This window comes from Homalodisca vitripennis, chromosome 4 (assembly GCF_021130785.1).
Source record: "Homalodisca vitripennis isolate AUS2020 chromosome 4, UT_GWSS_2.1, whole genome shotgun sequence".
NCBI lineage: Eukaryota > Metazoa > Arthropoda > Insecta > Hemiptera > Cicadellidae > Homalodisca > Homalodisca vitripennis.
The window spans coordinates 194,380,949-194,453,037 of record NC_060210.1 but is presented as its reverse complement, the minus strand read 5'-3'; positions in this window follow the sequence as shown (position 1 = coordinate 194,453,037).

Genomic DNA, 72,089 nt, shown 5'->3' with positions numbered 1-72,089 from the left:
TTAGATTTCCCCTTAATAATAATTACATGCAATTGAAGCTAATTTTTGCAACTCAACAGGCAAGGGTATACACACAAAGTGAAAAGAGTTATCGGAATGTAATAATTTCTGTAAGAATAATAAACATGTAATTGTCCATTCAATGTACCAATTTTGACCTAAGTTAAAATGGGTTCCATGCTAATTAAAGACAAAATATAATGCTTGAGAGAGAACAAAAATGAATAATATAAATAATAATAGGATTACAATTTGATATTTATCATATTATGATCTTCTGCAATGTTTTATTGCCAATAATTAAACATACCAACTCTGAAGTGTATGTCAAAATCATTGTATCTATTTATAGTATAGGTATTTGGTCCATTTCATGCCTATATACGTATATAAACCTTCTGTGGACTTCAAAAACTCGGAAAATTGAAAAAAATAAAATTATCATCACTAGTATGAACTACCTTACATCATTACTTTAAATTTCACTGAATTAAGCAGTATCTAGGTTGTACTAAGCAACTTTATTAAATTTATAGTAAAATGATTATTTTCCATGTGCAGTTTTGTGAGAGACAAGATAGTTTATACTGTTTTTAGTGTAAGTTGCGAATATTTGAATAGATATAAAAGTAGATTGTGACTGAGAGCCTAAAAAACAAGCAATACGAACTCTACAAGCAGTGAGAAAAACAAGTAACAAACTGTCTAACGGAATCGTTAATATGGTAGAATAAGTGTTCCAGGTGGACTGACAACCATTAGAAACCTTGTGTACGGTTTCAATGGGCTGTGATTTACTGGTATTTAAAAAATGATAAAAGTACGAGTAATTCACCAACGTGTAAATCAATGTTTTTTACAGAAAACGCACACATCCACACATCAATGTAGATTCCAAGGCCTTGTCATTATTATGAAAACCTCGTTATATTTCTACTGTTATATATCTCTCTGTTATATATCTATCTTGCAATAAAAAGGTTTATGTGATATTGAATTAGTTGATAAAAAAAAATAAATAAAACTCGATGCAAACTTTACATATCAACGTGAATGCGAATAACTGCCGATAACTATGTGACAGAACAGTGAAGTAAGTCTTTCACGCGGACTGACAAACCATTAGGGAGACCGCGTGCGTGGTTCAGTGAGCTGTGAATTACCGGTCAACTGACGTCGGAAACTCCTCTGACCGGAGAGTGCAGTTATCATTTATTTCACCTCAAAATATACAAAACAGTTTCCGCCTGCGAACGTTATTACAGAGTGAGTATTTAATCAATTTCACAGGTCGCATGTTTGTTTTATATTAATAATGGAATTGTATCTCTAATTTCAGTTAATTCTGAGCCGAAGTTTTTTTAAAATTATTTGTGATTAAATTAACAAAATGTATTAATCCTGAAAATGTATTAGTTCTTAATACTTACTATTTAAACTTAGTGTTAAATGGAAGGGAATTATAATAATGTTCATGTATTTATATTTTATTAATTGGCTTACACTAAAAATTGTCATCAATTAATTATCAATCTCATCATTAACCTCTAAACAATTAAGAAACGTCTTGTGTAGATTGATATTTCCGCCAATGTTTATTTATTACCTCGAATAGCTCAGTAACTTAACAACCTTATTGTAAATGTATTATTGTAAATAATATAAATATGTCTTTCACATCATTAGTACTGGAAAAAGTACATCACTACAAATACCTCCAATACACAAACAACAAAACTGATATTATTATTCTATAGTTTTAATCTATTGACATGAATATAACAAATGATCTAAAACCAAGGACCACCGGAAAAACATTCGTTAGCACTCTGATAAACCCCATAGAGTAACATATACCACCATTGTTATTCATACATAAATTATGCCTTATGCACAATTTAAATTCTATATGTCAGTTCATTTTTGAGATATCATCCGGACAGACAGACAGACAGACAGGCAATCAATCAGATAAACAGACGAAAATGAGGGAATAACATTTTTCAAGTACCACTAGTGATAGGCTTCGCTGACGCTCAGCCAAATATTTTGATACAATTGCTAAATTATAACGCTGCTTGACTGCCTTAATCTAAATTTAATTCAAGGAACATATATGTACTCTTTTGGTGGTCTTGGTCTAATAGTTTTACTTTAGTACTGATAAGGTGACTCTACGAGGAGTCCATTGTTAAATTTGTCAATGAGTTCCAGATAAATGGAATGAGGTTGAAACGACTGAGTTGAGGAACACTCAGAGAAGATTGGCTGCATCATATCAGCCTTAAAATCAGTTTCAATTAATTAGCAGAGGTAGGCCTGCTTACTTTCTGATTCGGTTAGCTTTCGGAATCCTGAAATTTCAACACTGCTTATTCTGAGATCTTGTGAACTTTGTTTGCCTTCTAAAGGTAATATTCTAGGAATAATGAACTAGTTAAAACTATATAAGCACATAACTTGGATTTCTAAATCAATACAGGGAAATAATCCATTGTCAGCTATGCTAGAATTCGTGAAGGTCAAAATGGGACCCGTCTTAAAGAAGTAGAAAATATGTAGCGATAATTCATTTCTTAGATAATTGTTCCTAGCTTGGTACACTTACAACTAACTGTCAGAAATATAAGTAATACACATATTGCAGTTAGAAAACTAGACAAAGTAAGTTAAATTCGCAAGCTGAAGGGCATATTTATGGTTAGCTGACGATGGTTTTACATTATGAGTGTTATGGTAGTTTTAGTGTGTGAAGCTAAGACCTGAAAAAATATTGGTTCAATTTTAACCCTTTTTATACCATTATATTTGAACCTACACCATAACTATTACTGCTAATGATCACTTGTTTTTAGTTTGAGGAAATGTCTCTCCGTTAATTTCATGAAAAACCAAGTTGAGTGCTTATAAAATGCAATGTGGTTCTCACCTCTATAATAAATGTTTTCTACACTCATTAAAAATAAATAAATTTGTTCCTGGAGATTTTAATGGTCTTTTATTTTTAAGTAAAACAAAGTATCGTAAATAATTTTTTGAGTCGTAAATATCTTTGTTACTATTGGTTAAATCGTGCCTGAATTTGTTTGAGATAAATTAAAATAAAAGTTTAAGAGTAATAAGATTTGTTCTAAATGGAAAATAGTATTTTATTGGCATAAATACATTAAGGTTAACTCAATTCGAAACAGAAAACTTTGAACTGATCATTTAAAATGAATGCAGTAATTTAAAACATGTTGAAATATGTGCTTGCCTGCAAAATAGTTGGTATAAAAACATTACATTAACAAAGACAATGTTTTTATGGTGCAACATAAAGAGATTAACTGTCATCTTTAACTAGGATCAGTGCACTTTTTGAAAAAAGTTAACAAGTCCCTACTTGTCGTGTTTAATCTGAAAGAATAACAAATTCATATCTATGGACATTTTCCATCGTTGATATTACAAAAATAGAACAGTTTGTTTTGATGATTGGCATATAAACTATTGTAAAAACCATTTAGTCATTACCATAAGCAGACAAACAAATAGAAAATATACTTATATTTTCGCCACTCTGTTACTCATTACTTGGTTAGTGGTATTTGTCTGTAATGTTCTTGGAACAAAAGTCTTGGTGGAATAACAAAACCAAACCAAATTTGCACGCGTAGCAATATATTCTCTCTTGAATGTTGCAGCCGTTCGACAGCTCACCGGTTACCACCTCGCACGCCTTGACCATTACTAAAATTTACATTTTTGTATTATAAGCTAGCCCGTTCATGCGAGAAATGCATTTTGATTGTATTTGAAAGTAAATTTGTAAATGGTAAAGTAACTTATCTGTGAAGGTGTGTTATTTGTTACATTGATACAGGTATAAAATTGTGGTGATGTGCTTCTGACGAGACCACGTTGTCGTGATTATAATTTGTTTCGATAAATGGCTAATATCGTCGTGATTTTGTTTTATTCGAGTTCTTGAGTCCTAGAGTGATTCTTATTTTAAGACTACTTTGACCCAATGTTCCTTTTTGTGAATACAACTGCAATGTCTAGGAATGATGCTGACGCCGCCCGTGTAAGTCGACATCAACGTAAAGGGAATTAATTTAAAGTTGTATTAAGTGATTAAGTACGTAGGCAAAATTTCACAGAACATTGGAAGTACCAGGGCTACCACAAAGTTATGTTTTTTGTGTGGTTAAGTACGTAGGCAAAATTTCACAGAACATTGGAAGTACCAGGGCTACCACAAAGTTATGTTTTTTGTGTGATTAAGTACGTAGGCAAAATTCCACAGAAAATTGGAAGTACCAGGGCTACCATAAAGTTATGTTTTAGTGTGATTAAGTAAGTAAGCTAAAATTCCACAGAACATTGGAAGCACCAGGGCTATAATTTTGTACCTAGTTCATTATCACTCTACCTTAGCATCAATGTGGTAAGTCATATTTAATTTTAGCATCTAAAGTGGTTCTTTTAAGTTTCATTTGTCATAATAAAACTTATTAGTAAACTTTGCAATATCGAGTCTTACTACTACCTCGGAGATCTACAATCCCACGTTTTCCGTCTATTCGGTACAAGAGCAAGTAGTAAATACTTCACTAGACAGACCCAGTGCACTGAAAAAGCACACCCGCAACAACCAGAAAATAGTAACACCCGAAGAAAAATTAGTATGATCACTTAGCAGTGCAAATATGTGAACACAATTTTTATTCTCGATTTATTCATCGTCAGTAATAAACTAAACTTGTGGTATTTACTTCGGTATATATAAAGTTATTACACTTAGATTAGAGTAACACTATAATTGCATTATTATAAAGTACTTTGAACGTGACTTTCTAAATAGTAATATTACGTCCTTATTAGAAAGGTGTTCTTCCAAACATACTGTATAAAATTACAGTAATTCTTGGGAAATAAAATTCAGCATAAGTATATTTTTATGTATGCCTTGTAATAGGTTTGTTTGAACACACTTTAACAGTGGTCTCCTTGCATAGTTATCCACTTTTAATTACCGTAACATTGATGAATTTTTCGTTCTCCCAAAAGTTTCTTCAAGAAAAGGCTGCTTTAAGAATATTAATAAGGTATTTATTCTATTTACTTACTCAATATGATGTCATTACATTTGTATAAGGATACTATTTCCATTGCAATATTATAATCTACTTTGGGCCTAAATTTATAAATCGGAAAAATATGATGTCGTTAGTAGAGGAGATATCCTTCAGAGACTACTAAATAAAGTAATTGAATCCGTAAGTAGAGCCACCGAAAGTTATAATCGAGTATATATTTCAACACATATTAAAGACATGTCTTATCAGTGATCTCCTCATTCAACGATCAACTTTTAATTTTTGAAACAATGACGAGAAAGTATTCCTCGTTGGTTGAAAAATATTTGCTCAGAATGAATGCGCAAGAATATGGCAAGTAATCAGCAAGTGCTTCAGGTTTGACTTAGCCAACATTGCTGATTTAATTATCCAGAGATGGCTGCGGTGAGGTCGTCAGACCACTATCACTCTACAATCAGACCCCACGCTGAGCCTTGAATATTCATCTGAGGAAACTGCTGCCTGAGTAATTCTCTTAACCATCGTTAGTAGTATGCCCTAAGTGATGATTATCGTCCTAATGAAACATTTGTTTGTAAAATATATAACTTGTACGAAATTTTAATTCTTAATCGACTTCATAGTTATTGATAAATTGAACTTAGCTTAAATATTAACTCCGAAATTTTTGCGCCCAAATCACCTTCCAACCATGTTTTTCATTTATATATTTCGATAAAATTAGTTTTATATAGTATATATGTACTCATTAGAAGAACAATGCTTATTCATAAATTTACAACCTCCTGCGCAGAAATTCTTCCTTAAAATATAGGAAAAAAATCATTTAACTTCTTAATTTTTGCAGTTTATTTCCGTAAAAGATTAAATATTTAGGCAATACACTAAATAAGTATAGGAGAAACAAGCGATACACCAAAGATTTAAGTTTAAAGTCAAACTTTAATTTTACGATTACTAAATTTGATTATTATGGCTAGCTGAAACGTAGCGGGGATAACAAAAAGGTTTTGTTTCATTACACACTTTTACTACCTAACTAAATAAACTATAGGTTACTTGAACTTATCTATTGGATTCGGAACATAGAATTTTATCTATTTTTATACCTACTTTTCTCATTTAATTCCGATTTTAGCCGAGTTTTGAAAATCGTGAATGAGTAGTTTTATCAAACAAGGATATTTATAATGGTACTCAAATTCCTGTATTTACTCTGAGCTATTTATTAATAATGAACTATACGATAAAACATACAATGAAGCAATGTTTTGAATGTTTCATGTCACTAAAAACAAATTAGATATTTAGAGGGATTATTAAGAGAAGAATTCCACTTATTATTGCAAACCGAAATGGCTAACATTGTTTATAGAATGCCCAAATTTATCTCAGTTCAGAATAACTTTAACTCACGTCACTTTATAAATTAATTTCCACCCAAAAAATTCTTTTACTTTAAGTATATATGGTTGAGTTCCGCAAACCTATAGATTATACTTTTCTCAAACTCACATTTTATATAATTTAAGTTTATTTTGTTTATAAAAGGCTAAGTGAATATACGAATAAATAATTTAGTTACGATACTGATGTCGGTTGATATTCCTGGTATAATCTCAAAATGTTTGTTAAGCGTATATAATTCCTTATACTCTCTACGTATTTTATTGAGAACGATTTGTAATATGCTTAAATGGATTTAATATAAGAGGATGGACAGCAAATATAATAATTCTTGAACCTCTTATCCTGCATATATAAGTAGAATTAATTTAGTTTACATAGAGTGAAAACTGTATTTTAGGATTTTGATTGATTTCGAAGAAGTTGACAATCTGAGCGAATGTTATCGGAAATAGAAATTTGTTGATTAAATCAAATTCAAGTAAATGTAGTATAACAGAAGCTGTTCATGAGTTTTTACTATATGTATTTCTTTGGATGGCAATAAGGGAAATTGTCACTAAAGCAGTTGGGTTTTCTCCGAATTTCAACGTTTAATTTGAGACATTTTTATTTCAAATTATGATATGGAGACATTTCTTATAAAACCAATTACCAGCAAAGCTTCAAATAATCACGATTAGGCACTCCTTTTCTCTCAATTGAGTATCTGTGGTACTGGTTCTGCCAGTTTGGGTTTAAAATTTTTTGACTAAAGATGGTTCTCCGCAGTAACCCGAAATATTTTAAGAGTATTCATTTGTTTCAGTAGTTATTCGCTGAAATGTAAACTTTGATTAATGTGCAAATTTAGTAAGACTTACTTAAGTTTAAGCCATATATTAACTGTTTTAAGTAATTTCGACTAGCATTCTCTAAGCCATTTTTTTATAAGCACAGTGAAAAATATGGAATATCTTATTGGTAGAGTTGGAATATCTTACCTAACTAGCGAAGGTAGGGCTGAGAAGCCTCTCATCAATAAACCTGGGGATCATCGCTGGCTTAAAAGTGAAGGTCAAGCCACCGCCTATGGCTCAAGAGGCTCCTTGCAAGGAAAGAATTACTCAGTGGTCATTTATTCGAGGGGAGTTCACGCTGGACTTTGCTTGACCGGTTATCTTGCGATAGTCGCTGTACTCGCTAGGCTGCCCCACTGGCAAGATACGTAACTTGTACAATAGTACAATGTGACCACCTTAGTTGTAGAAACTGAGATAGTTGTAGTATTGAGATTGTATTCAGCTATGAGTAAATATAATTAACTTTGTTTAATTTAAACTATTAGTCCATAATAGTTGTCCCTCAGTTACAAATTTATTCATTGTACGAATTTGCTTCGGGACAAATGAACATGTTCCTACTAGTAATAAAATAAGAGAATAAATTAGGTGAGTTTTAGGTTAGGTAACAACAACATAGAAAAGATTGTTTTAGACATACTGTTTCAGGCAGACATATAAAGGGTTGTCTGTCAGTTAGGTTAGGGGTGGGGTGGGGTGCTCTAACCTTTCCACCCTCCAGACATCTGTCACAGAAATCTGTTTTGTTGTTCATTACAGTCCGTCTCCTTCTCAGGATTATGTATGCCTCCACAATTACATTCTAACAAAGTTTGAATGTTCACATTATATTCTCAGAGAAGATCTTATTGGTAACATATATAATATATCACCTTTAGGCGTTTCAAAATATTATGTTTTATTGTACAATTGTTACATTTGTACATTGCCATGTTCGATTGCCAAAATCATTACCGTGGAATAAGTAAATATTATGCAGGGTGACAATTAAGTCTTTGGACGACTTTAAAACTTTAAACGACAAGATTTATACGACCAAATTTAGCATACCGATACTGGTAATACTAGTAAGCTTTTTTTCTGTGTATGAGATGATCAGATGTCTCCTTTGGATGACGGCCGCTTTGTCATTAAGAAGAAAATTGTTAATGACAGCCTGTCATTAATAAATAATACTCAACAGTATATACTACTCCACATAGGCTGTCATTGAATATTGTCATTAAAAAAGATGACATCTGATCACCTCGTACTGAAAAAAATAGCTCAGTATTACCAGTAACGGTAAAATTATAAAGTCGTCCTAAGACTTAATTGTCATCCTATATGTTACAAAGCTGAGGAACCAATGTAATGTGATTATGTTTATTACGAACAAGGTCTATACTGTAATAATCCAATTTAAAGTATATCAACACCCCCTTTCCTGCTGGTAAAATTATTTTCACAAATTATATACTTAACAGTTTTTTTACACTACAAAAATGTGTATATTTCCTATTTGTGAACCTTGTATCGACGATATGTTTTTTATGTATTTCTATTTTTATTTGTTTTTAAATAAGCACTTTTACTTAAAAAAACACACAAATACAAGCAATAACTATATAATAGCAGATTATGTTATTAGGCCTAACTATGGAAATATTGCCACAATGTTTTAAGATGGGCGTTTGTGTATAATGTAATATTCATGCATTGGTGAGAAGATGCAGTTCCATCTGCGCTAGATCCAATTTGACTTTCAAATCTGGCTACTCAGCAACTTCAGAGATGATCTCAGATTAACAATAAACCACTTTTTATCCCTAATAATATTCGAAGTGTACAAAAAACCTAAAATATGCATTTTATATAACTTAACTAGTTTTTTAAATAGCTATTTCTATTTTTTGTCTTTGTAACACAATAAATGACTTTTCCTCAGTTCTATGTTCTCGCTGTACTGGCCGATAAATCGTAAAAATGCGACCCTTTCGTACATAAAATATAGATATAAGATGATGAATTTTTTACCGAGCTCAGTGGACCTTGTGAGTTTACCTTAAATGTAGGCTATACTAACCTTGTTTTAAATTATTTCAATACCTCCAAGATATTTACCGTGTAGTTCTCATATTTTAGAGATCAAGGGTACCATTTTCTGTAAAATATTAAATACTATAAATTAAGTGTAGACAGACAGATGTAAATTCCATTTTCCCACACCGTAAATAAATTCGCTTACGAACAGCCAATTAAACAAATTGTAGAGAACTGAGCCATTCAAGCATTTAAATTAGAAAACGAAATAATCCATGGGACTTTTGTTACTGTCTGTATTATTTTAGGACTACGTACATTAACCGACATAACTAATTTTAGCTAACAAGCTATACGAGAGAGATACTTGTTCAACACCAAAGGTTGACGTGGTTGAAATGCAAGTCACAAAGGTACATACAGCGTTCATTATCAAGCCCCGTGATGTGCGTCCCAACTGTAGTCTAGACTCATTGTCAGCTGTTCTCCTTCTCTCTGTTCTCGCTGTGGTGTAATAAACATTAGCCTTGTGGCGTAATAAACATTAGCCTTGTGGCGTAATAAGTATTAGTCTTGTGGCGTAAAGAACAATTAGCCTTGTGGTGTAATAACAATTAGCCTTGTGGCGTAATAAACATTAGCCTTGTGGTGTAATAAACATTAGCCTTGTGGCGTAATAAACATTAAACTTGTGGCGTAATAAACATTAGCCTTGTGGTGTAATAAACATTAGCCTTGTGGAGTAAGAACAATTAGCCTTGTGGTGTAATAAACAATTAGCCTTGTGGCGTAATAAACAATTAGTCTTGTGGCGTAATAAACATTACCCTTGTGGCGTAATAAACATTAGACTTGTGGAGTAAGAACAATTAGCCTTGTGGTGTAATAAACAATTAGCCTTGTGTTGTAATAAACATTAGCCTTGTGGCGTAATAAACAATTAGCCTTGTGTTGTATCAGACATTATCCTTGTGTTGTAATAAACATTAGACTTGTGGCTCATTCTGTGTAATTATCCATTCTAGTTTTATGTGTAGTGCCCATATGTATCAAGTAAATTAACTCTTCGATCCCATCAAGTCAATAATTTTATTATTTGATGTCGTATTCAATTCGGCACGAAAGCGCTTTTTTAATCCAGTTGGAAAAGATGGATAAACAATATGTTTTATTTGTATTTAACTACGAAAATTAGGTGTATATACACAGTGTATTAATATATTGTCATTGCAACACAGTTTAGAAGAGATTGAACGCAAATGTTTTAATAAAAACCAAATAAGATATATTTCCTTAAACAGAGTTTTGCCATATACTTTCATGTTAGTTATGTAATATAGGCAAAATAAATACCAGTAAAATTACAACCCTAAAATTATAATCTAGGGTATAGATTTTATAATATTCCTTCAATTGTCTTATTGCACAAATATAGGTAATTGGTAAACGTTTGTTATTGTACAAGACTCGTGTTTCGGCATAAAACTATCTCCAGTTTACAGTCAATGATCTCTAAAACAAATAAATAAACAGATAAGTAAATATTTTATATGCTTTTAAGTTATATATTATAGTAACATAGTTAGTTATTTTGATAGTTTTCAAAAAATGTTGTATTAACGAGTCTACAAGAAAAGTACAAACAAAAACATTGTATAGAGTGTATCTATTTACAAAAACTACTAAAGCATCATGGCAATTCTATTACTTATTAAAAAATTGAGAAAATAAAATGCAAAATAAGAATCACATATTCATTTATAATAATGATCATTAATTAAGAATATCTCTACTACAAAATTACAAAGAAGGAAATAGGGTGTATCTAATTACAAAAACTATTGAAATATAATAGTAGTACTAGTACTTACTTAAAAAACTGAGAAAAATTAAATGCAAGATAAGAATCACATATTCATTTGTAGTAATGATCATGTGAAAATTACAGATAAAAATCTAAAAAAAGAGATAAAAACATTTTAAAAAACCGTTATCAAAACTACAACTATGTCCATATAATGTTAATGTATCATAAATGTGAATGTTCCTTAAACCTCTATTTTATAATTATTTGTTAAATTATTTTTTTAGTGGTTTTTATTGTACTCACAATTTGGCTTGACGCCTCAACACGTCTCTTTACAGTAGTAAAATGTTTATCGAGCGTTTTAGTTTCCTTTTTATGCAAATCACGATAGTTATTTTAAATTAAATATTGCTTCACAGTTTATAGTAACGTTTTATAAGCAAGACGTATATGGTTACTTAGACGGTATGTAATCCGGCTATTAAAATGATACTTTTGTGTTCTAAAACATCTGAGGATGAACGGTTCCCAATGGAGAAACCAGCCAAACGCCTCGTTATGAAGCCATTACATAATGAGCCCATCAGCAAGACACTGCAATTAGGTGATCCGCTGACCGCTGCTGACTCCTTGGTACTTAGGCTAATGATAGCCTCCTACATTGTCCAGCTAGCCGGGTATTGTTACAGACATTTAATGGTTAATGCATGATGATTATAATCAATAAATCATTTCTTTGAAACAGCGTTGTTATTGAAATATAATTAAATGAAAACAAAGTTTAAATAATAATCGTAATATTCAACTTAAAAAACATAGTCAACTAATCTTATTGCTAGCACTCAATTTATTCCACACAAAAATGTTATTAATATAAATATCTTGAGTGTTTTAAATTATGTAAAACTCCTGCGCGAGAAAAAATAGGCTATTTATTAACCGAATATTTATTATTTCAACTAAATCTTTTTATTTGATAAAACACATTATTTTGAATTTATCGAAATTACATCACTAGTTTCACAAGAGTTTTACCGTTATTTCGTTGCCATGAAAACTCACAGGTCTATACAATATAGTGTGATATTGCCATATTTCTACAATATTGTTGGTGCACGTATTCAAATTACTTGCATCGTCCTACAATATTCCTGGAAGTAGAATACAAATAATTAGAACGTAAAAGGATTCAGAATGTGTTCTTGTATTAACCTTGTTTTTGGAATAAAGCTATTGATGATTCTCTGTTATAGCGAACCCTTAGGGTTTTTCCTTTATTAGTAAACCAACAGATTTTACTATGTGTATTGTATAGAGTTTAACAGCGGCATGACATGATAAAATGAGATATGGGTTGGATGATTAAAAATGTGACTATTCCTTGAAGACGTCACAGATAGATAATAACTATGAACACATACGGCTGGGAGAGTGGAAGGGTACTAATGGGGATTGTGAGTAGGCTATAAAATAACGTCAACAATAAGGATTCACTCACACAATAAAGTTCTTCCGTTTTTTTAGTGGGAATGGGTCACCTACTTCCTTCTGAACCAGGCACAGGACAAGGTTAATCTGGACAGTTTGGGAATATGCTTGATACAATATTCGGATTCCTTGAGATATAGTGCATAGGTTTCTTCTACTACGATATTCTCCACAGCACAGTTTATCCACAATTATCCATAGGTAATTATCAACATGGTGTGGTAAGGGCGTGGTAGGTGTAACGGCCACAGTACAAGATATTAAAAAATCAAGCACCAACTTTACTCCGATTTATTTACGAGATGAAACAAGTGATAAAACAGTCAACAGCGATTAATAACCCGGGAGAAAGCGGGAGAATACAAAAAGCGGCTGGAAGGGGATGATGGACCTGAGCCATCTTTTTACAGCTGCTGGCCTGGACAGGAAGTGAAGAACAAGCGGGTCACCGAGCAGACGACTTAAGCACACTCTAAGCCACGTGATATCTGACCATTAGGAGACGAATACGCAGCTGACTCTAACTTGCCAGCGTTATTTTTAAATTAATATAAATGTTGTAAATATTAAAACAACCTTGAAAAATACTCATAAACGTGACAACAATTTATAAAGTAGAACATAGCTGTCATAATAAGCTAGAGGAAACACGAAAAGAAATACTTGGTACAACTTTTTTCATCTACGATTGAAGGTTTTTGAAAGGGTAACCCGATTCGGACTTTTGCAACCGTTTATGTGTTACAAAAAAGTATATGAATCATTTATACAGATAGATCAAGAGGGAGTAAAATATTTCTTAATTTTAACAAAGCTTAAACAATGCAATATAAATACTCTCGGCTATATAATATCACTTAATTAAACGTAATTTGAAGTTCATCCTCTTTATCTTTGTTACAGTAATTTATTTTATTTATGGTTCAATAGCCCGATATACATATTATCAACTAATAAAATAAAAGATTACCCCTTGTACCTTTTGAACGTCATTGTCTACTCGTTATTGATTTGGATTGGGGGATGTAATGAGATACTGAAAACAACACATTGTTATTAGGGAAAATAATATCATACACGAGTAGTATTTATCCTTAACGATATTTGATGCATATTTAAAACATTATTAAAATAATTAAACATTCCTAAATATTGGAACTTTCCATTTTTGTCTACTTTAATATCTCAGTAATTTCATTCATGGAAATGTCCCTCTAAATATTCATCAATAATATCTATAAATCGTAATTCAAATCCGTTGTTCTCAGAGATGGAGTTAATAAATATCTTGAAATGCTTCGCCCGAGTGGTAATATTTTATTCTTTATCTTTGAAACTATTTATTGCTTTCTATATCAATTTATAAAATACGACATTGGTTTAAAATATCATTAAAATAGAATAGTAATATAACGTAGTACTTTATTTATTATCCTCGTCGTATTTGATTATATAAATAAGTTCACAGTCAAAATAATGTTTATACAATTTAAAGTGGCATGTATAATTATATTTTTCCCTTTCCGGTCTTTATATATTTCAAAAATGTCCACGCTATTTAATCTTTTAAAAATTAGTTGTAGGAGATATCTTCAGCCAACAGACGTTACAGAGAAAACTTGCAGAGCCTGTAATTGACATAAGCTTACAAAGGTAAGTTAGTGGTGAGGAGAAACTGCATCGAGGTAGAATGAAGCTCAAACAAATCATCTGAAAACCGCCAGAAAACTGTCAGTATTACATATAAAGCTTATCAAACTCAGAGTGTTGAAAAAAACGTGAATGGAATTAATTTCAACATAACAGCAATCAAACGTTATATTAAAAACGTTCAGAGCCAGTAATGCATTTAAGCTTAGAATGGTGAGTGAGTGGTGGGGTTGAAACTGCATCGTGATTGGACAAAACACAACAAATCAGTAATCCGTATGACCATTGAGCGATCAATTAATACAAGGTCCAAGTTTATAGATAATACTAAGCTGTATTTTTAATTGAAGCTGTTTTATTTCTCGATTATTTTTAAGGTCCCTTTTTTAGTATCTTTTTTTTAAACAATTTTTGTTTCCAGGTTTGGTTTTGAGTAACTGTATTTTGTTAACGCTGATTTACATGGATATTGCATGAAGAACGATGCATTAAAATAGTTGTGTGTTAACTGTGTGTTTTATTGTTTACTTCAACGTGTTTTGTGCACACTTATAATTTTATCGTTAGTGCACGCACTTGTTTTGTCAGACTGTAGTCTTAACAAAAATTTACTCGTTAGCGATCTTAGTGGTCGTTCGCCTTCTGTCATCTTCGAGAACGAATTGGACCTTTAATATTGAAATTTTGTACGAAAATTTATTTTTAAACGAGCAACATCGAAGTTCAATGGTCCATGTCCACTCATTGGAGTTGGCTCATCGTCAGTGATCATTTTTACATTGCTACTAATGTCTAACTATTATTTAAACACAAAAAATGAGCATAATAAAATTTAAAAATATCATATAATAAACACATGCAGCCTAATGAAATGAGCTATATACCTGAAATTTTGCAAACCACCCACCGAAGCCTTTTACGCGGCACGTAGTGTGGCGTATTGCTTGCCCTTGTCAATACAATATTTTTTTAATTTTCATAAAAAACTGTAATGAAATAGTATAAATCTATATTTTTGCTCTCCAGGAAATTAAAGTAAATTGGAAATAGAAATTAAAACAAAAGTGAACATAAAATGGTCGCTGGCAAAAGTGAATGATTTCAACTCCACATCAAATTATTTATTTCTGTCCTCAATAAGGATTACTATTGATTGCAATTGTCAGCAATGGACTAACAGTAGTTTGTCAACAGTAACAACGTTTATCGCACGGTAACCCGCCCGGGGTGCCATTACTGCATTACACCTCCACCTGCTAATTGTTAACTGTCAGTTAGTGCTGCAAAATTAATAACAGCGCGTATTGTGCAGGGATGTTTACAAAGCTCAGATGGATTCAACTTCGATAAAACAATTAGTTTTCATGATAATAATATACGGATTATCGGTTTTTTATTCATTCATAGATTTATGCCTTAAATGCTTCCAAAACAATAATAAGTGATATTATAATAATACGTGTAATCTAAGTGCTAAATTTAGGTAATGTAAAACGATATTTTTATTATAATAAGTGCGTTGACATTCACCCTAGAGTTGGGTAAGGCTGCGGCTCTATAAGAAAGAGGTCTACGACAATTAAATTTGCAAAACATTTGGTTTTCTACCGTGACTACTTGAAAATAATACTGAATATGCTTCATTGAATGTATACAAGGTACTGGTACACCAGAACCACTTATTTACTTAACAGGCTTCGCGGAGGCAGAATAAAATAAACTCTGTTTTGCTTTCAAATATTTATTCTGCCATTTTTCGCTGTCACCATTGTTAGCCATACGATTAACGAGGAAATATTTACTAACGTTCAATCAAATACTATAAAATGAATATGCACCAACATCGAATACAATGTTACAAATATATTATAAATGAAGCTTCATGTAAATTTTGAAGTTTACACAAAAGGTTATTTTTGAGACATCGGATGGACAGAAAAAAAAAACAAACAGACAGATAACATATTTTTTCCCAGGCCCTCAAAATATACGCTTAACTCTCAGAACATTATAAATTAAAAGGAAGTTTAAAGTGAAAACTACTATTTTATCTGTGTTTTAAAGTTTTCCTTATTAAAACTTCTAACAAAAATAAATCTTACAATTAACCTTATTTTTGTATTAAACGTAACTTTTTTAAATTTTAAATTCGTAAGTAAATTATTTCTCCCAACTTTCACTATCACTTTCTTTTAAGTTTGATTTGACGATGTAAAGATTGTAAAGGAGATAGGATTGTTTCCGGTAATTTTTTGCTATAGGTTTGATCATTTTAACCTAGATTGTAGTTATGTTTTAGGTTAGTTATCCACCTGAGGAAGATATCAGATTGAATATCGCGAAACGTAGTGTTTTTGTATCACTGGACGATGGCAAATATCCGGATATATCCTTTTTGATCACTGTGTATAAGAAATATGATTTCTATAGATGTCTCTAAGTAATATTCTAGGGAATAAAATGAATATGAAGTAAAAAGTTATAAACTGCTTTAGATTTCCTAATAAGTAGAATAGAATAGAATAAACTTTATTTCTCATAAATATGCACACATTCCAACATATTCAATACAAATATACAACAAATATAAATGCAAACCACATACATAGCAAAAATAATCCTGTGCATAAAGTTCTAATAAACTTTTACTTAGCTAATCTTTGTAAATAGTTTTCTCGTAGGTTTACTGTGTATTTATTAGCAACATCATAATTATGAAAGTTTTAGTAAAGTTTTTTGAACAGATATGGCTGTCAAACTATCTGTAATCCATATCAAAAGATGTTGCCTCGAAAAGTGTTTGATAAATATATGTAAAATAATAAACCTTTAAAATTTTTTTTTTTATTTTGTACAATGTCCATTTCAAATTCTAGAAATTCATCTTTAGGTTAAGGTGAATTATGAACATAAATAATTAAAACCAAATTGTCCTATGTTTTAACTACCTTGGTGGCTAAATTTGTTGTATTTAATTTTATATCTGATTAATGTATATTGTTTAAAAGTATATCGAATAATAAATTTGTTGTTAGAAAGTCTTTGTCATTTAATAATAAATTATGATTAATTTTGGCACTTTTGTATATTTCAAAATGTTCTAAATTTGACAATAGGCAACGTAATTTTGCATGTGTGTAAAATTTCAAGATTGTTTTCGAAGTTAGTGTATGTATGGCCGGTGTTATTTAAATGGTCTGCATATTTTGAATTTGATGATGTTTTCAATGCTTTTATATGTTCAATAAATCCAAATATAGAATATGGAATGAATGTGAATTCCACTAATTTGGAAATTCAACTCTCTAACTTTGAGGCATCGGATGTTTCAATTAGTTTAATTTGTATTAGTCGAGTAACAAAGTTTATACTAAAGTGGTTTCAAAACCCAATCTGGGTAGCTTTCAAAGCAGAGCTTCTAGCTTCACGAGCCATTTAATAGATATTTGTGGTTCGCATTATTAATACAATGTTATATCTGCTAATGAAGAAGACAAACTATATTTCAAAGCAAAAGCAAACCTAATATGGTCTAGGCGAAAATATTAAGCATGATTAACATTAATCTTATATTATGATACTTTAGGATTATAAGGTATTCCAAAAGGCATTACCTCTCTGTGGTAAGAGCCTCATCCTAGAATAGCTCGTAACTCATGTACTGATACTAGGCAGTATCCGTGAATCAAAGCAAACTGAGGACCATCCTTCGTTGTTTTGAGGAAATTTTCAAAGTTTGGTTGTTAATTTGCTTTTATTATGGTGGATTAACTCTTCTATGGTTCAATGAGACTAATGAAACCTTATTCCTAATTTCTGAAATATTACTTACTAAAATGGTACCAGAGGTTCATAATAATATTATTTAAGGTCAAAAGATTTGTTTTACTTGATCTAAAAATTTCATAACATCATGAAATATGAATGAAAGGATTACGAAATTCATTGAGCATTTCTCTTAATAATAGGTTTGTTCAATACATAGTCTTTCAAGCTTATTTTATTTCTTTTTTGAGACGGAGGATAAAGTGACGAGATACCTTACATTTTACTTAGTCCTAAATGGCCTTTACGCTTGCTTTCTTCCTGCAGGCTATTTTGATGGGTAAGATTGAGGGAAGAGGTCTCATCCTGTCGAGATCCTTAGATTCACCACCATGAGGAGGGGTATCGGAGACTATATCTGTCATGTCGTGTTGGAAGGACGGGAGCCTTGCTCTGTTCTAGCTTATTCAAATAAAAAGCAGGTAATTGGTAGCATAGCTTCATATACAGTCTAGCAGCAGCAGTACAACACTAGGAGAGCTCCAATCACTCTTCTAACCCAATACCTAGACATTTGCGGTGAATGGTTTGCCACCCATAGATACTCATATGGTTTACCCATATTTAATAGAAACATTGATTTTTGCTGTATCTAGTGTGAGTTCAACTATGAGGGTAAAGTAGTCCGAAATTAATCATCCTGGGGCAGACCAGATAGAATAACGATCAATTTGGATATAAAATATCGCTGCGGTGCTCGCGCGGGCTACATGTGTAGCCCAGTGTAATTTGTTCACCTAATACTAAGAGTGCTGTGTTCCTAGGAGGGGCGGAGCCTCAGTAACTTCAAACCAATAGCTGCTCAGTCCAGTCAGTGTGGTCTTTCACTGCATAGGGTAAAGGTGTCCGTGTGGTTTTACTTCAAAGTGATCTGGGCTACAACTGTAGCCCGCGCGAATGTTTGTGTCATGAGTAATCCGAAGCGTGCCAGATTGACCAAACGAGATATTCTTGATGAGATTGACAATCCTTTAAGTTCTGATGAGGAGGATTGCGTTGCCGTGGACAGTGATGATGGAGAAATAGATCATGTGGAAGAAGAAATCCATTTACCCGATGAAGAGATGCAGAAATGGCGCCTACTGCCCCTTCCAGTCCACAGGACATGAGTGAGTGTGATGATGAAGATAATACTCCTTTAGGTAATATTTTTTTATTCAAAAGACAAACAGAAGAGAGTGATGAAGTGGAATAAGTGTCCTCTTGATCCATCTCAAATTCGTACAAGGGCATCAAACATTGTGTTGCGATTGCCCGGGCCTAGAGGTGAGGCTCGGAACACTAAAATTGAGATTGATTGTTTTAATTTATATTTTGACGATGATGTTATAGAAATGATAGTAAATTGAACTAACATTTACATATCAGGTATAAAAGACCAATTTGAGCGGGAAAGAGATGCAAGACCAACAGATAAGACTGAAATTCGTGCTTTTATAGGAATTCTACTTCTCTCTGGTTGTTTGGGCAGTGGAAGGAAACACACAAAGCATATTTGGGACAATAATCATGGAAGTGTCGTAGAATCGTGTTACTTGATAATGAGTGAAAATAGTTTTTCATTTTCTAATGAGGTGTATGCGATTCGATGATATTCGAGATCGTCCACAAAGAAAAGCTGTAGCAATCTAGCACCTATTAGATCATTTTTTGAGCTGATTGTGCAGAAATTTAGGACGTTCTTCACACCCAGTGAGTATTGCACTGTTGACGAGCAATTGTTGAAGTTTAGAGGCAACTGCCAATTCAAGATTTACATTCCAAGTAAACCAGGAAAATATGGGATCAAGGTTTTTGCCTTGGTTTGTGCAAAAACCATGCATGTGTGTAATTTAGAAGTTTATGTGGCTAAGCAACCTCCAGGGCCTTTCAATGTGTCACAGTCTGCAGAGGACGTAACAATTCGAATTTGTGAGCTAGTTGCAGGAACAAATCGGAATATTAAAATGGACAACTGGTTTACTTCAATACCTTTGGCTGAAAAATGATTTGAAGAAAAACAGTTGACTATTGTTGGTACGATGAGGTCTAACAGAATTGGAATACCCGAAGATCTTAAGGCAAATAAAAGCCGAGAATTATATTCCTCAATATTTTGCACACCACAAAAAAAGACTTTTGTATCTTATTTCCCGAAGAAAAATAAGGCAGTCGTCCTACTCTCGACAATGCACAGTGACCAAACCATTGATCTAGACAGTGGGGAGTTACATTCTACAATCGTACAAAAGTTGGAGTCGATGTAGTTGACCAAATGTGTGCTAAGTATGATGTATCAAGAAACACCGCTGGCCTATAGTAATGTTTTTGGGCTTGTGAGTAATGCAGCAATAAATGCTTCACGCATCTACAAGTTCAACAATATGGACACTTCAATGCCTAGAAGGGAATTTCTAGACCATCTTGCTTGGGAACTTATTCAGCCCCAGATCAGAAAACGCCTAGAATCCTCAGTGTTACCCATTGAAATAAAAATTCGAGCTAGGCGAATTTTGGGAATAGAAGAACCTAGACGGCAACCTATCCCACAAGGACAACAGAGTAGGGCCGTTGCTATTTGTGTGGCAGACCACGTGATAAATCTACACGGAAATGCTGTGACATATGTGACTACAAGACTTGCCCTGACCACTCTTCGCTTGTTTGTCATTCCTGTCCTCAGTGAATGAAGAGTTTTTATGTTATAGTCTACAAAAAATGAACCTTATAATGTAAATTCAAGAGTTTTTGTAAAATGAAAAAGATTCATAAATGTACGTATAATGGTAAGATATTGACTTTTATGTAAATAAGCAATTTAAAACTAATCTATATATTTTATTGATGTTGTAATAAACATGTTTATAAGTGAAGGATTTTTTCCATCATTCATGTTCTGAAATTTTTTTTAAGTTTCACGACTTTAAAGATAGGCAATTTTCAAAACCAGCAAAATAAAATAAAATACAAAATAACGTAACTTTAAAATTTTATTTTTTTATTTAAAAATTGTCGTTTTTGTAATCCATTGAAATAATAATTTAAGTAAGAATATATGTTGGAAATAATAAAAATATCTAAAACAGTGCTAAAGTTAAATGTTACTGTACAAAAAAAAGTCGTGGGCTACAACTGTAGCCCATGCGAGTATTAGCGTAACAAAACATCACGCGAGTAGCGCAGAGATATACGATTGTAAGGCTGGGACAATTATGTAGGGTGAAGTAAAACTACGAGCTAGATTATATCCGTAAAAAGTTAAGGAAATTGCTTACGTAATTTGACTGAGCATTAGTGAAGCCTACCACTCGAATTGTTGATATTATTCGGTAGTGGTGCATGTCCTCCATGGGCTTTGGCTGAGAGATCATGTTTACATTGGTCTTAACCGTCATTATAACGGTAACGGTCGAGAAAATCGTAGAAGAAACTAATTTGTAAAGAAACTATCATACATATTCCATAAAAATGTTGCATAGCAACAAAGATTTAGTAAGCTAAAAGAATTTCTGTTTATCTGTCCGCAGTCCGTCCCTAAAATACTGTTTACAGAAAGTTGCATACAGCTTTAGCAGGGCCTATTATGAGATACGTGGTAACAGGTGTGGAAGCTTGCTAATAAATAAATCAACCAGATGTAACATACAGAGAGAATACAGTGTAAAGAGAGGTTGAGTAACTCAAAACCACGACTGGTGTATGAGATTTCAAAACTTGCAATGTAACCAAACATATATACATGTAGTAGTATGATTGCGTGAAAAGGACTGAATCATACGCCAGAGATTCAACAACGTTCATTAAAATCATGGTCGAGATACCTTTTGTGATAGTGAAGTACTTGGTGCAACTGATAATGTTCCAATAAAGTAACGTTCTTTAGGCTGTGCACGGAAAACTTAACAGAGCATTAACGGAAGGAGAGCAGAAGAAATTTTAGTTAAAGGTTGACATGTAGATGTTGTATATACAGTTTTTATGCAACGTTTGATGAATTACTACAACTTGCAGGTGCGGTATTTGCAAACATTATTTTGACAATAGTTCTCAAAACCTAAGTATTTACAAAACTTTTGGTAGTGGCATTGAGTAAATAGAAAATGAGTTAAAGATACCAAATATGTAGCTAGCAAATATTTGCGGGGGGGGGGAGGTCCAGGCACCTGATATTTTCCCGTAGTGGACAGAGTAAGGGAAAGTTTCTTAAACAGTTCTTGGACCCTTTTTTTGTTTAGAGCGATCTTTCAGCAATACATGCCAGTAATACTGAATTATTATGTAATAATAATAGTGTAATAAAATAAAAAAATTAAATTTGTTGGGGGGTCGGGGCCCCTAGGACCCCGTCGCTGACTACGTCTTTGGAAGATACATGAACATTTTGAATACAGACTTTGGTTTCACCAACACATAAATGCTTAGCCTCACCGTCATTCAGGCCAGGAGTTTGAAGTGCCCATTAATGTGTGTTGCATATGACGTATCAGATAAAGAATACTAGAATGTGGAGAATAGGACACTAGAAGATAATATATTTTTGTTAAGTGTGCATCTGCTTATTTTATTGAGTTCTTCAATAATAAAAATTATATAGTAGACATTCAATTTTAAAGTACCATAATAAATGGTTATCCGAAGTAATGGCCCCGCTTTAATTTCTAGACGGTTGAAACTATTTGAAATGCAAATTCGGGGACTTTTGTAGGTTAATGAGCCCTACTTGTTTGAATATCAAACAATTTTTGGGGGTAGGCCGCCCCGGAGAGCGCACCCCAACCTTTTATTGTTTAATGAGAACCCCAAAATGTTACCAAAGAACGAAGGATAGCCCTTTTCCCCTTTTTTGATCTTGGAAATGAATTTGTAGATTGAAAAAAATGTCCAAGTACGGGTTTCGTGACAAAATTAACCCATGAACCAAGTTTCGTTCAAATCCATTTGAAGACGTCAGGGGAAAAACAGGCTCAGTCCATTTTTTTCAAAATACGTTTTTTTCTATTTATAATAAAATTGAACATTGTTTAAACATATCTATACATCAATTTTGGGCAAAAACAAGCTCAGTCCCTAGTAATAAGAATAAGAAAAATCCACGTCCTGGGGAAGAAACGAGCTTAGTCCTACTTTTGTGGGGAAAAAAAGGCTCAGTCCAGCTGAGAACTGTGGGAGTGGGATCAGCTGATCTGTTTATTTTTGTCTTTCTTGGATTGGATTGGTGGTGTTGTTTTAAAAGTTAATCCTGTTAACATGTTCACTCTGTTATGATTGTAAAGTTCCTCTGCAAGTGAAGATAGTAAGCTTATGTTTTTATGTTTGTAGTTGAGCTAAAGAGGGAAATGTGATGTAGGCTAATTTTTTAGTGAATGTGTCAGAACAAGTGCCAAATTCAACATAACCTCCAAACATTAGTTGTGTGAGTAGCAAGATAACTGTAGATATATTGCTTAGGCCTTGTATATTTAAGTTATTGGCATGGATATTCCTCAGTGGAGAGGACGATATTCCTCAAGTGCAATGCCTTGCTGCAAACAAAGCAAACCAACGAGCAGCTTTCAAAAAAAACGGAAAAAATATGGCAGGATGTCGGCTGTGAGTAAAATGCTAAAAATTCAAAGCCATGAAATGGGCAGTGACTGTCAGTGTTTGCGTGGCTGTTTCAGACGAGTAAATGAGACATCTCGGAATAAGATTCTCTCCGACTTTAATCTTATGAGGTCACATGATGAACAAAATAGCTATTTATGTGGGTTAATAACTGTCATACCTGTTCAGCGTAGAAGGCCTAGAGTAGAAAATGCTAGAGAAAATCAAGCATCTTATGCCTATAAAGTACGAGTATTGAAAGATAACATGTTAGTAGAAGAAAGCATTTGTCGTAAGGCATTCATTTCTATTCACGGAATTTCCAAAGCCAAAGTTGAGTTCTTGGTTAAGAGTCTTAAATCTGCTGGCACATCACCAAAGGACAAACGTGGTAAACATTTAAAATAGGCCACATAGAGTATCTAATGAAACTGTAGATCTTATACGTGATCACATAAAATCATTTAAAGGAAGATCATCGCACTATAGCCTCCACAAAAGTAACAAAACCTACCTACCTGAAGAATTGAATGTTTCGAAAATGCATCAAATGTTTCAGACAAAATATCCAAATGCAAAGGTATCATATGAAACATATAGACAATGTTTTTGCAGTGACTTTAACATCAGTTTTGGCTACCCCAGAACTGACACTTGCAGTAAGTGCGATGAACTAACGGCCAAAATTACAGGGCTACAGAAACAATTAAAAAATAACAGAGAATCCGATGATGTTGCTAACATTAATAAGGAAATAACTTCTCTTGAAAATGAAGCAAAACTCCACAAAATCAAAGCAGATGTGTTCTACAAAAGGAAAACACGTGCCAAACAATTATGTAAGCAATCAGTGGAACATGAGGCCATAAGTATGGACTTTGGTAAGAATTTACAATTGCCGAATATTACCACTAATGACATCTACTACAAGCGGCAGTTATCAATGTATGCTTTTAACATACATGAGTTGTCTAGTGCGAAAAGTATTTTTTACCTATATCCTGAGACTGAAGGAAAGAAAGGGAGTGATGATGTTTCTTCTTTCCTACACAATTTTGTCTATGAACATCTGGATGAAAAAATTAGACACCTTCACATATTCTGTAAACTCTTGCTCGGGCCAGAACAAAAACTTCACAATGATAAGATTTTTACATTATCTTGTTTATGAAGCAAAGAAACTTGACTCCATCAAAGTAACATTCCCTGTGCGTGGCCCATTCATACATGGAATGCGACAAGAATATGGGGCTTGTCAACACAAAATCTAAGGCAGAACTTCCTTCAGATTGGATTGAAGTTTTTGAAAATGCTAGAAAGAACCCTTTTCCCTTTAAAGTTGTGAGTATTGACAATCAATTCTGTAGACAGTGGACAAAATTCTTGGACACATTATATATGAAAAAATGCCCATTTGCTACCAGGACTATAAAGGAGCTTAAAATTTCCAAGGAAGGCAATGGTAATGAACAAAAATTGATGCTGAGGAGTTCTTACTATGCAGCGTGGGACAAATGTTCAATCCTGCCAAAGAAAAAAACCCCATTCTTCAACAGTATGTGCTGAAAATGAATTTCTAATGCCAGAAAAATCTTATGATGGTAAGTGAACATTTTAAAGAACCTAATTTAACTGTTAAACAATTTTAACTTGCTAGGCCTTATTGCAATTTATTATTTTGTTACAGGTCCACTGCCTATCAAGAAGGGCCCAAATACAATGACTTGAAAGATTTAAAGATATTTTGTAGTAGTGCTGCCCAAGAATACTTCACCAATCTTCCCCATTTGGATGAATAAAATTAGGGTCTTAAATGAAGCAATCCAAATTAAATTATATTTTCAATGTGCTAAGTTTTATATGTAAAATAAATATCTGTATTATTTTGGACTTGGGTTTGTGTTAACTATCCTAGTCTCAATCCTCGTTTAGTACGATGGGGAAGAACAGGCTCAGTCCAGGACTGAGCCTGTTTTTTCACTGTAAAAACTGTACTTTAACCAAATATTTTAAAAACGTTGATGTTAATATTTATTTTTTTTTAAATACACAATTAAATAGTGAAATTAAAAGAGTTAAATATTAACAATAGCATTTAAAAAATAACCTGACCTTAAAACTAACTTAGAAACTAGACTTTAAAACTTTAAAATCTATTTCCTGAAAAGTTTGCAAAATGTGACTGAGCTTGTTTTTCCCCTGACGTCTTCATTTGTAAAAAGCTACAAACCCAATTTTCCGCCTGTCATAGCGGTCATAGAAAGCGACGCATATTTTGAGGCAAAATATTTCTTTTTTTTCTCTTTACACCAATTCGTCCCATGTCAGGGATTAATGTTTCGAAAATTTTAACCCTTACCCAGGGCGGCCGTCCTCCGAACATTTTTCGATAAGCCTAAGTAGTTCTTATTAACCTACAAATATACCCAAGGCTTTATTTCAATTTGTAAAACCGTCCAGAAATAAGAGGTGAGGCAATTGACTTTTGAACGACACTGCATAATAATAAAAATACTAACTATTAAATGTCATAACGTGTATTTAATGAGGTTTATAGTTTAAAATTTCCCTAAATGCTCGTTCAGATTACTTGTTACCAAATGAACACTAAGAGTTTGCACTTACAGGTCGGTTATCTGCGGATCTATTCCTTCTGACACGATTTGCCCATTTGTATTATCTGAGATTTGGATAATGCCTGCATTAAGTGGCTGTCTAAGTTCCTTGTTCTGTACCAAGTCACATCAATGGAAGACATATTTATATATTACTGCTATATTTCTCTATAAAATGTTTAAAAAATAATATAATGCGTTGGATACATGTTGAAGCTTCCTGTAAAACTGTTAAAACGTCTACATCATGCATACGTACCTGCTTAAAAACTAAAAGGATTAAGAGTGGATGCTAAGTTATTTGTTTAAATATTATCAATGGATGAATGTAATTTGAAAGAATAATGAGGTTTCCAACATTTGCCACTCTGATATGTTATAAATATACAATACGTTTTGAGGATTGAAATCTACCCTATATTTCAGGTGTCACAACTCTTAATACATAGGAATGTACTAGTATAAAAATTTAAAACTAAAAGGGGCGGCAGCGAGATCTAAATTGAACAACATACAATTTTATACATCAAGAAATCAAGTAATACTTGACTATTAAGCGAATAGTAAGAATTCTGGACTGGGGGAATGAACTTAAGCACAGGTACTGAGTAGAACCGAGAGCACTAAACAACACATAACACTCGCACCAGGGAAGGTAAGAACGCGTGTTTAGTGAGTGGCAAGTTTATAGCAGCTCTTCTTAGGTTTTAAGTTTCTTGTGCATGTTTAGCCTGATGTATTTAGGGTTTGTGAAGAGGAGGGTGGATTTCAATCCTCGAAACTGCTCGTTACGCAAATGCTAAACTTGACGTATCCACAACTTAAGATAAACATATATAGCTGAGTAAGTAATATACGCTTTATTTTAATACCTTTTCCGTAGAATTGGGGTAAATTATGAATATTGATGCAAATGCTTACAATATTAACTAAAACATATTACTACAAGTTCTTTGCCTTTTACACACATGGTTATTTGCGTGCCTAATATAACCTTAGGTTGCGTAAGTATTATTTCTGCACCGGTAATTTATATGTAGGATCGGTTGCTACTACAGTCACTTAAAAAGCAATGTCAAAAAGTAATAATTTCTAAGCTTTTTTCCGAAAATTCTATTTGAATTTTACTATAGGTAGGACTAAGAAACATCAGGTGTTGTGTAGCGGGCATCGCTGTAGTTTTATGGGATACTTTTAATTTCACAGCTATGTCTCACATTTTTAAATTCTATATGACTCACCACAGTTGTTTGCGAATTTATGTGTTCTGCGATCTTCTCGTTTTTATAACGAAAAAACGTCAGTTCTATAGGACATTTCGTTCTAGGCGTATCTTGTAGGCAGTCAGATAGACAGACAGACAGAAATGAGATATATGTAGCCCCTCGAGGTATAGGCTTCACTATCGCTCAGACAGAAATAGAGTAGATTTTAACTGCATTTTGGAATATATAACGTCTGTGGCAAAAACATGTAAGTAGATTTAAAAAATTATACAATGATAAACACGAGAGTGCAACTGTTTTAAAGTTTAACTCTCTAAAGGGACGGTAAACAAAGTACCCAAACATACTCAACCCTTGTTGCATGCTCTAGGCTGTGTCAACTTTAGCGTGTTGTTTTAGGCAATGAGGATGTGTGGTGTGTAAAAATAATGGGATAACATCTCAATAGTACTAGAGTGCAACAGTTTTAAACTGTACCTCTCTAAAGGGACGGTAAACAAAGTACCCAAACATACTCAACCCTTGTTGCATGCTCTAGGCTGTGTCAACTTTAGCGTGTTGTTTTAGGCAATGAGGATGTGTGGTGTGTAAAAATAATGGGATAACATCTCAATAGTACTAGAGTGCAACAGTTTTAAAACTGTACCTCTCTAAAGGGACGGTAAACAAAGTACCCAAACGTGCTCAACCCCTGTTGCATTGCTCTAGGCTGTGTCAACTTTAGCGTGTTGTTTTATACAATGAGGATGTGTGGTGTGTAAAAATAATGGGAAAACATCTCAATAGTACTAGAGTGCAACTGTTTTTAAACTGTACCTCTCTAAAGGGATGGTAAACAAAGTACCCAAACATACTCAACCCTTGTTGCATGCTCTAGGCTGTGTCAACTTTAGCGTGTTGTTTTAGACAATGAGGATGTGTGGTGTGTAAAAATAATGGGAAAACATCTCAATAGTACTAGAGTGCAACTGTTTTAAACTGTACCTCTCTAAAGGGATGGTAAACAAAGTCCCCAAACGTGCTCAACCCCCGTTTCATGCTCTAGGCTGTGTCAACTCTAGCGTGTTGTTTTAGGCAATGAGGATTGTGTGGTGTGTAAAAATAATGGGAAAACATCTCAATAGTACTAGAGTGCAACAGTTTTAAACTGTACCTCTCTAAAGGGACGGTAAACAAAGTACCCAAACATACTCAACCCTTGTTGCATGCTCTAGGCTGCGTCAACTTTAGCGTGTTGTTTTTAGACAATGAGGATGTGTGGGTGTGTAAAAATAATGGGAAAACATCTCAATAGTACTAGAGTGCAACAGTTTTAATCTGTACCTCTCTAAAGGGATGGTAAACAAAGTCCCCAAACGTGCTCAACCCCCGTTTCATGCTCTAGGCTGTGTCAACTCTAGCGTGTTGGTTTAGGCAATGAGGATGTGTGGTGTGTAAAAATAATGGGAAAACATCTCAATAGTACTAGAGTGCAACAGTTTTAAACTGTACCTCTCTAAAGGGACGGTAAACAAAGTACCCAAACATACTCAACCCTTGTTGCATGCTCTAGGCTGTGTCAACTTTAGCGTGTTGTTTTAGGCAATGAGGATGTGTGGTGTGTAAAAATAATGGGAAAAACATCTCAATAGTACTAGAGTGCAACTGTTTTAAACTGTACCTCTCTAAAGGGATGGTAAACAAAGTACCCAAACATACTCAACCCTTGTTGCATGCTCTAGGCTGTGTCAACTTTAGCGTGTTGTTTTAGGCAATGAGGATGTGTGGTGTGTAAAAATAATGGGAAAACATCTCAATAGTACTAGAGTGCAACAGTTTTAAACTGTACCTCTCTAAAGGGACGGTAAACAAAGTACCCAAACATACTCAACCCTTGTTGCATGCTCTAGGCTGTGTCAACTTTAGCGTGTTGTTTTAGGCAATGAGGATGTGTGGTGTGTAAAAATAATGGGAAAATAGCTCAATAGTACTAGAGTGCAACAGTTTTAAACTGTACTTCTCTAAAGGGATGGTAAACAAAGTCCCCAAACATACTCAACCCTTGTTGCATGCTCTAGGCTGTGTCAACTTTAGCGTGTTGTTTTAGACAATGAGGATGTGTGGTGTGTAAAAATAATGGGAAAACATCTCAATAGTACTAGAGTGCAACAGTTTTAAACTGTACCTCTCTAAAGGGATGGTAAACAAAGTACCCAAACATACTCAACCCTTGTTGCATGCTCTGGGCTGTGTCAACTTTAGCGTGTTGTTTTAGACAATGAGGATGTGTGGTGTGTAAAAATAATGGGAAAACATCTCAATAGTACTAGAGTGCAACAGTTTTAAACTGTACCTCTCTAAAGGGACGGTAAACAAAGTACCCAAACGTGCTCAACCCCTGTTGCATGCTCTAGGCTGTGTCAACTTTAGCGTGTTGTTTTAGACAATGAGGATGTGTGGTGTGTAAAAATAATGGGAAAACATCTCAATAGTACTAGAGTGCAACAGTTTTAAACTGTACCTCTCTAAAGGGACGGCAAAAAAGTCCCGAAACGTGCTCAACCCCTTTAGCATGCACTAGGCCGTGTCAACTCTAGCGTGTTGTCTTAGACAATGAGATTGTGTGCTGTCTACAAAAATTTCAACCATCTCATTGCTATGATGTAATGTTCAACATGTTTAATATGTATTTGATTGTAAAGGTCGTATTTTAGGACCATACAATTTTAAGATTGTACCTTGTAAGAGGGGCACTGTCGGTTCAAGTCTCATCAATGCATGTTTACTTTACATCATCCACTTATCTCTTTCATAGAGTTAACCTCTTGTATTGTAAAGAGAACTGGGTGTGAAAGAGATGGAATAGTGTTAAGAAAGTACAAAGTGATCATTTTAGAAAAATATAAGTGATCAGTTTGTAAACATTAACACTGTTTTAGGGACTTCTTTTAAAATATAATATGTTCTTTCCCTATATGTATGTAAATGTATTAATAAGAACATTTTAAATTTTGTTTATATTGTTTAGGAACATATAAAGCAAATACTTAAACAATAACTAGATTGGAGTAAGGTATAATTATCATATAATAATGATTATGGGTTATATATTTTAATAGCATTTTATTAAAGATTTAAAATAAAGATACTTTTTTTATTATTATTGTGGTAATACAAATATGTACGTACTATAAGGAAATTAATATAGAATAATAACTCTGTGAATTAGGCTACTACTCAAACATTGTACAAAAGTATTGATTGCACTTTGTTTGTTTGTCATGGAGAGTGGTCTAAACCATTGCAGGATAAATAAATAAATAATTAAACCACCCATGCTCATATTGCGATATTATAACAAACCAAGCTTCTTAGAATAATTTGGATACAAATTCAAGAAAGTTTAATCAAAGATTAGTTTTTAGAACCTGTTATGAATTTAATGAAAAATAAGTAATCTATATTAAGAAAATTGAATTTAAAAAGTATTTCAAAATAAATAGGTCAAGTATTTAGTTGATCTCAAACTGCCAAACCCAAAACAGTTTTACAAAAATATAAATGACATTGATGGTGCAGAAAACAATGTAAAAATAAGTAATTAGTAATCGTATTGGGTATTATATCATTTTTGAAATACAGGGTAATGCAAAAAACAATTGTCTAAAAAGTAACTCATTTATTTGAAAACAAACAGGCACATAATAAATAAAAGTTAGTCAATTTTTTGTTATATTATTAACGTGGTATAACGTTATTATAAATATAGTAATAACGTGGATTCCAGATTTTTCAAAGTAATCTAATTTGGTCTAATAATATTAGAAACGAAAATAACGATTTCAAAGAATCATAAGTTTAAAATGAAAAACCATAAGTTCCTATGTAGCAAAACCAGGGTCATTTCTCTATTGCCGTATATTTACAAACAATTCATTACAGTGCTTGGTTATGTAGTTAGTACAGATAGGTGGTTAGTGTAAGGTTATATCAAGTTCTTCAGTATGAGTGTATAAATTTCTTCATTTCAGTAGTGACGCAAGTACACCGGTTGCCAACCTGGACAGAGAGGAAAAGTTAGAAATAGGAGAAGAAAGAGCTGTGGCAACGATGGGCACTTGCAAATCGAATAGCTATTGTTAACTTGCCAGCGTTGTCCAAAAGCTGCGTATGGTTTTTTTTTTATTCAAATAGAATATCCCGGATATTTGCCAAGTCGCTGTATCGTATACACTGGTGTGTGGATCTGTTTTTGCACATCGCATTGGACTCCCCTTCTGTCGGAATAGCTGAGAGTGTATGATTTATAAAACTGTGTCGTAACTAAATGACTCAAAGTAGTTAACCTAGAATACGGTGCAATACTAATAATAAGTAATGGAATAGTCTATGTATTGAGTATTATGATTTAACAATGTTACATTATAAGAGGAATTAATGTAATAATTTTCTAAGATCTTTTCAATAATTCTTTGTATCACTAAATAAAAGCATTCGAGACCACGAAATAACCCATAGCAGTGCAAATAAATCAGAAAGAAAAATAAAAAGTAAGATAATTATTATAAAAATCTTATTACGTTAAATAATATAAATCATTTAAAAATAAAATTATACTGCAGCTATTCACATTTTAAAGCGTTACATCCATCTTAAGTAACTTGCTTTTGCTGTATAACTTAATACAGTGATAGTATTAATTATTCGTTACAAGTAAATATCTGACAGTTGGAAAGATTCATTTAAACTCACAAAGCCAGTAGCACTTCAACCTTCTTCCTCTACGCTCGTGAATCCGAATCGGAGAGAAAACTCTTTCATGGCGATTCATTCTTATGCAAATAAATACATCTTCACTTTTAAATAATTCATTGCAAACGTAAAATTCAATATTTTCTGATTCTGTAAATATAAACTAAAAGAGCATAGAATGTTTTTCACAATTGTCTTTTAAATCTATGTAAATGAAATTCTTTCATTTACTGCTTAAATTATGAACTTTCTACATTTTATTTTATCAGCAGTGACATTATCATTAATAATTCTAATAGCGTTCTGACAATGAAATTATAAATAGTACTCTTATCTGTGATTGTATTAGTTACATAGGAGATACTTATACAGAGGAGATATCATCAGGTCTGAGGCGTTTTCTCAGTTAGTTTTAAGGTTCGCCGCTGGACTGCGCCACTTTACATTAATTGTTAATGTTGCAACATTTCCTGCTTGACCTCTCACTCTACAGATAGCATTCAGAGCAATCACATTTGTCGTGTCTCTATTTAAGCTATCTTGTGTAATTAAATCAACAAAAATAGTACACCTATTAAATTTGAAGCTTAATGAACCTGATAGTATGGCTCAATATTCAAGCTCAATATAGCAGTGAATATTACTGAATTTTGTTAATTTGGGGGTAATATTAATGGAGTTAATTTTAATAAAATATTCCAAGTAAAAGAACATTAGTGGTTTTGACCTCGATAATAACTAGGTTATTTTTATATGTTGTACTATAAAACGGTTAGTGTATTATATTGTACTACACTACACTGCAGCAACGCATACTTTAGTATTATTTAGTACTGTTCTACTCTAAAACCTGTGCATTGTAGGGCTGGATAGATACAGATGGAAATAGCTTCATTCGTTTGTTATGTTTAGCATAGTCACTCAAAGTAGATTAATGTAATAAACTATTTTTCAATTACTGCAACAAGCGCCGTGTCAAATCAGTATGACAAATTATCTGAGTTTACGTATTTCTGCTGTTAAACGTGTATTTACAAATAGGAAAGTAATGAGTTTAAAGTTACGAATATAAGATATAATAATAATAAAAATATGCGTGGATTTAAATAAAAGATTAATTTAAAAGATACCATTTTAAAGGATGGTCACGTTATTGGTTTGAATCCTTACAAAACATCATCATTTGCAACTGGGCCCTCGACAAAGAAGAACAGTTTATTAAATACCTCAGGTCTTATTGTCCCTCTTTAAACCGAGCTTTATCGAGCCGGCTGCGTACAACCTGGAAACTTTATTGCTTTTTGGAGGAAAATATTTGGGGTGCGTTAGTTAAAATGCGAGTATTTTAAAATTAAATGTTTATTGACTATATAGTTTTCTCTAAATATAAAATCTTTCTCATTAAATTAAATGAATTAGAAACTTATTGACAATTAATAAACTAAATAAATATTTTGATTCTTCTATTAAACGAAATATATTCTTTTTAATCTTTGTGAGGAATCGCCAAAAGACAATATATAATATTTCAAAGGCTTTTAAAAATATATTACAGCCAATTTTCATTACAAATATTGAGAGTGTATACTATCGTGTATAAATGTAAGGTACTTTTTTATTGGTACGTTTTAGATTAAAGAACCAGTATTAAAGACGAAGGTAAAAAATTCTGAACATTTAGTTAAATTCTCTTAAGTGATATTCAAATGCATATATAAATATAAGTTTATATATAAGTATAAGTAAATGAAGTAGAATTGTAAACGTAACTTTAACTTCCTAAACGTCTCTCCCACGCAGGGCACATTTTTTACGAGTTGCAAAGTTAAATTTCAGAGTTTTTACTTATTATGTGTTTATTTTTAGCTATTAGATTGCAAAATAAATTTAACTTTTTTATAGTAAATAATATATCAGTAGTATGAGCAAATAAGGCTGTTTTGTATATACATACAATTTCCATTTTGAAATTTGAACCGCAACAACAGAAATTACATCAGAATACCAATGTCAGTTGAACCGTAAAGACAGAAAGGAAACGAATATTGTAACTAAATATTTTTATTGGCTATTTTTAAGTATATTCCAAAACAATAATATTCCATATGGCAGTACGCTACACCACGTACCACGCAAAAGGCTTCGCTGAGGTAAAATACAAAAAAATCTATTACCTTATATACGAATATAAACAAAGTTCTTCCAGCCACTTGAGTGATAGACTTCGCTAACTCTCAGCCAATAAATAATAATTACAGTAAGAAATCATGTAAATTTTATGCAAACGCTAACATATAAAATGTTATTGTGTGTTACTAAAACTAAAGCTATCAGATAATTTGGACATTGATTAAAATCTTGTACATACTATTACAAACTGCTTTTGTTTCGTACGTATTTTATGATCATTTAAAACAATAATATAATTTGAATAAATAACTTGATTTTCAAATTGATTATACAACTTTCCAAATTTATTTAATCAGTTAAATAAATCACATTTTTTAATGGTAAAATTAATACAGTAATATAGTTAAACACGCTGTACTGTCATGTTATGAAGTATTTAATAGAATTTCGCTGGCAGTAGCAGTCTAAAAAGTTTTAACCAACTGATGCAGAATCCCGAGCGGATAATCGTGTTCCAATGGTTATCTATCACTCTCCACTCTGTCACTTCTACTGACAGTCGCTCATTCTCCCTTCGTTTAGGTTGTTATACAGTCCAATCACTCTTTTGGTTGGGAAAACCAACTCATCATCAATTTCTTTACACCTCTTATGATAATCATGATGTTTTCCAACATTTTTGTATCCCTACCAAATCTCTCACTTCTATTGACAAAAGTAGACCTTTTTATAGTTATTTTATTGAAAACTATCTACTTTAAAAAAGCCCACTCAGCACAAACTATACACAATTTCTATACTTCTAATGGGATATACTATTACTCTGTTACTGATTCATATATTTTTTCTTTGTTAACGTTTTACGGTAACGAATCTCTTGCTAAGCAAAAAATTCATTTAAAATAACTGAGATCTGTTTTTACCTCTCTAGGTTCTTGCCGAAACCTACCTATAACTAACCACTTCGTATTTTCTCTTTTCCACTCTCCCTTTATTAGTTAATTTCGTGCAAATCATCCTTCACATAGGGTAAATCAACCAATTCAAAATGACTTGATGTAAACCATTATTCAGCCAATTTGTTGAGATTTTATTTCTTCCGTTATTTAAATGTTTCAGGGACTGGCACATTGGTAAACGTCCTACGTTCAAACTGACAGGTGGATTAATCTCCTTATATTTTACAGATTTATGTTTTGGAAATAGTTTCGTAAATCTTTAACGTTCAAATTAGTCTGTCATATGTAATCAGATAAATACTTAGAGATATATGTACTGGTGTACTAGGCCGTGATGATGTGGACGAACAAATAGTGGTAACAATAGGAATATTTTTAATGATATCTTTGTACATTTTAGTCAACCCATAATAACGTAAGCCATATATTCCTGAAAATGTCCCCGACCTTCTTAATCATGGTGAGCAATTTGAAATTAAAACATTTTTTATTTATTAAGGGTCTGTTAAGGGATGGTAACTGGAAAGGTCGCGATGTAGTTTGGTGTACGAGAATATATAAAATATATATATATATATATATATATAAAGGAGAAAAGTTGCTGCAGTCAATGACTCTCCCACCCTCGTTAGATAACGACCATAAGATACAATGAAAATGTTCCCATCAGCTACTCTGCCTCGGCAGTACCTCTCAAGGATAATAGAGGCTAACATTATAGTTAGTATAATTATAGTCTTTTGTACTTACCATTTACTCCTTGCGTTATGCACATTTAATGCTCTATACTGCGATCAAACAGCAGGAACTAACTTTGCTAGACTCTACACCAGTTATATTATATTGCGAGACATATTATCGCAAGCCCTGCAGTTTGGCTTTAATATTTATTATTAAGTTGGAATTGGAATTCTAGTGCTATTGTTATCGTTGGAAAAACTCTTGAGTGTTATCATCAGTAATAATATCAATACCCACGTACACTACGTTATGGCATTTGTTTTTCAAAAACATTTCAGGGAGATATTTTACTAAGAAAAATTGGTTGACTGCAGCTCTAATTTTGGTGAAGTAATACAAAGAGCACAAAAACGGTCAAAGATTTACGATAAGGTTTTTTTAAGGTTAACATTTTCTTTGCTTGATAATCTTAAAACCAACCGTCAGATACATAATTATTTTGTCATATCATCATTAGAAAATGAGATAAATAAACATGATTTTTCATCTCATATGTATCTTTGTCGGTAGGTGACAATGACATAACATTTATTAACGTGTCTGTTTTAAGTGTTAAGCTAAGAAATATGCGAACTCCAAAAATCACCATTAAAATATGTTTAACCCTTTTGATACTACTAAAACTAGCGCAGCTGGCGATTATTATCTCAGGATGATTTATTTAATGATGAATGAAAAATCAAGTTTTTGTACTTACACAGTATAAATTGTCTCTTAGCTCCTGAACTAAATGCATGAAGGAAAATTTATTCGGAAGTTATTATAAATTTGTTTACATTTATGTATCTAGAAGTGGCGCTAACATTATTAAGATTATTTCTAATATTAGAGATATGGCATGATAACCAAACATTGGAAATTTTCCATAGCCGTATTTTCCGTTTTATAAAAGCTAGAAAATGTTTATATTTTTTATAAAATGTTTTATGGAGTAAGGTAAATTTTTTCAATTCAGTTGAAATAAACATATATATATATATATATATATATATATATATATATATATATATATATATATATATATATATATATATTAATTAATATTATATATCGTTGCAAAAATTGTTGAGTCGGCTGGATAAAAAGCACAGAAAACATTTAGGCACATCCGGGACAATAAGTTTAATTTGCTGTTCTCCTGCCATAAATCAAAGTTATCTCCTGGTTACAACACGTAGTTTGTAACAGACGTTTTAATGCATGTCGTTGGCAAAGTTTTGCAGTGTCACATTGTATTGCAGCTAAGACAGAATAACATAAGAGAGAATTGAATGTTATGTGGTAATTAATTTCAAATATATTGTAATTAATAAACAATATTACTGTGAATAGGGATGGAATTATGTTAAAGCTTCTCCAATTTGTGGAAATAAAATAAGTTAAATAATAAATCATTTTACTAATGTTGATTGTGTTGATCTTGACAAATTATTGATCACAAAGTATATAAATAATGAATAAAACTTTGGTCCATGTCTAGCATTTATCAATTAATCTATTTTATTAGCCTTTTTAAGTTGTAAAATACGTGTCTTATAGTTTAACAGTAAAAATAAATATCACCAGATAATACACAAATCCATCAATTTGTTCTTAACACTTTATTACCATTCATGGCTTAACTTACTAAAAACATGTTTACAATATACCTGTATTAAATATACGCTCATTCAACGCACTCTCAATTATTAGGTCTTTCCACACTTCTAGTGCTATAAAAAACAAATTATTGAAAAATAAAGTGATTCAATATGCCTTTCCAAAAATACCTCTCATGCAATGCTTCTATCAACTTTGTTTATCTCTCTATCACCTATTTTAGCCGCACACACCCGAATGAGTTATAAAATGTTGTTTTAAAAAAGAAACAACTTACTAAGCAAAGTTCTCCCTGCAAGCTTAATCTTATTCAGAGTTAAAATCATCCAAGTTTAGACTTTTAAGATTATAATAGTCCATACAGATTTTGCCTAGGCTAGTTACTCACTTAAAAACCTTGGTTTTTATTCCATAAACTACGTATATAGTTTTAACCAGTGTGCTATAAAGTCAATAGCTCATGGAATGTGGAACAATAGAAAAGAATAGTGGAAATCAGCCCATGTAGAATTCTTGAACAATAAATTATTTTGATCATAAGCTTTAACAATGTCAGTAATAGAAGAATATTTGTGGTCCTTTAAAATCTTAAGAATAGTAAATTAGCTAATATTATAAAGCATATATAATAATTTAAAGCAAAATTTATGAATGTACTTTTATATTAGCTTCACAGAACACAACAAAAAATTTAAAAAAACCAAATACTTTAAGTGTATTACAACAACTGTTTGTGCTAAAAAGGAAATCTCCATATTGGTTTTTTCAATAGGATTGGATTCTCGCATTCATTCCAGAGCCAGCTCCTGACTACATACAGTTGAGGTCTATTTACATTTAGAATAATTACAAAAATACATCTGCGAAAGTAGGATTTCACTTTTTATTGTGTATATTACTTATACAGCAGGAATAATTTCTCATCCTGAGTACAAGTACCAGTAGCTTCCTGTTATTTTATTTCATGTTATCCATTTAGATATGACTAAGTACCAAGTAAAATACTAATTAAGGCACTCTAAATATGCCCACTCAATTTTTAAAGATACATTAATAATATAACTGTACCAGTAAACAGACTGAAGTGCTTCTATTTCCGGTATAGTATTTTAATGCCTCTTCATATAATACATTACGCAGCAGGTCTGGCACACTTGTTTACCTGGTACTAGTAACTATCAAGGTCCTATAATAAATTAGCAGGCACATATCACTGTCAACATTACTGCCAGGCATCTGCAACAAGCCACATTATCTGTACTACCTTTATTGTACTAGTTGTACTAGAGATACGTTTTTCGTACGGACGAGGTATGCTGAGGTCCAGCGGATATGTGAGTTAGTTGTAAGGTCCGACGGTAGGACACGCCACGTATTTTTCATTGTAACCGTTCAAACCATTAACTTTTTTTTACCAAATGTTCTCAGTTTCAATTTTAATTCCACGTATTTCTGTTCCTCAATTTTATAGCATTGTATAAATTGTTTCGTTAGTTCTTAAATTTAGTACTAGCAATGCGTAACTAATTACCCCTGTAAAAATAAGCAACCTATTTAGTAACTATCAGTATCCGTAACTAGAAAATGCCTGTAACTTTGTGGTATCCATAAGTTACATTATTTTATATTAGGTACACTTAGGTATCTAGTATTCCTAAGTAATTGGTATCAGAAGATTCCCTGACCATAGAATTTAAATAAATTATGATTCTAGCAAATTTAGTATTACTTAAATGAGACATAAGGTATGGACTTTAGTAATCAGAAATTAATATTGGTTCTGATAATATTATTTGTAGACAATAAAAATTTCATTATGTAAATTGTTTAATCTTCCTTTAAAAGAAAACCAACGTGGAATTTTCCTGATATTATTTAAAGTAATCATATTTACAACTCGATAAACCAACAAATACATAATTATTGGAATGTTGTTGAATGAAGTGCAATCGAATAATACAATTTAATATGGGCTATATAATAGATATGTGGCAGCACTTGATGTGTGAGTTGATCTCTTGGGAAATTTCATGTGAGACTGTCACTTGTCACTGCTCGTGAGCTTGTCAGCACTGGGTATGAAGGTGTCAATATAGGCTATATAATAGATATGTAGCAGCACTTGATGTGTGAGTTGATCTCTTGGGAAATTTCATGTGAGACTGTCACTTGTCACTGCTCGTGAGCTTGTCAGCACTGGGTGTGAATGTGTCAATATAGACTATGCAATAGATATGTAGCAGAACTTGATGTGTCAGTTCTTGGGAAATTTAAAGTGAGACTGTCACTTGTCACTGCTCGTGAGCTTGTCAGCACTGGGTATGAATGTGTCAATATAGGCTATGTAATAGATATGTAGCAGCACTTTATGTGTGAGTTGATCTCTCGGGAAATTTCACGTGAGGACTGTCACTTGTAAACTGCTCGTGAGCTTGACAGTACTGGGTGTGAATTTATCAATCAATATGTGAAAGTGGTTCAGGATAAGGTGTTCGATTTGGCAACAGATGAATTATCGCGTCCTATTTAGATATATTATGTTTTCATCTAGTATAAATATCGTTTAAAATGCAAATAGTACCTAAATTTCTTTTAGTTAGTTTCTTAGACCACAATTAATTATTACAGGCTGGCCATTCACGATATATTGATACCGTTCAATGTTATATATGGCAGAAGCACACTTTAAAAAGATATACCTGCTATCTCCATGCAACTAAACTTATTTACAAGAGCAGCAAAATGATAAAAACAGAAATAGAGAGAAAAGGATTAAGGGGAGCATGTACCTTTTTGGCACCAAAATATCGATTTTTTGAAACATATCATAAAAAATACTATGTTTTATACCCTTTTCAAAAATATATAACACTCTATATCTGAGAGGTTTAGAAATATGTGTAAAATGTGTTTTAAGAAATGTATGCACGCTTTTTTCAGCTGACAACATGGCGCGCTATGGATTGTTAGTGTCAGAATGTATTATATACATATTACTTGCTCCAATTGTATGATTATTAAGTTTTTCCCCTTTAGGTTGGTAGCACTGCTTGCTTTAGATGCATTTGAAGAATGTAAGTCATCTGTAACTTACCTAACCTACACTATTGATATTATTGTTATTGTTTATGTTTACTAACAGTGTTTGTCAGTGTAATTCTATTTTGTGTGGTGCCAGTGATCAAAAACTTTGGACTCTTAGTGTGTATTTATTATATAAATAAGTGATATTATTGTGTATTAGCCATGCCTAGAGTGAAAAGGTTCAATAAACAGTCTTACAGAGGTAACCAATTTCGTAAAAATTCAAGTGAACTAGGACTAAGTGCTTCTCCAGGTACAAGTGAATCTAATAGGCCTAGGCCTAAACAATCATCTAGTTCTAAGAAGATTAATGATTCAAAGTTGCCTAAATTTAGTGATTATGACATAAACAATGTAAATATTATAATAGATTTACAACAGATTTCTGGCCTAATAAAATCTTTCACTGCATGTAAATATTGTAGTAGTTCCGACTGCATTGACATAAGCCTAGATGAAGACTTCAAGTGTGGAATAGTACATCGTGTAAATATTTGTTGCAATGTATGTAAACATACTGACTCAGTAATAAGCTCCAAATGTGTTTAGAAATATGTATGAGTTGAATCTAAGATATGTTTATGCTCTACGTTCAATCGGCAAAGGCCTAGATTCTGGAAGGGTATTTTCTGCTGTGATGAATATCGCTCCACCAAACAGCCGAATTGAAAAATATAATAAAAAAAACTGCTTACTGCTGTAACAGAGGTAAGTGAATGTTCACTTAGACAGGCAGCTGATGAAGTTCGTAGCCTAAATGATGATTGTCGTGATATAGCAGCCGCTTTTGACGGTACCTGGCAGAAGCGAGGCTTCACCTCTGTGAACGGCGTAATGACAGCAACATCCTTCGATACAGGAAAGGTTATGGACTTTGAGTGTTTCAGCAAATATTGTAAATAAATGTGTCAGAAAACCTCTAAGCCATGACCAAAACCCTATTGAAACAGCACAAAAATTCTGGTACTTGTTTGGCAAATTTTTCAGGTACAAGTGCTGGAATGGAGGTGGCGGGAGCTCTGACTCTTTGTCGCCGCTCTGAGGCTAAACTCAATGTGCGATACACAAAATACCTTGGAGATGGGGACTCTAAGGGGTTTACTCATGTTGTGGCAAACAATCCCTATGGTGATGAAGTTTTGTTAGAAAAAACTTGAATGTGTAGGCCATATTCAGAAGCGACTAGGAACAAGACTGCGGCGATTGAAGAGGGATAAAAAAGGAATCAAATTGAAGGATGGTAAAGGACTTGGAGGACAAGATAGGTTGACTGATGTAGAGATAGATCACTTACAACGTTTTCTATGGGATGGCAATAAGGAATAATTTGGAAGATGTTGAAAAAATGAAGAGAGCAATATGGGCTACGTTCTATCACAAATTATCGACTGACGCAAAACCTCAGCACGAACTATGCCCGCCTGGGATTGAGTCTTTGGTGCAAATACAGACAAGCTCAGGCAAATAATAAGCTAGATGATTTCAAACATACAAACTCATTGCCTGAATCTATTATGGAAGAAATAAAACCAATCTATAAGGATTTATCAGCCCCAGCCCTACTAAAGAGGTGTCTGCACGGTAAAACACAGAAACCCTAATGAAAGCATCAATAGCGTAATTTGGAATAGGGTACCCAAGACTACATTTGTTGGCATTCCAGACATTAAAATTAGGGGTTTGTGATGCAGTTCTTAGTTTTAATGAAGGAGCAATGGCCAAAGTGAATGTTTTGGAACGATTATGCATCCAACCAGGACGCTTTATGGTTGAAGGCCTTCAACAAATCGATTCCAATAGGGTTAAAAAAGCTGACAAAGAAGTCCAAGAAGAAAATAAAAAGAAGAGGATAAAAAGAAGGATAGGAAAAAAGAGTAAAAATGAAGAAGATGATTACTGTCCAGGTGGATTTTTAAAGTGATTATGTGTTTTTGAAGTGTAACTAAAACTTTAAAGCTGTTTTACCGAAAAGTACCGTTTTGTGACATTTCGGAACACGTTGTGAAACAATTATTAGACTTACAGACTTCAAATTTTACACACTTATTGCAGACTAGTTGGTGAGTAGATTCATGCTTTTTTATCAATATATATTATGTTTTTATAATTTTAAAAAATATTGTATTACATAATTAAAAAAAAAATTTTTGTTAAATTGCTACCACGATAATTTTTTTTGTTTATTGAGATATTAAAAAAAGGCATGAAAATATAAAGCTGTTAATGTAGAACAAAACCCTAAAGTTTAAAGTCAATATGTTCTAATAGTTTAGGAGATAATGGTACCGACATGTTACAGTGTACTCCCATTTAAATAACATGGGACCCGAAAAAGGTACATGCTCCCTTTAAGTACGAAAATTTATTGCGTACTATTTAGTGCGAAATTCTGTAGAAAAGAGAACGGATTCCAGAAAAACGTATTTAATTTGTGAGATATTGAAGGACTTATCAGAATATGGCGATAGCGTTTTTGCACTGGTTTTTATCAGGAAGTGCGCTAAGAGTTCTAATAAAGTCCTAACAATTTTCTAAATCAAAATATTTTATTTAGAAAAACTTTTAACGTTGGAACAATTTGGAGACATTAACTATAAATGTACTACTAGCTTAGTAAGAAGTTTCATCTACAATACATGTTGCCCTATTTCTTGTCATTGGCTATATAATATTGCACATTAAAACTGTACTTTTCCTCAATATAGCGTAGTGAGTAAATGTCAAATGAAAGAGCCTAGTAAGGCTTAGGTGCGGCAGTTAGCTAATTGTCTTTACGAAATCATTCTAGAGTAATCAACAGAGTTAATCCAACTAAATTTGACTTGCAGATATGTCAGCGTATAAGAATTTGTTGCAAGGTTCTTTAAAATGTAATCATTCAGATAACTTTTTTTAGAACTTGTGTAAGAGAGGACTTTATAATGCTATATTCGCCTCGAACAAAGCCAAGTTTTATTTATTTTTATTTCACATTGATATTAATTACTCTGTATTAAAAATTTATATGTTGAACACGTATATTTATTACTTTCTCTCGGTACAGGAACAAAGAATCACTTTGTATTGCACATTAATTTTAAACTGCCTAGAATTTAGTCAAATCATATAAAAATGTCAGTCAAGAAAATATCGATCGAGAGCCGCACTAGATTGTATGAAAGTAGAAATGGGAACTTTTGTTTTGTTAAATCACTTCTTTATTCCTGAAGTGTAAATTAAATTTCGTAATTCTACACGAGGCTGTTGCTAACTAGGAACACATACAAAGGAGTCCCCACGAGTCTGTTGCTAAAGGGGAGCGCATACAAAGGAGTCCCCACGAATCTGTTGCTAACTAGGAACACATACAAAGGAGTCCCCACGAATCTGTTACTAACGGGGAGCGCATACAAAGGACTCACCACTAGTCTGTTGCTAACGGAGAACGCATGCAAAGGACTCACAAACGTGTCTGTTGCTAACGGAGAACGCATACAAAGAACTCACAACGAGTCTGTTGCTAACGGGAGAACGCATGCAAAGGACTCACAACGAGCCTGTTGCTAACGGAGAACGCATGCAAAGGACTCACAACGAGTCTGTTGCTAACGGAGAACGCATACAAAGGACTCACCACGAGCCTGTTGCTAACTGAGAACGCATACAAAGGACTCACCACGAGTCTGTTGCTAACGGAGAACGCATGCAAAGGACTCCCCACGAGTCACAAGTCTGCACCACGATAAATAATTTTTCCTACCATGTTAGTCTTGCGTGTATTAAATTATAATTCTTTACATATTCACCCACGTGATTTATCTCTTAAAACGTATTTTAGATAAAACATGGATGGCTTTGTTATAAATCACAATATTTTACATTCGTTTGTCCGATTTAATATAAGGAGATTCATAGTCGTACGTAAGACAAACTTTACTTATTTGGTTGAAAGTTTTGCCCATATACAAGGATTGTTACTTTCAAAAACTATTAAAAAATATAACAGTTTCAAGTATATCAATCACCAATGCATCTCCTTGTAAAACGATTACGTAATGGCCATAGCCGATGTCCGGTAGCTACAGCAATTAACTGATCTATTGTCAGCTGTCGTCTGGCTGATACTGAGGTTAATTATGTGCTATTACATATTATTACTTAGGTCAGAGTAGCTAACATTTAAAAACCTAGCGAAGGTTTTATTATTATTGGTTTGCCACTAAAAAATATATATTTACATACCTCGCAAAAAATTGTTTATTTATAAAAGTACAGTGGGTTACTAATTATGAAATATATGATTTTGTTGGTCCATTTTCCTTTAAAATAGATATTTATTTTCTTATAATTGCTAATAATAAAAAACCAACCTGTAAAACAAAGGAATCCTAAAATAGTAATAAAAATAGATAGAACAAATTGTGTTCTCATTGGAGAGTATTTGAGTGTCACAGCCCATAAAATACCAGCTCGTAAAGCACATAAAACGCCCAATATCATCGCAACCACAGAGTGAATAAATACTGGTATTGCTTCCGATACCAATTGTGTTTAATACTTCCAATTTGTTTGAACAACTTCGATGTCTAGTAAATTCATTGAAGCAATTCGGTATTGAATATATTCAAGTGTAACATGTACTGTTCTAAATACTTTTATAAAACGTACAAGTGTTTGCTTTATTTGGGCCATTGTCTCCTACGTGGGCCGAGATCCAATAGGACAAAATATAATCGCACAACGTGGTTTATCTTGCAAACGATACAGGAATGTTTCCTAAGAAAGGTTTTAAATCCTCTGCCGCCTCAGTTTTGGTCTGGATCGAAATTGAAGGATATCAAAAGGATCAAAAATATTTTCCGATTATATTTTTTATAAGCTCGATGTACTTTAAAAACATCAGCAGACACATAAATTATATACCGAGTGTCTTAAAAGTCTCAACTCCCCTACTTACTTTTTTATGAATAGATATGAAGTGACTTTAGGACATCTGACCAACTGAGGAGTTTTTTATGTATGAAATTTTTTTGATTCCACTCCTCAAAGGTAATGAACTGAAAATCTTTGAACATTCCATGCTAGTAAAATTAGATGAAGTTAAAAACTAAAATATAACAAATATTTATTATATTTGAATGACTATTATCACTAGGTAGATACTTTAACGCTCAGCAAAATCATGAAAGGGAACATGAACAGAACAAAAATATTTTTTTTAATTGAATATAAACATTATAAACAATATCTAGCCTTCCAAGGGCTGGACAAAACTAATTCCTGTTTCTTTTTTTATTCTACAAAGCAGTCCTATTTTAAGTGATATATTGGAACACTTACTTTAATGTATAATATGGGCAGCACACACGGCTTGTTTTATGAACGTACGCTAATAACTAACAGGGCAGTGTTGTGAGATAGAAATGGAAAATTGCCAAAATGTGCAGGAAAAGAAGGAAACTCACATATCGAGTCACAGTTGCTACCTTGTCTAAATCTTAATATTGCTTTTCTATTGCAAATCGAATACCCTGAAAACTAGGTTACAAGAGTTATTCTTTAATCGATTTTATTTAATACTGTAGATCGCTCTGTGGTTTGAATAAAATGTGGAATTTTAACATGCTTTAATAAAGATATAAATGATGGTAAGAGGTTTTGTTTTAATATCTGCTGACTTTAAGGCTTAAGGTGTTCATTAAAAAAGAGTAAGTTCTATAGAATTTTAATTGTGTCGAAATGTTTTTATGAAATATGCTACGTAAATTTTACATCAATGTAAGTTAGTTTGACTGAAAATATAACTTTATAACAATATGTAAATTTATAATGCAGTCTATTTCCTAACAAAAGATAAACAAAATATTAAATATATATAATACACTACAAGCTCTATGAGTGTGGGAAAAACCCAAGTAAAGTTTATTAACTGGCTATAAAATATTTAAATGAATTACTTGTTTTATAAACTACATGTCATAACAAAATTAGTGTTATGACAATGTAAAAATGTAATAGTCCCTGCAAATTCCGTTGGGACATTAAATTCGTGTTTTAAGCACTTAAATATAAAATATCCATCATCGGAATAAAACCAGAATTCGATGGTTAATACCCGACCATGTTAGTTTGGTGCACTTCAGGTACTTTGTATCTCAGGAACCGTGATAGATAAATCCACATTTTATAATTATTTCGTTAGTTAAAACTGCACTATTTAGAGTAGATGATTAATGCAATCCAAACTCTATAAGCTGTAATGTTTGAAGGAATGCTATAATTAATCACAAAGCTAAATATATTCAACATTATGTCACACTTATTTGCATCTAAAACTTGAGAAAAGTATTAACATGACAGCTCAAAATCTTGGTTTGAAAAATATTACAAGATTAAATATTACAACAACTAAACCATGTATTTAATATTTATGTTTTCATATCAAAACCAAATAATTATAGAAAATTTTATTATATATAAAATTTATAATAAATATAAAAGTTACAAAAGAACTTACATATTTGAGTTGTTGTATTTGAAGTTTTAAAAATTAAACCAAATAATAAGGATTTTTACTGTAGCCCTAAAACTGTGGGACATGCAAATGTACTACACTTAATATATTAGGAACCATTTTGCATGTCAAAAAGATTATTTTATGAAAATTTGTAAGCGTGCAAATATTGAAGGAAGCAAAAACTGAAATAAAAGTTTCATAGTTCATGAAATTACGTATAATTAGCTATTTGCTCCTGACAGATGACTGTTGAAAACAAAATTTGGTTGTGACTTGATATTAAAACATCATCATCTGATTGTTTGAACTGGCAATTGTTGGAAATGATTTGCTGTAACATTTTTGTAGAAATTTTATTTGAAATTTATTGTTTATTCACAACCAGCTGTTTCAAACAATTACGACACAAGTATCAAGACCTCCAGCCACTCTGGTACTTAACCTGCTAGGTTTATGAACGTTTACAGTTTTTACGAGGGAAATGTAATATGTAAAACATTGATTAATTCTGATGAACATACACATTTTATAAAATAACTCCGAGTCTAGGCACAGTCCGACGCGTAGGTTAAACTGTGCAACATGATTTGTCTTCATGAAGCAAAATTTTCGTGAAGGATATTAAACACGCTACAAAAGTTCAAGATTCTTTGTTATTAGCACATAATTATGAGAACACTCCGTTAAATACAATATTTTGTTCTCTTTTGACAAGAAGCTTACAAATTGCATTTAGTTTGAGAGTCTTAGCGCTGCCTCCGGAGTGACAGGGTATTCAGGATGGGTAGGTTTAGTGGGTAGGGACCGCCTCCTATCGAGATCCATGAGGAAGAATTAGGGCACTAATCTCAAAGTCATGTCGTCCGGGCAGAAGGAGAAGCAAGTCTGAACCAGATTCTCCAGTCAAAGCAGGCAGGGGTGGCACATCCTTGTTGAGACTAGCAAGAACCTCTGATACTTAGAGATCAAAATTCACCAAACTCCATGAGTCATCTCCTGCAGTAGACTGGACCTATCGAATTACCCTTGCACTCAAGGATCTCGATATTTGCGGTTAGTGATGTACCGCTCCTGGACCTCCATAGGGTCGCCCGAATTTAAGTGACACATCGGGTTTTGCTGTGCCCAGTGGTAGTTTCAACCATAGGAATAAATAAAACTAAAAAACATCGGTATTTATTGTGTTTTATTTATTGTGTTATACATTTATGACATAATTTGCTAATTAAAAAAAGTCAGTGAAAAACACATTGGTTAGTAGAGTGAAACGCCGCCTACCGCATCAGAATACGACGATCCAGTCAGAAATGGCAGCGCATAATGTACTTCACAATGTGTACCTAAAACAACCCGCCATTTCTGATTGAATAAACCTTTTGAGATGCGGTTTGCGGAATTCAACTCTACTAAGTGAGCTCTTTCAAATGAGGTATCACTCGACCCATGCTTCAATTAAAGATTTCCATGTTTTCCTCTGTGGGCCGCCACCCCATGGTTGGCATGTCATGGTAATAGCAAGGGAAAATAGTTTACATAGCCATACGACACTGTGCAAAGTTTATAGATGTTAACTCCTATGGTTTTTAAAATATTAAGCCGTACCCATACTTTTCAAACACCCTGTATATTAGAATACGTGTTAAACACTTCACTTAAAAAATGATGTGGACTGCTGTCATGGACATTGGTTTGGTCGAACCCTAATGGAAAAAAATAAGGCTATTTATTGTAATGATGTATGAATTCCATTTTATTCAAATATTATTTTAAAGTAAAAATACAATGTTGGAATAAGTTAACTATTGATAGGAATATGCCATGGTCAAGAAAAGCCCTACCATGGTGACAAAACTAGTAAAATATTCTGTAACTATTAAAAGATGCAAGTATATAGGTCATAAATTATTACAACTAACTGTTAGAGAAATGTAGTGTTTAACAAATTTTAAGAGTGACAATATTAAGTGGATGTAACATTTCCAAAATACCAAATACTACGAGCGGAGTAATATACCTGTGATTCTAGTATTACACTCGTAATTGTAAACGTAAGCGTTATCAGAGACTAAGAGTAAAATGTCATTTTAAGGTCATTTGCACAAGTAACGCAGGACAAACACAGCTGGTTACATCAACAACAGAGATGTCCTTTTGTGGTGTTGATGTAGCCTTACAAAGTCCTTTTGTGTAGTGGCCTTTAGTGCTCTTTGCCCTGTGAAACATTATCATGGACTGGTCATTTCGAATGGTTACAATTCACTGAATAAAGTTAAACTAGTTTTTTGTTAACAAGCATTAAAGTAGTTATTATGTTTTAATTGTAATATTTAAATATAAAGAGTCATCCTGAAGGATACTTATACGCAGTTATACAGATTGTACAAACAAAATTATAGTATAGAAGGTTACGAAAAAAAATCATTACTAAAAACCAAACATTTTGTATACGTAGATGAGTTAAAGACGCTATAATAATTTGGTGATACCCGCTAGACAAATCAGCCTGGCTCAGTTAGGAAGATGAGTTCCTACTAGCCCTACCCATAAGTATTGTTTTCCGTATGGTTATAGTTATTAATACGAGAACTTTTATAAATATCGATAGTAATAAATCCATTGAAACACTCGATAAAAGTAATTCAGTTCGTCTTTTTATAATTTCATAAATCATACCAATGGTGAAATTGCATGTACAAAACCTTTCTGGTAAATTAGTTTAAAATTTTACTATAAATTTTTGTTTGTCCTTAAATTTAATTCGTTATGGTTTGTTTTAGGCAGATTCTTCGTCATCAATTTTCGTAGCAGAAAATTGTGTAGTCGTTCCTAGTAGTTAAGATCAGTTTCTTGGTTATCAGCTAATATGGTCACAGCATCCCTAGAGCCATGACTCATGGTCTGTTTAAAAGGGTTTATTTTTTTTAGAAAATTTATTTAGGCACTTTGCGATGCCAAGGAAGAAGTGTCACAAGATTGCTCACTACTTGCTCAAAAAGGCTATATCAGTTATACAGGCCAGTCTCTATAGGTATAGTGTCACTCCTTAACATCTGCGAGTGTTACAGTAAATTATTTATAATAGCTCTCAAGGCTATTAATAATTTACCTCACCTGTACTTCGTTACCAAGGTAAACTGTGTACATTAACAGTTTATTTAACTTTTAAATTAAATTACTTAATGAAATATAGACACACATCATTGTATGTATTTAACGTCAATAACTATTGTTATCGAGGACATGAAACTAAGTTACATCTCTGCTTAAGAATTAAAAAATTTTAAATATTGCTTCTGCAAATAAAGGACAATTTTTTCCTAACGGCAGTAAGAGTCCTTTTTATGCTGTGCTCCATTAGCTTATTTCGACTATCCCAGTTTGACAGATTAATGCGTTATGGATATTGTAATGTTTGGCCAAATACACGAAATTAGTTACACCAATATTAATAATTTACCATTATAAATGGAACTTAGTTAATTTAAGAGCATTGTTTTCTGACTTAACCCTGCCTCTATATCTTGGATGTAGTTCTGTATTGCCGATTCCGATGTGAGTTAGTGCGGAGCAGAGACGTCCACAGGTATGATACTAAAGGTGGGGATAGCTACAGGATGCAACATCATAGAACACTGGCATCTGAACAACTTCCTTCACAAGCTGGTGTCAGATTAATTAACATCTCCCTGAGAGCATAAAAAATGTCAACAACCCAACCCTGTATAAAGCTCGATTAAAGGACCTTTTAGTGTCTGAAGTGTTTTACTCTGTAGATGAGTTCATGTTACGCCGCTGGGATCACTAACTTTTCGTAACTTAGTACCGATATTAAAACCATGTATTAATGAGAGGGAGAATTTAATTTAATGTATGTATGCGAGCAGTGAATGAATATTAGAATAGCAAACTGCAGTATTTTTAGCTTTATTTAAAGACAATTGCAAATACAATGTAAAATCGTTTGAAAGCAATAAAAATATTATTGATTGATTGATTGATTAAGATGAAAGTAAAGTAGGTACCTGCTTAAGAATTACGAATATGTATTTTGTGGTTCATGGGTGTAATTTTACCGTTTCAAAATCAGTTAGGATTATAGGTTATCTATCACTTCCATCGACAGCAGTCGATCCCTCTTTGTTATGGAGTTAGAATCAGATCAATCTTTATGCATGCAAGATAAAAGCAAGAAACTACCAACAATACAGGGTACCTTCAAATCTGCAAAGATAATCGTGTTTCAAAAGGTTATCTTTACCACTCTCTCTCATTTCTGACATCCATTCACTCATGATGTATAAGCTGTTTTTTACCACTCAATCATTCTCATATCAACCGTTCACTCAACCCTTACCATGTTGTTACAATCATAATTTCTTACAGATTTATTATTAATCCATACGTGAAAAGTGACTTTCTACAAATAAAATTTATTTCAATGAATTTCACTAGATTTTTTTAATTCTTACCTGTTCACTCTAAAATCTTTTAATTATTTTATGTGCCATTTTCGCATTTACTTCTTTCTAAATTTCCTTCTTCATTTAGTCACAGTCTTATGGAATGTTTTGTAAACAACACAACTCAATACAAAAATCATAGACTTTTCGCCCTTTTTCTGACAACTATAATGGTCTTTCGATGGTTATAACTTTTTAAAGATTATTTTACAAAAACAGGGCATATTATGTAACCTATAAAGTTATTTAATTAGGCACTATTACAGGGAATAAAGCTACTTCGGTAACGACGAAGTTAAAAAAACGAACTCCTTACATAATTTTGATATCAGAAAATTTTATACTACAAAATTCGACATTTTTTAACTTTTCAGACTAAAATTGACTCCATATTCCAGGAGTCAATTCTTTGGTATCGTGCTAAATAGACCTCAGCTAAATTTAACATTCCTACTGGGCGTACGTTAAAAAATGTGAAATACTATTCTTTAAAAATAATTATTAACCTTAATATACCATGACAAAATATCCAAATTAAATATTCACACAGTTTCATAAATTTTTCTTGATATAAAGTTTCATTATAAGTAGGAATATTAATATTAAGTTAGTAACCCATTAGGGTAAGGTTTCTCTTTTTATATTACAGATATAATTTAAAATTATATATTTCCATTCTGAAGGTTATCTCAGTTATGGTCAAAACTGTGTTTTCTCTAGGGTGGTGATTTCCGTAGTTTTTTTTATCGAGGCTCTCTAAGATACGATTTTATAATTTTTTTTATTATTCCGTGATGGGTGTTAGGGATTTGAAACTGATTTTAAGGGTATAGCTGATCAGGGTAAAGCTTATTATAAGGATTTGAACGTTTTACAGTATGTACTTGAAAGTAGATAGAGGGACTGGTATATACATCGTTAATTATATATAAACAATTTGAGTGTACAAAAAATGTCCTTAGTTAGTTAATCAATAAAATCATGACAGCTTCCACTAAGGAAGATCGAGACTTACGTACTGCAAATATTTAACAGTTTAATCTTTAGCTGTTTTTATTACAGCTTATTTTCAAAATATCAAAAACCTTGTATTCTTCATAGAATGAAATTGTTTCTGTTTTCAGGCTACTTATCCGAAAGAGTTACAACTACCAAAGAGAATTTCCTAAATCCAAGTTTAAACATGTTTACGCGATTCATCATGATTCACTTGTATAATATGCATCTGAATTTTTGTTATATTGTGAAATGTGATCAACAGCGCTAAGGGTTTGTCAAATTACAGGTATGGTAGTTACAAATATATAGAGAGTAGAAGGATGACATTACAAAATCGGTTGTCATATTTCGTATTATTTTATAGTAGGATTATTGGAAACAGTTCACGAACTCTCAGGCGAGCTGTACCCCTGATAGACCAATATCGGTGCTTTGTTGGTTTATAGGCATGGGAGGAAGCGGTTATATGTCTCTGATAACTATTCCCTACGGCATTGCTATCTCTTTTGATCTGGAGTGCACAATTAGGGTAGATTAATTGAAATTTAAAATTCACGGAGTAATTGGTAAATATCTGAATCCACAACATCATTATCTTGTACACAGTTTTAATTGCATAACTGTAGTCACTCTACTCTTTAATACTTTTAGTATTTTTCTGAATCTGTTGTCACACACCTATTCGAGCCTGTATACCTTGGCCTTATTAATTTATAGAAACCTTATGCAAAATCTAGTTGATAATCAAATAAATCTAACTGATTAGCACTTATAAGTTACAAATTGATGCACTTAAGTTTCGTCCTTAATAACTTTTACATGTTTTTGTCCTGATTAAGACCAAATTAATCTCAAACATGTTTTGAAATAGAAATAAATAAACTTGTTTCTTACAATCTAAACTCAAAGCACTCTATGAGGTTTCTATGAAGTGGTATATCTTAATAACATTTTTATATAATACAGTTTGGGTTTAGTGGAAATATTTTTAAGATCTTTAGTTTGTTGTGGGTGTGATTTCAATTTGAGTACAATAGTTTATCCTCTTGTTACGCACAACATTGACCTGTTAAACTTTGCTGTATGTTTTATAGTTTTCAAGATCCCATCAGTCAATATATAATTTGGAACACACTGTATATAGCCTAAATGATAATGTTGTATAGCTACTTCAGTATTTTAACATTTAGAATTATGTCTGCGGTAATATTACATAACTAAGGAAGTAATACAGACAGTTTGAGACTACTCCTACATAATCAAGTTTGCTAGTTTGGTTGTCGATCCGTACATCGGTTAACCATAATACGTTTGTTTTCAGTACGTTCAATAACTATAACCACAAACGTAACAGAACACAGCTAAGTCACATTCTACGATTATTTCAACACTTCTAATGAGGAAATTTCCATATTGGCTTTTACAATGAAATTAAATTCTTTTACAGCTTCTCAGAGCCGAGTCAGTTGCTGAGTCTGGATTAAACTGCCATTATACAAGTATGTATTGTACAATATTTGCATATTTAGGATACAAATAATATCGATATTTTCCTTCACAATAGAAATTAAGCTGTAATAAGAAATTTATTATTAAACATGTAACTGTTTCCTTGTTTTTAATATGCATTACTGTTGTTAGACTTGAAAACACAAAATGACCTCATATTATTAAGGCACATTAACTTATAACATTTATAGAACCTAGACATTGTTTTGATGTCTTTCGGATCGAAACACACTGTACACGTCTGGAACAAGGTGGTGGAGGTTGCTATCAACACAAGCAAACTTTCTCTACTGACAACAGGTCCTTCAGGAAGTATAATTTCTGGCACATTTCTCATCAGTCACATCAACGCCAGTTTTAGTGGCATTATAAAATATTACTACTTCAATCTTTTCATCCGTGCAGAATGAAGTGCTGCATCAAAGTACATTATGGGAAGGAAACCTACAGCATTGTGTTTCTTTGGAGCATAAGAATCCAGCTTACATTGTTTTTAAAAAGCGAAATTGCTGTAAAATTCTTCTCAGTCTTTTGTTTTTGAAATTCATATTGTAGCTCTCGCTTGTTCTCTTTCATTGCCCCAACATAGGCATGACCTCTTTGAATGAGGTTTTCAACCAGTTATCTCTAGTTTGCATTGCGTCCTCTCTTTTCTTTTGGTGTAAATAAACGTAGGTCTACATCTTAGGGCTTACTGACTGTGGGAATAGGCTGTTTGTTGGTTAGGTACTGACCACTCTGTTTTTACATAAAATCTTTAGCATCGACCAAGGTAAAACTTTTAATGTCATATATAGCTGGTTTTGATTTTATGAACACACGAAAACAACAGTCTCCCACGAGTTTTTCATCAACAGTAATAAACTCACAGGTAGAGTTTGTTTTGCAATTAGTAACAAGCAATTCAAATACCTGGCGAAATCGAACAAAGCTATCAACCACCCACCTTTGTCTCTATCTAATATGCTGTCAAACCTGAGTGACCGAAGGAAGAAATGAAATCTCGCCAAACTCATGGTTGAATAAAATATTTCCATGCTAAACATATCTCTTGAACATAAATCCCAGAATTTGGATGTCGATCGAACAACTGCTGATAGTATTAACAGACCCAAAAAATAAAATTTTATTCTCTCTCTCTCTCGTATGATAAGTTGTTATCTAATTAAAAAAAAACAGTTGTAGCGTGTATTTCCTCACAAAAAAATATCATCACAGGAGTAAAAGTATCCTTAATATTCATGAGTTTTTGTTTAGTACACGGACTGATTGATACTCAAACTGTTTCCTCTACCAAAATGGACCAATATCATCAGCTTTGTGTTGATGGTTGATGGACGTGCGACTGAACAGTTATATCTCTGTGATGGCTCATTCCCTCAGGCATTGCAATCAACGTGTTGAATGGAACGGCTAATCATCTCCTGTAAATTTCCGATAGTTCTCTGCCAGTAACGGATTGTTATCCACGATACTTTTATATGAAAAAGAGCTATACAGTTTTCATTACTTTCTCACTTAAATTGTTGATGAATGCTTGGAGGCTGGCCAATTTGTACTGGTAATCTTATTTTGCGTTTTGTTTCTTTGTTGTTTTGTGCGAGTATTTTAATTTCCTGTCATATCTATAGCCACAGACAAATCAAGTACGCGTTTTTCACTTTTCATACCTTCAAAAATTGGTTTTGTGTTTAAACATTTTTGACACTTCGTGCCTTTTTGCGTTTCGGACGCCTTCACTGCCAGAACATAATTATGACCAACACATACCTTACACATATAAGTAACACATACTTATGTAAAACTGATATATTTTTAAGTTCCTATTTAACGTATCAATCGTATGGATTCATCAGGAACATTCAGGCGTTGACTTTCCTGAGTCAAACGCTGTCTTCAATCATGAAGTAGGGAGGGTTGATTCAGTATGAATGTTGAGTTAAGTTTCTTTTTAACTTCCCCTTATTGCTTTTATCTTGGAATCTGGAATCTTGTTGCTCTGAAAAATCCTAAAATTTTGGTAACGAAGAAGCTCTAAAGAACTCTTTTCCACGTTTTGACATCAGAGAAACCTACACTAAGAAAACGTAATCTGTATGAAGATGCTTTCTCATTATCTCCTCAGGTGCGCAGTTGAGTCTACTGAATATAAGATGCTGAAGTGAGTGAATCAAATGAATTTTATTTATTACATTTGTGACCTGCTAAGGATCAAAATATAAGTTGTAAAATCTAAGTAGTGAACAGCTTACAAATTTTTAAGCGAACTAACATGGTAAATGGTAGTACTTACACCTATGGGGAGCCACAGTTGTCACCGAGATTAAATTGGGAAAATATCCTTAATAATTTCAACCCTTCTTTTCAAGCTAGTGTGATAAAGGGCATGTCAGAAGAAGAGAGGTAAAAATTTTCCAGAGTTGCTGATTTAAAGAGCCTTCACTATCCGGCCAATAAATTAATAAGGCGAATTTCTTTGCAATAAAACTTTTAAGTAAAAGTCCCATATCCTCCACTGGATATTAATCCTGTTTAAATATTTTACTGAAAATATAATCTTTCCTGAGGTTTTTCGTGGTTTTTACTTTCGCTGCCTTCCCCTGCCTGAAACAAGGTGTATTTGATAGATGTTTTGGGTGACGAACTACTTGGCCTACGGGACCCCCATCGGAGTCTAATGATTTGGAAAATAGTAGTACCTTACCTTAAATACTTTTTCACTAATGGAATTGATTTAGCATTGTATATGGCATTATGGCGCTATCTGCATGACGTAGAAAAGAAGCATTTACTTACCAAATTCATTCAAACAATCATAAAGTTAATGCATGGTTGTCATAGATTGAACGTATAAGTCACTGGGCTTTGTTAGACTTCTGGACTGAGACAAAAAACACTACGCCTTATGTGATTAAAGGGTTTCCAATGCTTCAGACGTTATACAGAGTAATCAAAAAATCCTCTAATTTTAAAAACCCCGATTAACCCAAAAGAGCAAATCGACAAAAATTGAAAAGCTGTATCTTTATCTTCAAAACTTGTATCTTGAGGCATCCTGCAAAATTCACAAGAAGCAGAAGAACATCTGGATAGCGGATCCACCTCTTGACAACTGAGCTAACACGATCAACTTGCGGACTCTCGCCTGCCACTTCAAACACTGTCCAACTCAGGTTACACAACTCTAGTGCTTGACCATGTTATCTTACACACTAGATTAAGCCTAAGATCTTTTATTCCTGTAGCTACAAGCTGATATGTCTTTTATCATATCTAAGAATACTAGTAAATACTAACTAGTAAATAAAATATACGAATCTTTTTTGTTTTCCATTGAATTCATAAATTTAAATCAAATTTTTCCAAGAACTATTAGGTTTTCCGAACTTGATGATTTAAAAAAATGCATGTTGTCGGTTACATAAAAACAATAAAATATGATATTTTATGGTATGTGCAGTTATTCCAGTCATTGCCTAAGACTATAAAACAAAATGAAAACCATTTAGTGGTTGAGAACTACTGCTTCTACTTTACCTTGTAATTTTGTAAAATATTTTATATGGGTTGCTGGTCAGTTATATTTAAATTAATTTAAAAATGATTTTCATTCGTTATTTGAAGTAGATTAAAATTAATTAGGTTAGGGTAGATAAGATTATATTAAGTTCGCAAAAAATAACGTACAACATATAGATTTTAAATTAAAATCTGAACATTTTAATGATACTATCAAAATAATGTTGCATATTTTAATTTTTTATTCTTCTATTTTTGACCAGGAAATTAAATACAATACAATTTAATTTGACCAATATCTAGCAGCCCTTGATGTGTGAGTTGATCTCCTGGGAAATGTAACGCGAGACTGTCACTTGTCAGTCCTTGCGAGGTTGTCAGAGACAGTGATTGTGTCAATTTACTTGGGAAATTGATTGATGTAATCTGTTTTCCAATTTAGGACTTGACATATCATTGTGCCAATTTAAGGGTCAAAACCTAATCCACAATGTTGAAGAAGTAAATTTGCTTTCTTCCATCTGTATATTTTTTTAAAAAGGTACATTGGTAAGAATATAAATTGCTTTGATGAAACAACATAGCAATGGAACTAGGTACCTCGTCCAATTCCACAAATAACATTTAACATAATTATTTAACGTGAATTTTTTAATTTATTTCCATGTCACATTCCACTAAGTGCAGCCAAATCATCCAGTTGTTTCCTAAATCAACTTCTGTAGTGAATTTTCCTCAAAGCATAATTTTAAAACTTTTTTTACCTGGAAATATGTAGTTTTATTTTTATAATAAAATACTTGATCCTCAAATATATTTTAATAAACATTCGGAAATATTCTAGTACTCTGTGATTTCTCACTAGTACTCTTTTACTTTAAACCTGGCAGGGCTCTGTCATTACAAGCTAATACTCCGATAATTTAATTATCTTAGTAACCCGTGACTATATGACAAACCTTTGGTACTATATGCTAGTACTATGTTACCTAAAACACTAATGTACTCTGTTACTACACGCTAGTAGTCTGTCACTTAAAACATGTTAGTAATCTGTCACTTTAAACATGCTTGTGCAATGTCACTACATGTCAGCACTCCGTCGTAACACGCTAACTACTCTGCCACTTACAACATGTTAGTACTCTGTCACTTAAAAACATTCTTATGCCCTGCTACTACATTCTATTAGTTTATCACTTTAAACAGGTTAGTGATCTGTTATAACATTCTACTACTCTGTCACGTAACTCATATGTTCCATAGTTTCCAATATTAGGGCAGCAGCCAAATGTTAAGTTTCTGTCTTCTTGTAAAGTCCTCTAGGTCTGGGATGTGTATGAGTTAAACATGCTTTTACTCCGAGCTGTAGTCATTTCTTCAAATGTAAGAACTGTAAACTCAAGAAGCAGCTGGTGCACTTATATTTAATTCATAATTTTTAATTCCCCAGTCTTTTTAGTCGTCGCGTAATATCAAACTAACAAGAACGAAATATTTTTCAATCAAATTCCGACATATACATATTTAATGTAGAATAAATTTCAGTTAAAAAGAGTGATTTAGAAATAACGAAACGGAACGTTATATTCTGTGTATAGCGAAGTTAATTGATCAAACGGGAGAAACAGGAGCGGACAAAAGTGTTTAACTGACATTAATGTATACCATTGACAGAGTCCCACTTGATCACTGCAATCATGTTTGTGAAATATGACTCTCTTTGTCAACACAAAGCTTCATCAAACAGAATCGAAATTTAACCAAATATTATGTTCTTTTTTATAATATACATAAAATAAACTAGTAAAACTTACTTTTCATAGTCAAGACGGATTTTATATTACCGTACTTTTAATAAGGTCAGATTATCTTGTGGAACAGTCATAAAGTTTTATCTTAAAACTGAGACATATATTCTATATTTCTTGATGTACAAGTGTTACTAAGTACAGTATTTTACAGTATTTTGTGTTGTACGAAGTCGCAACTGAACATTTTTATAATTCAAATATTAATCTTAAACCTGAACTTAATCTGTAGAGTTACATGTTGAAATACATTAATATGTTAACTAAGGAGTTACTACGATATGAATGCAATTATTAATCTTAAACACAGACGTAGCATTTGGATCTAGATACATATTGAAGGGTGTTACAGTGTTTAAACTGCTGTCATACGTTTTATAAACTGTAGTCACACACTATTATAAAACTGTAGTCACACACTATTATGACTTAAAATCTGCTTTGAATGTATTGTGGCCCTGTAGACTAAGGAAAGTTAAGTAACAATACTGTTCAGCAAAGTGAACATTTAATTAATGAAACTTGTATTTTGTATCATAACTTAAAACTCATGGTATATTGTTAAATGTGTTCTAAAATACAATATTTCGGTCATATATTACCAATAGTAGATGTTATCAATATATTCCTTACTTAAATAGACTACCAAAAAAATTATATTTTATTGAATTCCTCCAAGGCAAAGTTAGAGATCAAAATAACTCGTAAGGTTTATCTAATTAAAACCTTATTCTCTGTTTTAAGAAATAAGGAATAACTATATAATAGGTAAAGTAAGTGAAAAGAATCATCTTTTAAAATCTAAAAGTATGGCCTTCTGTTTTAACTCCACATAGCTTACAAAGATACATTCTTTTCAATTTTTGAAGCAGTTTAAAAGCCATGAGTCAAAAATATTAACGGACACCATATTCTAAAATGCTTACAATGGTCGAGGAATCAGGAATGCATATTCTTATACCAAACATTTTAACAGAAAAATAGCAAAATAGCAGATGCTCATTAAAATTCTTTGTGTATTAAAGGGTAAACTAAGTAAATTATTTTTCGATTTGTTCTAAATCCTTTAAGTTATCCAGTATGTACGGTGTATGAAAGTATTGCTATTCCAGAAATAGCAAACATTTCAAAAATCATTTATTGTTTTAGCCTCGATGTGTAGAGCAATATTCAGTGAAAAGTACTGAATTAAAACCTATTTCAAATACAATTGGTATATAAAATGACATATAATTCCAATGAAACTCTAGTATGAATTAAATAGCATTTTATAACCAGAACCCTTTTCGAACCACGGTCAACTTTACGTTTTATTTTCTCGTGCAGAAATAAAAGAGACGTAAAGGTTAACTCCTTGACGGTGGAAAACGAGGAAAACTAATAACCTGAAGTTACTCGTGTTTTCATAAAACCGTTGTGAACTATACTAATAACAAAGTATTGTGTACCTGCTGAATATGGAAGTTGAATAGAATAACAGGGAATAAATTAATATTAAGTGTTGCATCACCTTATACAGCTTATGTTGTGGCTCTGAGCGACAAAATTTTAATATAATACCTACATAAGACAATGCTTTTTTCATTGCACGTATTTATTTTAAATTACATTAGACTAATGTATAAATGTATTTATCTATTTCTCAAGTTTGCATATTATTACAACATTGAAATGCTTTTTTATCTGAGCTATAAGATGTAATTGTAAAAGTAGTTTCAGTAGAATATCATGAGGGTATTACAATATGTAATGAAATAATTTAAGTTTTATTCGAAAGGCTAAAAACCTGATTGGCTTTAGGTATTATGAGTATTTAAATCCACCCAGGAAAAATTACACTGTACTAAAATTTGAAAATATGCTTGTAAAAAAGTTGTTATTGATCATGACTAGTTGTAACCGACAAATATCATAACTGAAATTAACGCTTTTGTAATGTCATTAAATACGGTCCTTAATTAACGTTGTAGGGGTTGTTATACCGTGAAGCTGAAATAATACAAACAGGTTTTAGTCCGGTCCATTAAATATGCAACAGCACGTATACAAGTGCGCTGTTTAAAAACTTTGTTCTATGAATCAATATCACCAATTAAGGGTATTTGATAAACTGATACAGCGGAGTACCGAAGAGTTGGAAAGAATGTGACGAAAGAGTTATTGCATCATATCATGAATGCCCTATGACCCTAACACCCCAAAATCAAAGATTACTTTCTTAAACAAAGAGGAACCTACGTTCCAATTTTCAAGTCTCTAGGTAGGCCTTTTTTGCAAGTTTTGTGGTACAAAGGGACAGATATATGGACAGAATGCCCTTAGGCTCTTTTAGACCACCAAGTCAAGAAACCTCTTCCTTTGTCACGGAGAATCCTTTCTGTGAAGTTGAAATTTTTATCAGAACCATCAACCTCGTACTGTATCGACTCTTTCCCTTATTCTGTTTTGATAAGATCCTCACACAGGCCAGTTGCCCATGTATACTGGCAGGATAAGGACTTAAACACTCATACTTGTTATTAATGTGAAAATAAAATTGATAGACCTTTCAGTACACAAGGTAGAAGTATACCACACCACGTGTCGTAGAAGGCTTTGATGAGGTTGAATGCAAAATGTCTAATCTATAGCTCAATTCCACAATTGCCGCACCATACACTCATTCTTGAAGAAATAAAATTTCATGCAAAATTAAAATCCACATATGAAATGGTTCTCAACATATCCTGCCACATGATACATTAATATTGTATCATTAAGTTGGCTTTCATTAAAGAATACACTATAATATAATGTGTGTTTGTCGATAGTTAGGCTACATGTGTCACATGTTACATATCGAAATCTCTACGGGTGTATTGGGGTTTACAAATTCACATATTCTGTTATTTTCTTGTTAAACATTTCCACTAATGCTCAGAAGAATTCTATTTAGTGACAAGCATTATTATAGAACGCGGAGGTTTTCATATAGAAATGAATTTTTAAGCATAATTTCAAGAGTATGTCAGTTTATTTTTAAGATATAGTGCAGACAGACAGAAAGAAAAACAGCCACACGAATGATAGGTTTAGGAAAGCTCAGACAATAATGACAATGGTTAAAGACTCTCCAGTAATCAGTAACAGAACACAATTCCACTCAATGCCCCAAACAAAATCTATCCTAACTCAGATAATGTAAGTATTTGTGCAGTGAAGGACAAAAAAGAAGGAAACACTGTTCTACACACGATCGAAAGTTAAACTTCCAACAACAGCCGTATGAAAGAGCCAAGTTAAACACCCACGGCGCCGTGCCGTACAATGTCAACCTGCATTACACTGGCAATGCTCGAGAGTCACTTCACACCTATCAATAATGCAATAAAATCTTTGAAAATTCTCACAATTAATTTATTAAAGAAACAAAGTATAAAATCAAAACACATTTTTCTCCTGCTAAGAACTGAACAAAAATGTCTAACACAAAATCAAAGCCAATAATTTGTGAAAAAATAAAAAAACAGTATTATTCCGAAAAGTTTCCATCGTTCAATGATACAAAGAATCAGTAACACAGCGTTTCGATATCTACAATCTGACCTCTTCTTCAGGTAAATAACTAACCTAACACATATTTACAAACTTGGTTAAAATAAACTAATCATACGCGTTGTGACGCGTAAGTAAGGAATCACGACTACAATTTTGTTTGTCAACTTCCCTAAATAAAACATGCACTTAATAAATGCCATCTTTTTCTGCCGTGACGATTGCTATTTGCTATTGTCCTCTGGTCAAACATAGGTTTATTCGGCGAATGTAGACCGATTATGATTTGTATTCTGTAGTTCAATTAATAATAATTAATGTTGTGTTTAGTTTGTTATTAATACTAGTAACTTGTGGTATTGACTTACGCAAAATCGCTCCGGATGATTTCTTAATCTATTTGGATACAGGGCATAATGTTTTATATGTTGCTACAATGTTTTTTGTTATGACACATTAAATTGTCATAGGATTAAACTCAGTTTGTTTAAAAATCTATATATCATATGATTTTCTTGTTGCCACCATAGTGTTCTGTAAGAACAATATATAAAGTTCCAATTATGCCCAATTAAATTCCATTCAGTGACATATAGCATCACTGAACTTGAACCATTATCTCACCACGTGGTTTAGACCTCATTTCGTTAGACTATTATGTATAACTACGTCATAGGTCAAAATATCATAATGGCTGTGTTCACACATTTGTTTGTTTTGCGTCTTACAAGTTTGTTACCATAGTTATCACGGTTATTATAAAACCAATTTAAAAATGTTTGATAACGCACAAATCCCATTGAGTGATGCGCCTTATTCTCAAATGTAATTTACCTTGAATATATAAAAGAAGATTCATGTACAATTTCAAGTCTATAATATATTTTTGTTCTCGGATACCGTATGGACAGGCAGACGGACAGAAATACAGTTTTCTCTTCCTAAAGTGTCAGACTTCGTTAGCGCTTAACCAATAAAACCCACACCAAGAAGCTTGGTAGTATAAATTTATGTAAGCTGTGTCTTTAACCGAGTTGAAATCGACTTATTTGCAGTAAAGAGTAAAATTATACCTCCCTCGATTCGCATTGTACAAAGATTAAATTTTAAATCCTGATATTTGACCGGGAATGATATAGTTAGAACCAAACTAGTTAGGCTTAATAACCGTATTTTACGACAGTAATTCTAAGTTCGTAATAATACTTTGACTAAAAGTACGGTTGGAAAATTACCTGGGAATTGCTCTTCCACTCAAGCAATTTCAGTACCAATCTTCTTACTGAAATGAGTTTGTCTTCATTTGGAGTTTGCTCCAACAAACCATATCGTAGAGTAGAATGTTGACTTTGTTTTTACTTGTGGTAAAATAATCGTGTTGTTCATTGATTTTTATTATGCACTTAGGTAATTCTTGAGGCTAATACTTCAGAATAATAATAACTATTAGTAACCTTAATTATTATAACTGAATGTAATATTTTCAACAATATTATTACGTAATAAAATTAATGAGTAGTCATAACATAAGACCAACTGTCATTAAAAACCCGCCGTATGTGTTTTTGATGAAATTCTCTTAGAAATAAGATACTAACATTTATAACAGCTATAAAATCAATACAGAATGCCCAAATACTTAAAGATTCGAGTTTATAATACTTTAACTAAGAATTTATTTTTGCACGAAAACAAGCAAAAGTTTTTTGGTTTAATTTAAAGAGATAAAAATGTGTTTAAAGCACGAATACATTTCAAAGTTATTTTACATTTAATATGAATACGCTCTATTATTAAAATCTTGGCTTAACGTAAGTATTGATTTCTTAACTACGTTGTATGATTTTGGAGTGCAAAGGCCAAGCGGTCTAAGACGTCGGACTTTGAACTGTGCTAGAGATAGTTCAAGTTAAAAAACCTGCACTTTTAAACAGTACTATCGATCTTAATTTAATCGACTCTCTTCAATATTGTTTTTTGTATGATTAGGGTAATGTAAGGCTTGAATGAGCAACGGCCTCTCCTTAGAAATATCCTAAATACAAATGTTACTAACAAACTTCTGTTAAATTATTTGTAATTAATAACATTTATTATCACTATGATTCTTAACTAAATGTAATACTTAATTGGCTACACCATCTTACTCAGAGTATTTTATTTGCAATTAAAACTACACAATGATTATACGTTTCAAAACAATACTACAATAAATAATAAAACATCCATAATTTAAAATGTAGTTAATGCTTCTTTGGAATAAATGTTCCAAAAAATGTTATCCATTATAAAGTATTTGTAAGTGAATTAAACCCTTACATATTATCAACTTAATACGTTAGTTTTGTCAGATATATGCTAACTAAATCTTTTCTCAAAATTCATATTATCAGTGCAATGGCATTTTAAACCAAAATAACTAATGTTATTCAAGAATTTAGAGTCAATGTAAAGTACATCAATATATACATATAATAGTAATTTATTGAGAAGATTATTATAGAAAGTTTTAATACGCGTGTAGTCTAACATTATAAGAAAACACAATATTTTGCGATACAAGTTTGTAGAGGGTTTTATGGACTTGTGTTCTCAAGCCTTGAGGCTACTATAAAACTTTTTAACAACTTTCATAACTTAATTCTTTATCCACTAACGAATAAAAGTTTTTAAAGTCTTAATCTCATTCAGACGATCACTCTTGCAAGTTTTTGGATGTATAACACAACATTAGTATTTATACTTAGTAAAATGTATACAATATTTAGAAAGGAAATTATTGTTTCATGCACAAAACATTATTAATATATGTTTGAGGAAAACTTTGTCGAATCTTTCAAATGTCCAGGTTTTGAAACGATTACAGGTTGTATTGATTACCAAGAACTTATTCCATGTATGTTCTGTTAGTTCTCCCGGATAACATTTTAGAACCAACTTCCTTTCCTGGAGTTACTTGCTCGTGCATTCTAGAAAATTTACTTCAACTTGAATCTGCATGAATTATTCTAGATCTTGTTATGGCTTCTTAATTTGCAAGTTTAAGATAAAATAAGGATACTTTGGTTGGTCTTACAATACAAATAAAAAATATAATTCCAGTAAATGAGTAGAGTGACATTTTTTATTAAATATAATATTAAAGTTATTAACAACCCATCATGTTACTTGGATATTAATAAGGTATTATTTTTAACAGTGATAGCATAGCATAGCATAGCATAGATAGCTTAGCATATGTATTGTGATAAATATATCACAAGTGAAAATCTTCATATTTATGGACTAGAATGTTAGTAAAAATGACAATATATTGTACAGATAGACTATAAACCAAGTATTTCAAACACTCATAATACGGTATGTATTTATTATAAAAAGTATAAGTACTTCCCAAAGCTTAATGGTAATTTTAAAATCATATTATCAGTACAAGAGTGGTAAGTAAGAATAAAAAAGATATTGAATTTAAAAATCACTACAAATTTCATTCATATGATATTTAATATGGCATCAATTTATTCTGTGATTTACTTCGTATGCCACGTGTAGCTGTTGTGTTAAAACGTTGTTTAAGAGTGAGAACATCTAGTTTAGAATTTTAATAAGTAAATTGAAAATATTTATCATTAATAAAATTTTAGTAAGAAACTAGAAAAGTTAAATCACAAGTAGATACATGAAACTGTTGTTTTTTTTATTAAAATAGAGCAGTCGATTTTGAATTGGAAAATAATAATAAAAGTTTTTCAAATCTTAATCTCGTTCAGACGATACCTCTCTAAGTTTTTGTCTGCAGCCGGTTTTTTCGGGTCTGTGTACAAAATCACACAAATTTTCTCCCTTAAATTTCTGCAATTCGTCATAAAAAATCTGAATCTCTGTTTTCTTATCTATGGGAAGTTATGTTAAAGAGCTTGAATTTAAAATTTAGAACATAATATCTAACCAAAATTTACTGTATTACCACTTACGAAGTTCTTGTTAGAGGTAATTCCATATTAAATCCCTTGTTACTTAAATAATAACTATGTTATGTTTTTAAATCATATGAGTTGAAAAATCTGATTTATGTTATTCAGTTAGTAATTTACGGTCATAGAGTTTTAAAGAATATAATTTTATTCGCATGTTATATTTGCGTAACTATACCTTCCAAAATTCATATTTAATTACAAAACCTTTTTTCAAACGTGTTCGGTTTCACTTGAACTATGAAATATGACATTGTACCAAAATCATACATGTTTAAATGAATCTAGTTTTTGTCATCTCACAGAATACACGTATACCAAATAATTCTGTACTAAACCCGTTTAAAAACTTTTTATTGTAACATTCACAGTGCAACTATTGTTGAAGGAAGTCAAGCGCTGAGAGAGAGAAGGTCGAGCACAGTGAGCAGCTGTTGACGGCAATGATGATGGATTATAGCCAAGGGTTGTCTGGCTCCATATAAACTATACTACGTTGCCGTGAAAAAGCCAGATTCTTTCACGTTTTTACAGTCACTTATATTACAATATTAGCACATTTAATCAATAATAATAATAGCTAGAAAGTGATAGGTATAGGTTTTCATGTGTAGTTCACATTTACATTATACAACAACTTGAGAATACTGGAATACTATTGTAATAAAAAAATTTGAATATTAAAACAAAAACCTATCCATATTTAACATATTTCAATTTGTATGTTATTTATAAAAATCGTTAGTAAAATCGTTAATAAAACCGTTAATAACAAATAAGTAAACATTTCCATCAAGGCCTGGTTTTAACATTACTGTTCGGACGGAGAACTACGTTGGTTCAATTTTCTCTTAAAATGGTCTTAAATTAAAAAAAAAGATAAAATATACAATTTTTCTATTGTTATAACCTAATACTTGCGTTTTTTTTAGTATTTCCATGTATTTAGAGATTTTTCAAACTTTTTACTTTCTTACTACTGTGTATTGTTTAATACTTTTTAATTAATTTACCACTGTTGTACTAGCAACAGACTAATTCGATTCTAAGATACAGGAAAACAGAGGAACGCCTGTATCAACACGAGCTCGAAGCCTGAGTAGCCCCGGGGCTGCCTCTTACATCGCTCAGTTGTTTACGTCCTCCGTGTTTACGTTCCCTATCTTTCTTTAAGTGGTTTATTGCTTTGTCCACACACATCCATTTCTTGTTTTTATAGGATCCGTGTTGTTTCATTACAATACAAACACGTTTATCCACTAAGAGAACTTTATATGCCAGAATCTAACTGTATACTTTGTATAAACTGTATAGACAATTAGTTTACTGTGTGCAGAGAGGAGTTGGTATAAAGCAAGGCAAGAGTACTACACACTGTAGCGTAAAAGGGTCTACTGAGGTACCGAATTTCTAACATATAGCTCATTTCACTTGATCAAACTTGATCACATTTAAAATACCTTGTCATTGTACTCATATTGTTTGAAATTAATTTTATTCGTTGTTATCATGGTTAACCATAAAACCAACACAAATGTTGGCTGACACCAGTTTAAAAACTCACTTTGCTCTTGTGGATGGTGTGGACAGACATGTAGACAAATAGGCAGACTACAGACAGAAATTTCCAGTCACTGAGTGATAACCTTTGCTCACGCTCAGACAACTATATGGCCTGTCTTTAAATAAGTTTCTTTGAAGAAAGCATGAAATTAGACAACATTATATCTCAAACAATTAATGCATACAAGTTTATTTGTTTCCGAAAGGTTATGTTAGCGTATTATTTTAATGATGCCTTCAACTGAAGAAATACTTTCTTTGAACATACTACGTAATCATTAAATAATTTGTCTCATGTAATTCAAATTTTCGTAATATTACAAGTGTGTAGGCAATATTTTATTTTGGGAATTCCACATTACTCTACTTCATCCACTGAGAAATTAATAAAGCAAAAACTCCAAAAGTTAGTATTTTAGTCTTTTTCCTTTCTGCATATTAGTAGTGAAAGTAAGCAATACAATTTTATTAGTATTTCTAGATTCATGACATAAATTTCTATAAAAAAAAGTCACAGAAAAAATATTTACACCCCAGCTTACTAATAAAAAAAGTGGTAAGCGTGTTTTTATAGTTGAGACAAGTAGAGAATAGGAAAATGTCTTAAAATCAAAAGCTAGAGAAAATTATCTTTGTAAATTTGTACTGTTATTTAGTTTCATTTAATATAACAAATATTTTTGCTCTGTTAGTCATTACTGGTTAACAGAATTGTAATCTGACGTTCTTGGAACTAAATTCTTGGCGGATAAATATCCTAATTAGCACGCGAAATAATCTATTCTCTCTCAAACTTACTGCCAAGCAACAGCTCGCTCCCCTTGCCCGTAAGTAAAATTTGTATTTTCGTATCATAAATTAGCCCTTTCATGTGAGACATCTAATTTAAATGCAATATAAAGTAAAATTCTAAATAGTAAAGTAACTTACCTTTCGTAATGTTTTATTTGGAAGTTTAATATAGATAATAGTAGCGGTGTCCTTCTGACGATACCACGTCGTGATTATAAGTTGTCTCGATAAATGGCTAATACCGTCGTGATTTTGTTTTAAGTGAGTTTACGAGTGCTCTTTAACTATGAGTACAACTTCGAGTACTTCCATTATTCATGTTGAAGACTTCAAGATGCTGACGCCGCGCGTTTGAGTCGATATCGACGTGAAGGGAAGTCAATTTTAAAGTGTTAGTAAATTATTAAGTTCGTAGGCAAAATGAAAATTAGAAGCATTAGGCCTAACTCTCAAATATAAAATAGTATAATTATTACTCTATTTTGGCAACAACGTAGTAAGACAATATTTAATTTTAACGTCCAGAAGTGGTGCTTGTAGGTTTTAACTGCCACAACTAAACTTATGAGTAAACTTTCCAAATCAATTATTTATTACTACGACCTCAGTCATATCCACGTGTTCGTCAATTCAGTAAAATTTTTAAAAAGAGAAATTATATTTCCTGTCTCTCAGCCACGGCTAACTAAATAAGGTCGATTAGTTCAGCTCTGGCTTTGGTTGCCCGGGAGATAAGCATAACGGCCGTTACGTCGTTGTTATATTTAATCAAAGTACCGTCATCAAGATCAAGTTCAAGGGTCAGGTACAACTGGAGGAATTTGTCTATCCACAGTGTTATCCCACTAATATTATAAATGCGAAAGTTTGAATGTTTGGATATTTGGATGTTTGTATGTTTAGATGTTTGGAGGTTTGTCCTCGAATCCCGCTGAAACTGCTATACGGATTGTACTTAAATTTGGAAAAGCTGTAGCTTTTGGTCTGAATTAAAACTTAGAGTGCTTTTTACCACCCATAACACATTCATTTCACCAAATAAAGTCGAATTCAAATAGAAAAATTAGTTTGTTTACATTCGAATGTTATGATAAAAACGTAACTACGACACGTAATACAAAGCGAACCGCTACCTAACAGCTGTTAATACTTTCAGCTGAAGTTCATCAAAGAGGCAGAACCATTTGTTTACATTTAAAATTTAGAAAATTTTATTGTATAGTGCTTGACTAGTAGTGTAATGCAGGTTGCATAGAAGACGTCATTGCCTAATTTTACATTTAGATTGCACCAATGATCAATAAACTATCTAATGCAATGAAAATATTATTAAACGCTATCATGAAAACAACCTCATTGTACAAATCCGTGGATGTTTGCACATAAGAATCGAATTTCTTAAATGAAAAGAGCCGAAAGAAGACGCTTATATTGGTTTTCGTTGATACATTTTCTTGAGGGCACACTCCTCAATAATATTGGAAATATCTTAGACAGAAAATTAATTTTAACAGAACGAATTTGATTCTATATAACCTAATTAGTTTATCGAGATTCATCCGTATAAATTAATTGTTCTGAATAACTTATCAACACCTAGCAAAAAACCACGAAGGTACAGGCCGGAAATATGGTACATACCTTCATGATGCGCCCAAGAGGCTCACGAAGGAACGACTATCAGTGATCTCAGCAATGTTTAGAATGTGATGGAAAAAAATACGTGAATATAGTGTACTGATTTTCAACGGGAAATTGCGTGCGAAGCCACCGGCAACTGCTAGTATTATAATGTTACAATTACTACATTATTGCTATGATTGTCTCTGAACGAGTTTATTTCTGTTGAAGAACTGTATTTATGGTGTAAAAATTGCGGAAGACTCTGATTAACACAGTTTGGTACACACTTGTAGCAATTATGATGGAGCAAACAAATCAGGCTTCCCCTTACCAATAATTAGAACGTTTCCTCCAACTTACTCATGACTCACAACATTGGGAAATTTGATTACAATATGTGTTCAAACACCACCTCCAACAAACCATTAGAAATATGGTAAATCACATTTCCTAATATTATTAGTCAAGAGCTAAGTTTAAAGAAGAGTTATAATAGAAGTAGTAGTAAGCCTGGTTGTTGGAACTCGCTTATTTTACTAAAAGCAGACTTATTTTTTCCGCCCTGAGGATGAATAGGATGTTGGAATGTAAAAAAACTTGTGGAACGCTATAATAGAATTTCCCTTTTGTCAGGTCACAAGGAACCTGACCGTGATGAAAGATGAGTACTGCGTTCTTCGAAGGAAAGAGTCGTAGTAAGGAAATTCACCTAAGCCGGAAAATTTAGGATGAACAACTGAGACATACCGAAGAGCTAGGAATACGACTGGGGATGAGTTGAGAAAATTACAAACAGATCATCCCAAAAGTTTAGTGTTTGGCTCGGCAGAAGCAGTTTGAGGGGTTGTCGGAATTACAAACGTCATATCTTCCTTTAGAGTATTGCTATTGTGACGAAACAGAGACACACCAAGGAGTCAAACATAGGGACTAGTAGTATAATGAGGTTTAATAATTACATGAGGGAGCTTGGTTTGAGGGAAGACGGTACCTTCAGAAGAACAACAACAAACCTTGGTTAGATTAAGTTTTAC